Here is a 72,089-nt window from a genome sequence, read left to right on the forward strand (position 1 = left end):
AGAAAGCACACATGTGGAAAAAAGGTTGACAAAAAGCACAGGGACCATTTTCCCTGTACCCTGGGATCCTCTGGAGAGCCTCCAATGCATGGTGTTGGTCTTTGCCCTTGACTTGAAGGATTCTGACCCAACTAAGCGATGCCCTTGTTAGCACACTGGATTTCACCCGTGATGGGAATTAGAGTGCTACCAGGGGTTGCCAAAGGCTGGTCTCCTGATGACCTTCCTAGGCATGACCTTTGTGAAGAGCAACTGCACCAATGAGGAGGAGATCTGAGAATTCCTGAATATTATATAGATATATGCTTGGAGAAAGCCCTTCATCTGCAGAGAAGCCAGAAAACTCATGACTAGACATTTAGTACAAGAAAGAAACTTGGAGGTTCAAGCATGCTCCTGATAGTGATCCCACAGGCTGTGAATTCCTGTGGGGCCCAAGAGCTCAAAGAAACCAACAAGATGAAAGCCCTGAAATCTCTGACCAAAGACAATGATATGGTTCCATTTCTGCTACGCCAATACCAACTGTTTGGGAGATGGGGAAGGAAGAGCCTGAGCCAGAGCTGCCGATGGTACTGCCAGGGCTCGGGCAGGGCCCAGGGTCATGGCCAGAAGCTCTTCTACCCCTACTGAAGTCTTGGGGCAGGTCTTCACTTCCTGACTGAATAGGTCCTTCCACCTCCGACGTAGAGAAGAACTGCTGTCGGGCAGGAGGGAACACATAGATCACCATCAGACTCCTGTTTTACTGGGTAACTTGGAGGGTTTTCTGCCTTCTTTCCACCCTTCCTTCCTTCCTTTTATTCTTCCTCTCTATCCTTCTTTCTTCCCACTTAGTTTCTCAACATTGTTCCTTTCAACAGAAAATTTATCCAGCTTCAGAATGTAAGCTTATGAATCGCTACTTTGACCACACATTTACCATTGTGCATCAAGTTGAGGAGTAGGAGCTGTGCTGTTTTGTATAACAAACTGGTAAATTTTCCATCTTATTTGGTGATTTAAACAGAATAATATGGCAACTGAGCAATTGCTTCTTTGGAAATATGAACGAACCGAACAGTACAACTGTCATGCTAAAGAAACAGAGAGAAAGCAAAAAATGAATGCTCAACCCTTGAATTCCCTAAACGTTCAATTTGTTCTGAAAATTTAAACATACACATACCTACACACACACACACACACACACACACACACACACACTGACTCAGCTTATTCAAGAATGCAGGAGAAATTAAATTTCACTAAATTAGATAATATGTTCATCGACTCATTCATTCCCTCACCGTTAAGTGAATACCTGCTTTTTGGAAAACACCACGGTATTTCTGGGGATGCTAGGATTTCTGTGATAAGAGCAAGTGGAAACTGGCGGGGAATTACGGGAGTGCACAAGGATAATTTAAAAGAAGAAAATAGAAGGTGGGAATGTAAGCAAGAGCAATTAAGAGTAAATTTCCTGAGATAAGTCTGTTCAGGAGTTCAGTAACTGCCATTCTCCGGTTACTGAAGTTCAAGTTTCACCCTGTGGTCCAAGAGGTAAAGGCTATGGGAGTGGTGGACTGGTGCCAAAACCTCAAATGATGTGTCTCTGAGGTGAGAGACGAAAGCAAAGTAGCTCTTAGCAGTTACACGTGATTCCCTGAGAAACTGGGAGAATGTTTCAATTTTGGAGCATTGTGGGTAGGCGTTGTGTACCTGTCCCACCGCATGTCAGAACCATGTGCAAAGTTTAAGTGCGGACTTCAGCTCAGGTCATGATCTTGCGGTCCTTGAGTCTGAGTCCTGCGTCGGGCTCTGTGCTCACGGCTCAGAGTCTGGAGCCTGTTTCGGATTCTGTGTCTCCCTCTCTCTCTGCCCCTCCCTCATTTGTGCACTCTCTCAAAATAAATAAATAAACACTAAAAAATGTAAGATTGGAATTTGGAGGTGATGTCCTTGGATCAGGCCTTTGAGGATCTTAGAAGGGTGAGAAGTATTTGGTATCAGGAAGGGACATGAAACAATGGGGCCTACCGGGCAGATTGTGGCAGAAAGAACTGTTCAGGGGGCCCATGATTCCCTGCCTCCTCGTATCCATGCATTTGGGTACTCATACCCTGGTATCTGAGGAAGAGATTCTGACAAAAGCGTTAGGATGTCAGTCTCATAATCACATTACGTTACATGTCAAAGGTATGACAACACTCGTCTGATAACAGACATTGCATAAGACGGCACTTTACTATCAGATATGCTCTTGCTATCTTGCTTGCCTTGAAGAAGGAATCTGCCATGTTTCAAAAGGCCTGTGGCGAAAGCAAAGTGGCAGGATTGCAGGCTAGGTTTAGGTACCGAGGTTAGTCTCCATATAATAGTCAGCCAAAACAACAACAACAAAAAGCCCTCTAAGTCCCAAAGATGAAAGGAAATTAATTCTGGCCAACAAAATGAGCTTGAGAGTGGATTTTTCGTGGTCACTTGCCGTTTCCAGTCTAACATGCAAGGAATCACTTGGTCACACCCCTCCTCCCAATAGGAAAACCTATGAACAAAGTGAATATTGGCAACTCATCTTAGATTCATCAGAGAACTGGGGTCACAAGGCTAATGGCTGTCCCCACCAAAGTGGAGAGAGAAACCAGTTGAAACAGAATCACAGCTCACGGGAGCCTAAGTCCAGCAGCAGAAGGCAGTACTGGAGCTGGTACCAGGAACGGAACACTTAAAGTGTATTTCACAAACTGCTGGAGACTCGCTGGAGACTCGCCTCGAGTTAAAAACTCTAGGCACGTATGGGGTGCCCGGGTGGCTCGGTCAGTTAAGCGTCTGTCTTTGGTTCAGGTCACGACCTCACAGTTCGACTTTGGCTCAGGTCATGACCTCACGGTTCGTGAGCTCGAGCCTCACATCGGGCTCCGCGCTGACGGCTCGGAGCCCGGAGCCTGCTTCGGAGTCTGTGTCTCCCTCTCTCTCTGCACCTCTCCCACTCACACTCTGTCTGTCTCTCTGTCAAAAAATAAATAAACATTAAAAAATCAAAGAAAAAAAGCTCTAGGTGGGCCTAGTCTAATAGGGACCCCTAAACTTTTCTAAGTTTTACTTCTAGGAGCCCTAGCAGGTTCTTAGAGTGACAAGAAAAGTCAGGTAAAAATGTCACTGTACTTCCAGCAGGTGAAAGGAAAAAGTAGTCATCCTCAAGACTGCCCAAAGCCTTCATAAGAAGGCTTGCCTACAGAGAAATTATTACCAGAGCCTAATCGAGTAGTTTTATCCAGAGCCTTAACCATCTAGGGGAGAGGAAATGCCAACCCTAGCCCCTCTAGCCTTCCAAGACGAGGAAGGGAAATACCAGAAATAGGCCCTCTTCACTTCCAGTTTCACTGAAGGACTGAAAAAACTGAGAAGCACTTGCGAAGTCACAGCCCAGGGGCACAGGCTCACGACAGAACTGAGAATGAATCATCAGATCATGGAACACTCGCCCATGTTCCAGACATTACTACCACATCAGCACAGCTCCTATACAGTCACAAAGGAATGCAAGGGAAATAATTGTCCATGTCCCTTCTTTAAGAAAAACAGAGGTGACAAGGGGCGCCTGGGTGGCTCGGTCTGTTAAGCCTCTGACTCTTGGTTTCGGCTCAGGTCATGATCTCGTGGTTTCATCGTTCGAGCCCTGGGTCAGGCTCTGCACTAGCAGTGTGGGGCCTGCTTGGGATACTCTCCCTCTCCCTCTGTCTCTGCCCTCCTCCTCTTGCACTGTCTCCATCTCTCTCAAAGTAAATAAATAAATAACTTTTAAAAATAAAACAAAAACTTTAAAAAAAAGAAAAGGAAACAGAGAAGATGAAAAGAAGGACACCAGAGAAAATTTTGTTTCTGACAAGTGCAGCTATAGCAAACAGTAAACACTGCTTAACTCCAAGCCAGAAAAATCATAATATCTTTCACCTAGTACATTACGCCTAGCTTTCAACAACAACAAAATTGTAAGTCATACTAAAAACAAAAAACAGGGGCACCTGGGTGGCTCAGTCGGTTAAGCGGCCGACTTCAGCTCAGGTCATGATCTCGCGGTCCGTGAGGGCTGTGAGTTCGAGCCCCACGTCGGGCTCTGTGCTGACAGCTCAGAGCCTGGAGCCTGTTTCAGATTCTGTGTCTCCCTCTCTCTGACCCTCCCCTGTTCATGCTCTGTCTCTCTCTGTCTCAAAAATAAATAAATGTTAAAAAAAAATTTTTTTAAACAAAAAACAAAAACAGAGTTTGAAGAGGGAGAGCAAACATCAGATCCAGAATCAAATATGGCAGACATTTCGGCATTATCGTATCAGGAATTTATATTTTTTTATATTTTAAATTTTTTGATTTATTTTTGAGACAGATAAAGAAAGACAGGGCACGAGCAGGGGAGGGGCAGAGAGAGAGGGAGACACAGAATCCTAAGCAGGATCCAGGCTCCCAGCTGTCAGCACAGAGCCCGACATGGGGCTCAAACTCCCGAACTGTGAGATCATGACCTGAGCCGAAGTCGGATGCTTAAACAACCAAGCCACCCAGATGCCCCATAATATCAGGAATTTAAAATAACTATGATTAATATGCTGTAGGCTATAATGGAAAAAGGGAAATGACATGTAAGAATAAATTGAGGGTAATGTAAGCAGAGAGATGTAATCACTAAGAATCATAAGGCAATGCTAGAAATCAAAAACAATACCAGAGAAATGAAGAAAGCCTTTGAAAGATTCATCAAAAGCCTGGACATGGCTGAATAAAAACATGAATGAATTTGAAAACATGTCAAGAGAAACTTCCAGATGAAATGCAAAGAGAAAAAAGAATGAAAAAGATGGAAGAGAAAAGCCCAACACTGCGGGCAATGACAAAAGGTATAATGTTCATGTAAAGGGAACACTAGGAGGAGAAGGAGAGAAAGAAACAGAATATATGAAATAAAACTGAGAATTTTCCAAAATTAGCAACAGTTACGAAACCACAGATATGAAAAGCTCAGAGAATGCCAAGCAGTATGATTAACAAAAACTACATCTAGACATATCATATTCAAACTGTAGAAAACCAACCAAAAGAGAAATTCTGGGGGGAAAAAAGCCAAAGAAAAAGACACCTTACCTAGAGAGACACAAGGATAAAGACTGCATTGGCCTTCTCTTCACAAGCCAGGCAAGCAAGAACAGAGTTGAATTAAAGCTTGAAAGAGTTGAAAAAGATGAACAAAACTACCAACCTAGAATTCTATATTGAGAAAGAATCTCCTAAAGTGAAGGAGAATAAAAGACAGTCACAGACAAACACAAACTGAGGAAATCTGTCACCAGTAGACCTCCTTTGCAAAAAAAAATGCTTTAAAAAGGTCTTCAAAGAGAAGAAACATGATATAGCTCAGAAACTCCGACCTGTACAGAGACAAGAAGAATGTCAGAGAAGGAATAAATAAAGGCAAAATCATTTTTTAATTTGATCTAATAGATAAGAGCTCAAATTAGTAACAGAAACAATCTATTTAGCAATTATGATTGATTTAGCAATCAGAAGCAGGCATCAAGCTCCATGCTGTCAGCACAGAGCCCGACGTAGGGCTCATACTCACAAGGCAGGAGATCATGACCTGAGCCAAAGTTGGACGTTTAACCCAACTAAGCCACCAGGCACCCTTAGCAATAATTAATTAAAAAAATTTTTTTTCAACGTTTTTTATTTATTTTTGGGACAGAGAGAGACAGAGCATGAACGGGGGAGGGGCAGAGAGAGAGGGAGACGCAGAATCGGAAACAGGCTCCAGGCTCCGAGCCGTCAGCCCAGAGCCTGACGCGGGGCTCGAACTCACGGACCGTGAGATCGTGACCTGGCTGAAGTCAGACGCTTAACCGACTGCGCCACCCAGGCGCCCCAGCAATAATTAATTTAAAAGTCAGTGGTCTAGGGACGCCAGGGTGGCTCAGTCGGTTAAGCGTCCAACTTCGGCTCAGGTCATGATCTCACGGCTTTTGAGTTCGAGCCTGCATCGGGCTCTGTGCTGACAGCTTAGAGCCTGGAGCCTGCTTTGCATTCTCTGTCTCCCTTTCTCTCTGCCCCTTCCCCACTGGCCCTGTCTCTCTCAAAGATAAATAAACATTAAAAAATAAAAGTCAGTGGTCTAAATATACTACTTAAAAGACAAATTCTTGGAGGAGATTAAAAAAAAAAAAAACAAGACCGTATTACATAGTGTCCACAAGAAATCCACCTTCAATATAAAGATACTGACAGATTAAAGAAAGTAAAGAGATGGAACAAGATACACCTTTCTAGGAAAAACAAATGAAAGCTACAGTAACTACTTTTATTTCAGATGAAGCAGAATTCAGATCAAGGAAAATTACCAGGGAAAAAGAGAGGTACATCACCATAAAGGAATCAGTTCTCCAAAATAAATTACTACCTTTAATGTGTATGCACCAAAAAACACAGTGACAAAATACATGAGAAAAAAAAAACACTGATGAGACAAATCCACGAATATAGGTAAGAGACTTCAACACACATATCTCAGTAAGTGACAAATGCAGCAGTCAGAAAATTCTTAGTAGTATAGTTAAACTGAAGAGCACCATCAATGAAGGTCTAAACAGCAGAAAACATACTTTTTTCCAAGCTCACATGGAACAAACATCAAGAAAGACCATACTCTGCAGCCTAAAACACCACCAAATGTAAAGAACAGAAATGATACAAGTATGCTATAGGACCACAAAAGAAACTGGAAATCAGTAACAGAAAAATAGCACAAACCTTCAAGTACATGGAGATTAAACAACATTCTTCTAAATAAAAGATGGCTCAGAGGACTCCCAAGAGAAAATTTTTTTTTTAATGTGAACTACATGAAATGAAAATACATATATCAAAACCTGGGGGCACCTGGGTGGCTCAGTCGGTTAAGCATCGACTTTGGCTCAGGTTATGATCTCACAGCTCGTGAGTTCGAGTCCTGCGTCGGGCTCTGTGCTGACAGCTCAGAGCCTGGAGCCTGCTTCCAATTCTGTGTCTTCCTCTCTTTGTGCCCCTGCTCCTCTCTGCCCCTCCCACGCTCTGTCTCTCTTTCTCTCAAAAATAAGTAAACATTAAAAAAAAAAAAACAAACCCTGTGGAATGCAGCAAAAGCAGTGTTTGGAAGGACATTTGTAGCACTGAATGCATATATAAGAAGTAAGAAAGATCTAATCTAATAACCTAAACTTCCACCTTGGAAAAGCAGAAAAAGAACACCACATTAAAATCCTAAGTACAAGCAAAGAAATAATAAATATTAGAGCAGAACTCAATGACAATAAAAGTATCAGTAGAGAAAAAACAAAAGCAAAAGCCGATTCTTTGAAAATGTCAATAAAATTGATGAACTTCTAACCAGGTTAAATAAGAAAAGAAAGGCACAAAAAGTATCCAAAATTAAAGAAGAGACCATTGCTAGTGATTTCAGAGACACTAAAAGGAAAATAAAGAAATGTTAAGAACAACTTTATGCTCACAATTTGATAAATTGGGTGAAAGAGACCAAATCCTTTCCAGACAAAATCTACCAAACAGTCACAAGGAAAAACAGATCCTCTGACTAGAACCATCTCTATTAAAGAAATTCCATCAATAATTAATAACCTTCTAGAAGAGAAAACAACCATCCCAGAGGGTCTCATTTTCTTTAGGAGGAAATGATACCCATTTTCTACAAATCAGCAAATAAAAAGATGCTTAGCACAATATCGAATTTGGAAATTGGGAATTAAAGAGATACCACAACACACCTATTAATTAGAACGGCTAAATCTAAAACCCAGAAAAACCCAAATGCTGGAAAGGATGAAGAGCAACAGCGACTCTCATTAGGGGCTGGTGGGAACACAAAAGCGGCAGAGCCGCATGGAAAGGCAGTTTAACAATCTTACAAAAATCAACATACTTTTGTCATACAATGGAGCAAATGCACTCCTTAGTGTGTAACCACGAGTTGAAAAATTATGTTCATACAGAAACCCGCACACAAATGTTTACTGCAGCATTATTCATAAATGACAAAAGATGAAAGCAGTCAGGATGTCCTTCAGCAGGTGAATGGATAAACAAATTGTGGTACATCCAGACAGTAGAAGATTGTTCAGCGATATAAATCAGTGAACTTTCAAGCTATGAAAAGACATGGAGGAAGGCTAAATGCATGCTGCTAAGTGAAAGTAGCCTATGTGAAAAGGTTACATACTATATTATTTCAAATGCATGGCATTCTGGTAAAGGTGAACCTATGGAGACATTAGAAAAGATGAGGGATTCAGGGGGATGGAGGGAGGGCGAATAAGTGGAGCACAGGGGATTTATAGTGCAGGGGAACCACTCTGTGTAATACTATACGGAATACTACAATGATGGCTACATTAGTCAATACCCATAGCATGTACAACACAGGGGCGCCTGCGTGGCTCAGTCAGTTAAGTGTCCAAGTTTGGCTCAGGTCGTGATCTCACAGTTCTTGAGTTCCAGCCCTGCACCGGGTTCTCTGCTGTCAGCACAGAACCTGCTTTGGATCCTCTGTCCCTTCCCTTCTTGCACTCTCTCTCACGTGCATATGTGTGTGTGTGTGTGTGTGTGTGTGTGTGTGTCTGTGTGTGTGTCTGTGTGTGTGTGTGCGCGTGCGTGCACATGTGGATGCACTCTCCCGCAAAAATAAACATTAAACAAAAAAGCATATACAACATCAACACACAAAGAGCGAACCCTAATGTATGCTCTCCACTTTAGCTACTAATAATGTAGCAATATTGGCTTATTAACTGTAACAAACACACCAGGCTAATGCAAGACAAGATGTAAATAACAGGAGACACTGTGTAAGGGGCTGAGCCGGTATATGGGAACTCTGTACTTCTGTCCAATTTTTCGGTAAACCTGAAATAGCATGAAAAATATAAAGCTTCTGAATAAACAAACATCCTCTCAGAGTTATATACTCAGAATACTTTCTGTTTTCCTGGATAATCTGTTGCAGTTCACCAATTATTTTTATTGATTTTCTCACACCAAACCTTACTTTCACTTTCAGGGGGAAAAAAACCCAACTCTTTTACTACAGTTAAATTTATTCAAATTTCTTCTATCATTAATAAGTAAAATATAACAAAGCCTACCACCCCATGAACTCTGCAACTTGAAACTTCCTCTAAATAACTCTGTTTCAGTTTTAGTGCCTGTAAGCATAAACACATACACATACTCAAAATATCATAAAGGCATTAAGAGAGAGAGAGAGTCAACTTGTAAAAAACAAAATGTGAGCACTGAAAATAAAGCTCTACAGTACTCTACTGCTGGAAACAGTCCAAGTGGTACTTACGGGTGATATTTATTGTATTAATTAGATTGATGACAAAAATGTTTACAACATCCAAACGACTGAACAGCATATTCAACGCAAAGAAGCAAAGGTAGGAAACAATACAGATGAGTGCAAAAGTGATCAATTAGAAGACAGAAGACCCAAGTAATGAAAGCTAGTACTTTGAAAGGGTTTACCTAACCATCTTTATAAGTATTACAATCATCAGTGAAAGAAGCAGTTATATGTGATATTAGGTAAATAAAACCAGGCAAAATTAAGGTGCAGAACAGTTATAGCAATTATAAAATACCACAATAAGTATTACCAAGATCTCAAGATAAATAAATGATGGACAAAGAAGTTCTACCTAGAGAATTTCAGATTTAAAAGAACTCAGGAATTACAGAATGAGAAAATTCCCATCCTGCCGCCTCTAACAGATTCATGGATAAAGATGATGACTGATAACATTACCATAAAGGAAAAAACAGACATCAGCTATCTCCTAATGGAAGCGCACAATTTTACCTCTGGAGTGTGCCTGACAATAAACAAACACCTAAACTTTAATGCGAACAAGATTCTACCTCTAATATTGAGAATTGCTGCTGCTGAATGTTTGGTAATTGCATTCATTCCTCTCTTCTCCATACTATTGTATCTGTTTGAGAATTCCTATAATAAAAGGCTTCTATAAATATAAATATGATGTAAGTATCATGTCTTTAATATAAAAAGCGATATACAGGGAGATCCCATTTTATGGTCATTCTCGGATACTGGTTTTTTTTGTTTGTTTGTTTGTTTGTTTTACAAAGTGAAGGTGTGTGCCAACCCTGTGGGAAAGCAAGACTATCGGTGCCATTTTTTCAACAGAATTTCCTCACTTCTTATTTCTGTGTCACATTTTGATGATTCTCGCAATATTTCATAATTTTTCATTATTCTTATATGTGTTAAGGTAGTGTGATCAGTGATCTTTGAGGTACTACTGTAATTATTTTGAGGCGCCAAGAATCACAGCCATGTAAGATGACAAACTTAATAATTGCTGTGTGTGTGTTCTGACTGTCCCATCAACCAGCCGTTCCCCCCATCTCTCATCTCATCCAGCCGGCAATATTCTGAGATACAGTAGTATTAAAATTAGGCCAATTAGTAACCCCACAGTGGCTTCTAAGTGTTTAAGTGAAGGGAATTTCCAAGTTTTCCACTTTAAATCGAAAGCTAGAAATTGTTAAGCTTAGTGAAGAAGGCACGTCAAAAGCCAAGAAAGGCCAAAAGCTAAGGATCTTGCACCAAACAGTCAAATTTTACATGTAAAGGAGAAGTCCTTGAAGAAAATTGTAAGTACTACTACAATGAACACACAATAGTAAAACATGGAAAGTTTCAGTGATCTGGATAAAAGACCAAACCTGTCACATTGTACATACCCTTATGCCAAAGCCTAATCCAGAGCAAGGTCCTAACTCTATTCACCTCTCTGAAGGCTGAGAGAGGTGAGGAAGCTGCACAAGAAAAAATCTGAAGCTATCAGAAGTTGGTTCAAGAGATTTAAGTCAAGAAGCTATCTCCACAACATCAAAGTGCAAGGAAAAGCGTCAAGTGCTAATGTAGAAGCTAGAGTAAGTTATTCTCAAGATCTAGCTAAGATAATTCACCAAGGTGACTACACTAAACATAGATTTTCAGTGCAGATCAAACAGTCCTTTCTTGGAAGAAGACGCCATCCAGGACTTTCACAGCTAGAGCAACAAACTCAAGGCCTGGCTTCAAAGCTTCAAAAGACAGGCCAACTCTCTTTTTAGGGACTAGGGCAGCTGGTGACGTTAAGTTAAAACCAAAGCCCATTTTTCCCTTCCAAGAATCCTAGGACCCTTAAGGATTATGCTAAAAATACTCTGTCCGTGCTCTTTAAACAGAAAAACAATGCCTGGATGACAGCACACCTGTTTACAACATGACATATGCAACATTTTAAGCTCAATGTTGAGATCTACTGCTCTTAAAAAAAAAAAAAAAAAGATTCCCTTCAAGATATTACTGCTCATTGACAATGCAACTGGTCACTCGAGAACGCCAATGGAGATGTATAATGGGATTAATGTTGTTTTCATGCCTGCTAACACAAGATCCATTCTGCAGCCCATGGATCAAGGAGTTATTTTCAAACTTCAAGTCTTATGACTTAAGAAATACATTTCCTAAGACTATAGCTGCCATAGCTAGTGATCCCCCTGATGGATCTGGGCAAAGTCAACTGAAAACCTTCTGGATGGGACAGCTGGGTTGCCGGAGTCCAGCTCCAGCAGATCCAAGGATTCCTGAAGGATGAACGGCGTCGGTGAAAATAAAATAAAATTAAAATAAAAAACTGGAAAATAAAAAACTAAAACTAAAATAAAAATGGACACAGACAACAGCAGTGTGTTGAACTGGCCGATTTATTGCAGCAAACGTGGCATTATATATGGTAGTGATTTCCTTGTAGCATACGTCATCTATGTTTTTCTAACATTATCTAATTTTGAAAATGCTCCTATGTATAAACAACCTTTAAGAAATAACATGGTGATTTTCCCCTAACTTTCCTGCATACCCTTTTTTTTTTTTTTTTCAACGTTTTTTATTTATTTTTGGGACAGAGAGAGACAGAGCATGAACGGGGGAGGGGCAGAGAGAGAGGGAGACACAGAATCGGAAACAGGCTCCAGGCTCCGAGCCATCAGCCCAGAGCCTGACGCGGGGCTCGAACTCACGGACCGCGAGATCGTGACCTGGCTGAAGTCGGACGCTTAACCGACTGCGCCACCCAGGCGCCCCTCCTGCATACCCTTTGATTATAGATTAATTTCTTACATTATTCCATTATGCACCTGCGTTTATCTATAATCTACAAAGCATTTGCTTTGCCGTTCTCGTGAAAGGCCCTCCGTTTCTCAACACCTCAAGTGGAACAGTTACAGGGACGTGACCTCCTGACCACATGGGGCCAGAAGAACAATGTGTTCGCCTCGTCCGAGGTGCCAGGAAGGGGCCAAAAAGGCCTTAGAAACCCATGCCTCACACATTCTCAGACCATGCACCTAGGAACCAATGAACCATTCTGTAGCTTAACCAACTAGGTTCAGTCATCATCTGGAATGCCTCCGGGGGGCCAGGTAGGCCTAGTGGTTGAAGTCACCCGTGCCCAGAGATACACCCCTTAGTTGCCGGAGTGGGGCTTTCAAATCCATATGACTCTCCTTTACAGGCCCTCTTTGCTGGCAAAGGCATGAGGCTATCCTTCCGGTAAGTAGAGGAGTCTCCATGGAAATGGCAAGGGCGAAACGTAAGGCCGCACAATTTCTGGCGGAACCTTATTTTCTTCCCTAATGGTTCTTTTCTCAGGGGGCCTGCCGAGGGCCATTCCCCGACAGACAATACCCCAGGTAGTTTTAAGGCCGAATTACCTAAAAGCGGGAGTACAAGAAGCTTCGCTGTCGGCGGGCCGCCCTGCAGTCACCAATCCGTCCACAGCCCGGGGCCTTCCACTCAGGCTGGGTAGCTCGGCTTCTATCACTGGATGGCTCAGTGGGTTAAGCAAGTGACTTCGGCTCAGGTCATGATCTTGTGGTTTGTGAGTTCAAGTCCCGTGTCAGGCTTTGTGCTGATGGCTTGGAACCTGGAACCTGCTTTGAATTCTGTGTCTCCCGCTCTCTCTGCCCCTCCCCCACTCGTGCTCTGTCTCTCTTTCTTTCAAAAAATAAACATTTAAAAAATTAAAAAAAAAAGAAGACCTTCTGGAAAGGATTCATCATTCTAGATATCATTAGGAACATTTATGATTCATGAAAAAAGGTAAAAATGACCACATTAACAGGAGTTTGGAAAAAGTTACTCCAATCCTAATGGATGACTATGAGAATTTCAAGACTTCAGTGGAGGAAGCAATTGCAGATGTGGTGAAAATAGAATGGGACTAGGAAAAAGTGGAACCTGAAGATATGACTGAAACGTTCCAATCTCATGGTAAAACATTAATGGATGAGGAGTTGCTTTCTGTGGGTGAGCAATGTGGTTTCATGAGATGAAATCTATTCCTGAAGATACTATCAAACAGCATCACATGCTACAGAGAAACTGTGTGTGAAAGGAAGAGTCCACACATGTGACGAACTTCACTGTCGTCTTATGTTAAGATATTGCCACAGTCACCCTAACCTTTAAAACCACAACCCTGATCAGTCAGCAGTCATCAACACTGAGGCAAGACCCTCGAGCAACAAAAAGATTATGACTGCTGTAAGCTCAGATGATGGTTAGCCATCATTAGCAATAACGTACTTCTTAATGAAGATACGTACTTTTTAAAGACAAAATGTATTACACATTTAACAGACTACAACAAAGTGTAACATAACTTTGATATGCACTGGGAAACCAAAGAATTCACTGGACTCTCTCCGTTGCAGTGTCTGCTTTACTGGAGTAGTCTGGAGCCAAGCCACAATATCTCCAAGGTATGCCTCTGTACTTCATCTTACCATGTATATCTCAGCTCACTGTCTTACCATATAAAGCAACCAGTCAATTAATTGATACAAAAGGTATTTATTGAGCATCAACAAGCTCTAATTTTCTCCAGAAATTGTTAAAAAACAATTCCCTTCTCATTTTCCTCACTTCTAATAGAACTGGTATCCTTTGAAAAGTTTTTTTTCCCCTACGGGACACTATCCTTGATGACTACATAAAACACACTCACCTTTGAATATTTAGTACAACTTCTTAAGTCCTAGCTACTTGCAGTATAATTTCAATATGGCGATTACCACCTTCTTACTTTACATATTTTCAAATGTACTTAAAGTATCCTTCATTCAAATTACATAAAAGTAACACATATTTTATACGCATGCATCATGAATAAAATCCAGTTTAATACATATACACCTGAAACGGCATTTAGAAATTTTACTTAGTTAATCTATCCCACATAAGCAGAACCACATGAGTTTGAAGTTTTCGTTAAGCTATTTTTTTAAGCTATTTTTAAATTAAGGTGTGCACACTGTTTTCTTTTTTCTTCTCTTTTTTTTTTTTTTTTTTAGATATAATGCATTTGCACAATAGACTACAGTATAGTGTGAATGCACAGGGAACCGAAAAATTCATGTGACTTGTTTTATTGCAATACTTATTATGGTAGTGTGGAATTAAACCTGCAATGTCTTTGAGATATGCCTACAAAATGCAGCATTTTAATCAAGATATTGTGAAATTAAATAAAAGAAAACTCATTTCAAATGGGGTCGGGAGGCTAGAACGGGGAGCTCTCATGTCCTACCACTTGTCTTCAACTGCAGACAGGTAGACATGCATTCCCAACAGGAAGAGCTCAGACTCCACTACAAGAGCAGGAGGAAAAAAGACTATCTCATTGCCCAGTAACATCCCAGCCAACGAGAGACGGTCACAACTCTGCCAATGAAAAGCCACTTTAAACTCCCAGTTTATTCCAATGGACTTTCTAAGAGCTCCGTCCAACTCCTCTTTCCATCTACCAGAATATTCCTCGACTTTGTTCTTGGACTTGCCTGGGGTTGTGCCATAGCTTGCCAGTCCCAAACTGAAATTCTTTTCTATTTCCAAAAAAACCCATTTTCCTGGTGAAATAACTACATGCTTTATTTTGAAGGTTAATAATATATATGATTAAATAGGCCCACAGAAAAACAGAAATATTCAATCAACAAAATAAGAAACTGAAACAGCAGTCCAACCCAAGGCAACATCAAAATATTTCAGGGCCATCCAGGCTTTGGGGCTTATTGCACAAAATGGTAAAGGAAAAGGTAATTATCTCATGAAAATTCTTTTAAACTATACAAAAAGATTTGCAGTTATTCAACCATTTTAATAGGCTACCTCTTGTTGATACAAAGACCAGATGAGAATCCCTCAATAAAACAACACCGAAACCAAGCTCGCTTGCACGAACACCCTAAATCAATTCATAGTGTTTCCAATATAGCAGAGAATCAACATTAGAAAACACTGCCAAATGGAAATCACTATGTTGACAAAAAGGGGGGGAAAGGGACAGGACTATGTACGAGGATAAAGAAAAAGCCTTTCATCCCCCAAAATATATAAAGAAATAACACTTGTTGATGATAATAAGTTTTGGCAAACCTGCATTAGACAAGAATTTCTGTGCTCCCCTCAGCAGCACATATACTAAAATTGGAATGATGCAGAGATTAGCATGGCCCCTATGCAAGGATGACAGGCAAATTTGCAAAGTGTTCCATATTTTTAAAAATATGTAAGAATTGTCATTTTCTAAAATCTACAGTGAATATAATAAACGTGAACCACTGCAATAGGGTTGAGAAGACAAAGATAAGTGGTATTAAATCCACTGTCTATGAGTGAATGAAAAAAAAATACCCAGTACACAACCATCACACAAGAATAAGAATACCAAAGTAAATAAGACAAAAGAATAATGAAAAGAAATTGTGGTAACAATATGATCTCTTAATTAAAAAGTTCCAAGTAATTGGTACAGAAATTATTTTTTTTGATTTTTAAAAAAATTAATTAATTTTTTTTGTTCTTAAGAGAAAGAGAGAGTATGCAAGTGGGGGAGAGGGGCAGAGGAGAGACCGAAAGAATTCCAAGCCAAGTCCAGGCTCAGCATGGAGCCTGATCCCAGGATCCTGGGATCATGACCTGAGCTGAAATTAAGGGTGGGACACTCAATCAACTGAACCACCCAGGCGCCCCGGTACAGAAATTATTAAGATACATAAGCAACTTCGGAAAGGTGATATATAAAAGATCAATATAGTCAATTATGGAATCTGGCCAACAAAATCACTAACAAATTACAATATGTAATGGAAAGTATATCACTGAAAACAACAATAATAGCCAAGATACACCTAAAACAAAAACAAAAAGACACCTACAAGTTCTTTAGGAGACAACTATAAAAACTTACTGATCGACTTCTGAAAAATAGTACTCAAAAAAGCAGTTTACAATGTTTATTTATACAAAAGAGAACACTGCAAAGCTGTCAATTCTCTTTACTGTCTTTACAGATTTATGGCTTTACCTACAGCTAAAAAATGACACCAATTCAGGTTGCTTTTTCCCATAATCAAAACCAACCCTGGAAAAACTGACAAAGAAACAAACAAACAAACAAAACGAATATGAACAAGAGCAAAACAACAAAAATGATGAGCCCCTGGGGAATACTAACTCTGTCTTAAACTAGAATATCTATGTGGGCAGGCAGAGGCCTGCGTGTGACTGAGGACAGTACGTAGCCTGCAAGAGAGGCAGATGACAGAACTGACTGGAGGGAAGGTTTTAAATCCAGCCCTTGATCCTTTCAGTATTCCCTAGGACAATGAATTTCTACACCTTCAATAAAGGAACCTAAGGCAGCTCCTTAGAGCCTAAGTGCCAGGACCAAGGGGAAATACCAGGACTGCACCAAAGCAGGGGTTTATATTGGAAGCATGAGTCCACAGGCTGTGCTAATAACCACTTGAAAATATGCCAGGGAATGTGAACTGGCCTTTATTAACATCTTACGAGAACAAAACGCATAAAACAAAACAGACTACTAGCGAGTATCACAATAATTGCACATAAGGATGGAAACTGGTTCCAGAAACCATGATCAGTAAGAATGATATCAGCCAAAGAAACCCCGGGAAGAGTGATCAGGCTAAGGGGCAACCCACTTTTCCATGGGATTCCTAAGGGCCTTGATAGGGGGTGTGATGAGGTATAAAGTGAGCAAAGGAAAGACCTCCAGAGTTGCTAACTCCAGGTTCCTTGAAAGAAATCGAATGGGCTCCTCCACCCAGAAAAGAGAACACAGTAGGATTCTCATTCTATGGCAGCCACTTCTGGGAAGCCTCAGGCAGGAGTGACCTGGTGAGAAGGAATTCTTGAAAGGAGGCTCACAAAGTCAAAGCCTGTGGTATAAGGAGTTGGCCTTAGGCCAGCTAATTAGAGGTAACCAAAGAACTATTAGAAATGAAGCCAAACATTGAGAGACTAATGAGAGGTGCATGCACGACATAGGAGAGAACAAAATAGTCCCCGTCCTGTCCTGTTTGGAGAGCCCCAAGTAGAGTTGCTAAGCTCAGAACCCCAAAAACACCCTACTTGAGGCTGGGAGGGAAATGATACGAAAATACAAAATGTTAAAAATACAAATGATACAAAAATACAAAAAAAAAAAAAAAAGAAAGACACAAAAATACAAAAAACCCCAAAAATGTTAAAATAGAATACAAGTATCATAGTAATTATGCACAGGCCAGAATTGTATCCCAGAAGCTTTCAGAAATGGCAGTGATGTCAGTCAGGAGAAGACACAGGCAGAGCTATGAGGCTAAGAAGCAACTGACTTTCTCTGTGGGGTTCTCAATACCATGGTGGGGGTGAGAGGCTTCAGTTACAAACGGGAGCAACTCTGGGACTGAGAAGAACTCGGTGCAACATCTCTAACCTCCAACCCTGGACCACAGAGGACTCTGTCCTCCCGCAGCCGTCTCTGGAAGGCCTCTGGCAGCAGTAGCCAGGAGAGGTGAGTAGCCTGCACTTCCTATCCCGAGTCACAGGCAGTGATGGCATCGACCTAAAGGCAGAAGAAGGACATCGACCAGCACCCAAAAGGACTCAAGGAAAGACACCGAGAGGGGATTGAGGCAGTTCCCACACGGAACACGGGCTCCCCCAAAGGCAACGACACCTGGCCATCGTCAGCTCGGGGGAGCCCCAGCCATGGCTGCTAAGCTCAGACCCCCAAACATTCCCTACTGCTGGGTGCTTAGAGGGAAACGAGACGCTTGGTCTGAGGCCCTCGGACACAGCACAGCAAAGGGAGAGTTCACAGGAGCCGCTAAGAGTGCGCGAAAGCCCGCGTGCCAGTCCTGCGGGAGGGACTCCAGCCCCCCTGGAACGCAGCCCCCCTGCCCATCCCCCCACGCCAACCCCAGAGCCCGCCCCCTCCGCTGTCGATCTGGGGGCCAGGCCCACACGACCGGAAGTGGCCCTTCCAACTTCCTCCCAGCGCTGGGCAGTGAGGCCTGGTCGGACAGCCGCTGCCTCGGCTGAACACGAGGAGGGGGTCCCACGTCCCGTCAGGGGTCAAGGTGAGAGCAGCCCCGGCTCGACCACCGGGGGGACGTTTCCCCGACACCCCCAGCCCCGTCTCCCCTGAAAAGAGGGGCCCACGCAGACCCTGGCCCGTTCCGCACCTGCTCCGGGGGCTCGGAGACCCCCGTCATGGCCGTTCATCCCAAGTGCCTTGGCTTACCCCACCGGGTGTCAGGGATTGCAGGCCTCGGCCCCAGGCTGCTGGACGCTGGCGCGGCTCAGCACAGGGAGCCATCCCTCCCAGGCCCTGTGGAGGGAAGGAGGGGACCCTCGTGAGGACTGGGGGGACTCCGTACTCCGCGACAGGGGCGACGCAGCGTCCCCGCTCCTGACCTTGGCCGGCAGGGGGGGGGGGGGGGGGTAGGGTCCGGGCCCGGGCCCCGGGGACCAGAGGGAACGTGGCCTGTCCGCTCGTGTCAACCCTGCAAATGCCAGGAAAGGAAGGCCAAGCTGAGACAGCCCGCCACGTCTAAGAAATACCAGGTCTGAGGCCGGGGGGGGGGGGGGGGGGGGGGGGGGGTGTCCCGAAGCTGCAGCCAGCAGTCAGTGGGAGGGAGGGTCCCAGGTCCTACACGGAGCCCAAGTGGGGATTCTGCGTCATTCCCAGCACCCAAGGAACCCAGGACAGAGAAGGCCTGCCACAAGTGTTCATTCAGCACCAGGTGCCCCCTGACTCCGTGGGGGGCGAGGCGCTCCCTCCTTTCGGCCCCGTGGGTCCCCTGGAAGGTGGCGGGGTCGCCTTCAGAGCGGGAGACGGGGGTGGGGGCCTGGGTCGGGCCCACAAGTACCGTGCCGAGCCTGAATGTGAGCGGGGAGGGCCCCCAAACCCGGGACCCAGGGCTCTCCCGCGTCAGTTCGGAACCCCGCTGTCACCCGAGTGGCCCCCAGGCAGGGCTGTCTGGCTGGGGCCAAGGCTCCCCCCACGTGCCTCCACAGGGTGCTCGGCGGGGGGGCAGGCTGACCGGGACGTCGGGAGCCCTGGGGGGTCGCACAGCGGTGCCCTCGAGGACCCTGCAGGGGCGGCCTTGGCCGAAGCCCAGGGGGACTCTCCCCGCTGAAGGCTCTCAGGGCAACTCCTGCCCCCCACCCCCGCTCTTACAGGTGTCCTCGCTGCCTGCCAGCCGGGCCCAGCGTCGTCATGCCGCGCCGCCAGAAGAACAAGCTGCGCGCCCGCCAGAAACGCCACGAGGGCCAGGGTGAGGGGCAGGGTGTAGAGGGTGCTCAGGCCGCCGCCGGCGGAGCCCCTTGGGGAGGCTTCCCCGGGGTCCCCCCGGGCGGGTGCAGCCCAGCAGCCTCAGGGTGCCCCGGCCCCCCGGCGCAGGCGCTGCAAGCCCGCCACGTGAGCAGGGCGCCGAGGGCCCGGCCGCGCCCCCCGGCCCGGGCGCCCGCAAAGACCCCCTCAGCCGCAAGGCCGACATGCTGGTGCGGTTCCTGCTGGAGAAGCACGCCAGCAAGGAGCCCATCACGCGGGCCGCGCTGCTGAAGATCGTCAGCAGGAAGTACGAGGCGCACTGGGCCGAGATCCTCAGGCGCACCTCGGAGCGCCTGCAGCTGCTCTTCGGCCTCCAGCTCCGGGAGGGCGACGCCGGCGGCCGGGCCTACGTGCTGGTCAGCAAGCCGGGCCTGGAGGGCGACGGCGGCGACAAGGGGCTGCCCAAGAGCGGCCTGGTCATGGCGCTGCTGGGCGTGATCTTCATGAAGGGCAACCGCGCCAGCGAGGAGGAGGTGTGGGAGTTCCTCAACGTGCTGGGCGTGTACGCGGGCCGCAGGCACCCGATCTTCGGGGAGCCCAGGAAGCTCATCACCCAAGACCTGGTGCGCCAGAAGTACCTGGAGTACCGCCACGTGCCGGGCAGCAAGCCTCAGCGCTACGAGTTCCTGTGGGGCCCGAGAGCCCGCGCCCACACCAGCAAGATGGAGGTGCTGCAGGTGCTGGCCAAGATCAACGACACGGTGCCCAGCTGCTTCCCCCAGCTGTACCAGGAGGCCCTGCTGGAAGAGGCGGCGCGCGATAGCTCCACAGGCGCAGCCACGGTGGCCTCTGCTGGCGAGGCTGCGGGCCCTTCGGGAGCCGGGGAGCCGTCCCGGGCCCGGGTCGGCCGCTGCCGCCCAATCTAGCGAGGCGGGTGGGGCGGCTGCTCCTCCTGCTCGGGGCGGAAGGGGGCCCTTGACCTTCCAGGTAGTGCAGAGTCCGGGGGCTGGAGGGAAGTAAGTAGATCTTCTTCATATTTGTTCTAAACTCTTAACTAATATCAACACACATATCATTCGTATTTATTTAGGTGTTTACAAGTTTTTTCCTAGTATCCCTTATTTAGCGCTAGAATATAAACTAAAGAATGGCATGGCTCTTACCTCCGTGGCTGTTCCTCAAGGGAGAGTTACAGTGTTGCTGTGTGCAAAACAAAGCCACAGACCATCCATATTGCATTTATGGTCCAGAAGTAGGTAACATGGCATGCAGTAGGAATTTTCATGGCCGTGTGAGAAGAGGAAAACGGAAAAGAGTGGGGAATAGCCAACGGAGGAACACTAGTTAAATAAAAAGAAAAGGTGTTTAATTCATGGTTTGTCTTTTCCATTCATTCTCTTAGTAAAAAGAAAAGATGTGTTCTCAAGAATGTTTGTTTTGTCTCTGTGCACTGTATATTCCCTGCTACCTGGTGGATGAAAAGTAAACTCAGATGGGGCCCTTGGGTGGCTCCGTTGGTTGGGTGACCCACCCTTGGTTTCTGCTCCGGCCATGATCTCCAGTGTGGTGGGATCAAGCCCCGGGTCGGGCTCTCTGTTGACAGTGTGGAACCTGCTTGGGAGTCTCTCCCTCCCACACTCTCCCTGCCCCTCCCCCCACTCTTGCTCCTTCTCTCTGGACATAAACAAGCATTCAGGGAAAACCAAACTCAGGTGGGGGGGGGGGGGGAGGTTGGGGGTTCATACCAATCCTAACTGCCATTCATTCAGGCCGGGTATTTTTCTACTGAGCATGTGAAATGCTTCCTATGGTACATAACTTCCAACATTCCTATAGCAAACTTCCTTTTACAGACAAAGCACCTGTAAATGCCTCAAGTTCACGGGAGTGGTGAGTGACCTCCCTTGGACTGGATCCCTGCTCTGGACTGGTTTAGATCCATCTCGAGACCCATGCTCTTCCTTTACTCCCAGCTTTTCATTCTTTCTCTTCTCATCACTCCACACTCTATCTCATGGGATAAACAAAACCCTGACCCAAAGCGGCGTTTTGGAATACACACCCACAGTAATAATAATGCTACATAAGTGTGTAGCGTGACCGAAGATAAGAAAAAACTGACATCCAGTGTCAACAGGATCACCTGTACATGCAACGTCAGACAACCCGAAAAGATCAGGGGCTCTCAAAATCCTGACGGGCCCCGCCTCGTCCCTATAAGAAGTAAATCCATTAGAAGGAGAGGCCTGGAAGATGCTGTCTAGCTGGCAAAGAGAAGGAAGAGATCACAGTGATTCTTCTCTGACAGCAGACCATCTGGGCAGCCCCCTACTCCCAGCCTCCCAGTCCTCCCCCCCCCCCACCCCTGCCTAGTGTCACATCTTCCTAGGGACAGCGCCCAAGTCCCTGCAAGGCCCGCAGTCAGAAACCTGCTCGAGGGTCGGCAGGGATGTGGATTTCCCAGCAGCCTCTAACTGAGGAGAGGACAAAATGAGGACCCTAGACACTCATACCCCAGAACATGGGATTACTGAGGTGAGCTGCCCTCACACCTAGAGGGCCTCAGGTAGAGCTGTACCTGAGCATCCCTTCCTCCTTCAAGGTTCTCAGAGATAGAGAAGCCTCAGTTTAAGGGCTGTGTCCTCAGGGCAGTGGAGGGAAGAGTCCCAGCCTGACAGGTAGCAAGGTGGGGACCCCAAATGAGGAAGGAGGAACTGCCCGTCCTGCAACGCCAGGGGCTCCACAACACATACCCTGCTTTCCGCCTCGTGTGGCTGTGGCCGGCGCTCTCCAGCTGAGGCTCCCCCTCATTTCTTCTGGTGGGGAACAGAGGAGGGGGGTTCATGGGGAGGCGAGGTCTCTGGTGCTGGGGCAGCAGCTCCGATTGTGTCCAAGCAGCAGATCCTATCCAACAGGCCTTACTGGCATTTAAGGTGAGGATACTGAGGGCTGATGAGTGGACCCCTATGACAGAGGGGACCACACAGAGCCTCCGGCAGGGGGAAGCCAGGGAGTAGCAGCCGGCCTTCCCCGTCTAGTGTCTCAGGAAGATGACAGCCTTGCCGGAAGGCTGGCCGACTCAGTAGAGGAAGGAGTCCCATATACTCCCCGGAGTGAAGGTTAGACACCAGAGCAAAGCCCGAGGGGCTAGTCACGCGACAAGAGGGAAGTGTCCTAAAATTTAGCCCCTACTATGATCTTTCAGAGGATCCCAACAGCCCCGGACAGATAGGGTTCATCCTGACTTCCAAATCGGAATGTCCAGGCAGGTAACAGCCTTAGTCTGAGGAGCACGGCCTTAGGTGAGTGGAGGGTAGAGTCCCAGGGTTGGTCATGAGTCAAGAGGAGGACCGTGAGTGAGGAGCAAGGGGACCCCTCACCCCAGAAGAGAGGAGAACGCCCAGAGTCCCACCCTTGCTGTCAGTCCTAGGAGGCCCAGGGCAAAGCTTTCCAGCTGAGGTGTCCCCTCTTTCCACGGGAAGTGGTCTCACGGAGGAGAAGGCCTCTGCCTAACGGGAGCAGCCTCGGTCCTCACGGTGTGGAAACCTCGTCCCTAACTGGAGGCAAGTTGATGACTCTAAATCAGGGGAAAGGGACACCGACCAGAACACACGGGGCCACGCAGAGCCCGACCACTGCTGTCTTCTCTCCGCAAACCCAGGAATGTTGGCATTCCTGTCCCGCTCGTGTCCTCTGGGGGTGTCTCGTGGAGGAGGTGAGGTGCTGGGTCGAAGGGGCGAGCCTCAGCAGAGCAGAGGGAGAAACTCCAGGTCATGCCAAGAATCCGGAATGGGGCCCTACGTCAAGAGGGAACCACCCAAACCATAAAGGTAGAGACACCACAGAACACCTCAGCCACTGTCGGCCATGGGACCATAGGAAGGGCTGCCACAGGAGGCAACCCTCACAGCCCCCTAGGTGGTCTTAGGCCATGAAAAGCCTTAGCGTGGGGGAACGGGCCTCCAGGTCATGGCAAGAAGCAGTGTGAAGACTGAGTGAGGGCCAAGAGAAACAACGGAAAAGAGAGAAGAACGAACAGTCCCACCACCCTGTCAGACCTGGCTGGGGGCTCCAGACAGGAGTATGCAAATGTGTCACCCACTGGCTTCCAGCCTTGGGGGACTCAGGTCAGTAGAAGGAGGCCTCCTAGATCCTGACAGAGTGAGGACTGTAGGTGTCACCAACCTCAGAACGGTAGAGTCCCATCAAGTTTTGTCCCCCGCTGTTAGCTCTCAGAATCTCCAAACAGCTGTGACTAGATGTGACTTACGTGACTTCCACCTCTGGGGACTCGGGGTGGTGAGGCCCTTGGTTGGAAGCGAGAAAAGGGACAACTGCCAGGCTGTGCCAGGGATAAGGGTAAGGGCCCTGAAAAAGGAGCAGAGCATGAAAACCATAACAATGGTGCAGCACATCATATCCGCCCTGCTGTCAGTCCCGGGAGACATCGGGAAAGATGTCAGGCAGAGTGAAGGCAACCCTCAATTCCTGTCAGGGTGACAGAGAAATAGGGAGAGTAAGAGATCAAGAGAGGAAGGAATGAGGCCATCCCAGAGTCAAACTGAGGAACCTGAGTGAGGACCAGGGAGGCAAACCATCATAAGTTCCAGATTTGCCTACCCCAACTTTGTATCTCAAGCGACCACAGGCAGGGGTGGCCAAATATGGTCATCCTCACTCTTTCTACTGGGTCTCAAAGCGTTGTGGCCTTCCTAAGAGGAGATATCTTCAGGCGAAGGTAGAGAGGAGCCACCGGCCCTCCTAGGATTCAATGTGAGAACCCTGACTGAAGACTGAGGGGCCCCTGCCCCACCCCCCGAGTGGAAGGGACAACAAAGAGTCCAGCTGCACCTCTGCTCAGTGCTTCAAGGCTCAGGGCAGGGTGGACAGGCAGAGGATCCCCTATTCCTCCCTTATAGCATGTCTAAGGATGTCAAGATCCTTAGCCTGGATGTGAAGCCACTAGAGGGCAGAAGGGTGTGTCCCAGCCCCGAGGTGACAAAGTGAGCAGCCCCCCCTGCCAGCCCCTGTGGTCACCCTGGTTCACTCCCAGGCAGGTCTGTCTGACAGTGGCCCAAGACTCCCAACACCTTCCTCCACAGGGCGCTCAGGACCCAGCCTGACCAGGACAACAGGAGCCCTGTGGGGTCCTAGAGCAGTGCCCTCGAGGACCCTGCAGGGGCAGCCATGGTCGAAGCCAAGGTGGAATCTCCCCACTGATGGGGCTCACATCATCTCCCTCTGATGTCAGGCAGAGCCAGGTGCCCAGGTGCCTTTGCTATTTACTGTCCCTAACCAGTGTCGTCACGCTTCAGGGCCAAAAGAGTAAGCTCCGCCTCTGTGAGAAATGCCCCCAAGGTCTTGAGGGTGCTCAGTCTACTGCAGCAGCAGCAGCAGAGTCCCCCATTTTCCTCCTCTCCTGATTTGGGGGTATTCTGCAGAGATTCCCTCTTTCTGGCATTCCCCGAGAGCCAAAGAGAGCCCCATCCACCACTACCTCTATTGTAGGGGTTTCCTGCCCAAGATGTGAAGACAATGCCAAGAGCCAACCAAGCTGAGGAGAGGACGGCACCATCCACCGAGAGCTCCCACAGAACTCCTGTAAGCAGGAAGGCAAGTTATACTGGTACAATTTCTGCTGCACGTCTATAACATGAAGACCCATTAGAAAAGCAGTCATGCTGAAAGGTGCTGACAAAATGTCTAAGAACCGCTTCCCTGAGATCCTGAGGAGAAAGGGATTGGCTTTTGGCCTTGAATTAAAGGAAGTGGGGTGCCTTTGGTGCAAGAGTGATGCTAGAGCATCCCTCTGATGCTCCTGCCAGCGTCCTGGACTTCCTGACCACGGGCGTGTGAGTGGCGATAAGGATTTGCCCAAGACCCATCTCCTGGTGACACTCCTGAGCATGAGCTTCATGAAGGGCAACTGGGCCACAGCAGGGAAGAACTGAGAAGTTCTGAGTCAGATTTAGGCATATGGTGGGGGAACAACTTCGTATATGAAGAGTTCATCACCCAAAATGGAATGAGGCTCGAGGACCTGGAGTACCGACTGGGGCCCAACGGTGATCCTCCTCTCTGTGAATTCCCATGGGGGTCTACGAGCCTGTGCTGAAACCAGCAAGAGATACGTCTGGTCATTGTGGGCCAAGGTCAATGTTACCATCTTCGGTGCCTTCCCATCCCATTATGAACAGGCTTTGAGATAGGAGGAAGAAAGCCTCTAGAGCAGACGCTGCCAGGTTGAGCGCCCAAACCAGCACGTGTTCCAGGGCCATTACCACTAACTACGCCCACATCAAGTACAGCCTCAGGGAGATTCTGGACCTTTTCACTGAAGAATGTCGTTAGGGTCGAAGCAGTGGAGGACTCTCTTAGCACTTTCTAGAAAACTAAAAGATGTGTATCTCCCATTTCTTGTATTATTCAAGATGGCGAGAGAAATTAAATAATAACAAAGTAGGCATTCTGCTTGCTATCTCTCTTCCTCCACAACCGTTAACTGAGCATCTCTTCTCGGGGGGGCCTCATGCCAGTACTAGGGATGCTACGCAAAAGACCAGGCCACTGTCCATAGACTTTTAGTCTAGGAGCTGCTGCCCTATCAGCAAGACGGTGACCCAGACTCTAGGACCCATGTAAATGACGAGTGAAAAGAAGGAGTCAGGGAGAGAGAGAAGGTTCCCGATGAGAGTAGCCACGAGCAAGTGCTCTGCAGCTAGGCACTTGGGAGCTTTGCCACACTTGACTTCCTGTAGAGGAGGTCGTTTGAAGTTAAGCAGGGTAGTGGACTAGATGAAGTGGTGAGAATCGTGAGCGGAGAATGGGCCCTCAGACGGCGGGTCTCAGAGCTGAGAGTCTGACTATAGGTAAGAATGAAATCCTGCCCTTAATCCTTACTTTGGGATGCTGGATACACCAGACAGGCTCTCCACCTGGGGCAGGAAGAGAAGCGGTCCTGGGCTCTGGTTCCAGTGCATGTGAACGCAGTGCACAAAACAGATGTTTGAGGCACATGCTGTCTAGGAGGCTTCTAAGAAACAAAGGTGACACTCCTGGGGAGTGAGATGTCATGTCACTATCTCTGCGCCGGGCTGGGAGGGCCAGAGGCTATTCCATTCCAGGGGCATTCTATTAACTGAACGATTTTCAGGGGAATTTGGCAAACTCTTATGGAAAACTAGATTCGTGGTGGTGGTGAAATGAATGAACACAGGTGTGGTTTGGATGGAAAGGCCCCAGGGAGGGAAATTGTCCATGACACCAATTCTAGAACCTCTGCGTTGCATCGAACTGGGGGAGACTCCTCCACACCCAGATTAAATAACACATTTTCAAACGGGAAAAATGTACATAGCTTTACTGGCTGAGCAGTACTTCCTTCTTTCCAAAGGTGCTGCAGTTTTTCTGACATCTCATAAAAACAAACAAACAAACCCGAAATCCCAGAGGAATTGGTATTATTGTCTGGGGTCCTAATCATCATAGTAAGAAATGCCACTCTTTAGAAGATCATTGTTTCAGATGCTTTGCAAACACTGCACATATTCCAACAATCCTACCAGAGAGGACACATCAGACTCACTTTGCAGATGATGAACTAGCCGTTTTCTCCAGTTCACCTGGCTTTGAAGTGACGGACCCAGAACTAGAGCCCTGGTCTGAATTTGTCTAGAGGCCACACTGTGCCACTGCGTGTCTCCCAGATGAAGACCGACACGGTGTCTCTCAATTCACTTTGTTTTCCCCAGTCCTCCAAAATAGATCTGAGGCAATAAGAAAGAGGAACTTGTAGCCAAAATGTTAAAAGCAGGCATAGAAGAGGATGGTTACTGTGAAAAGAGACCACAATTTGGGGATTGTCTGTGGCTTGCATTCACCTCAGATCCACATACCATTAGCCGTATGGATCCTTGGAAGCAGACCCTGCCCTGGCCGCAAGGCGTGCGCCTGGTTCCAGCACTTTCCTGCAAGACGGCATCCTCGCCCGGGGCCTTCCCTGGCGTGCCCTCGTGTCCAACTCTGGAATCTGTTACTGGTGTGTTATTTGAGACTGGCCTCTGAAAAACACAGCAATGAGAGAGCTTACCCGAGTGGTCAATAACCAAAGCCTCCCTTGCAATTTGGGGATGAGCAAAGACCACGGATTTCACTAGGAATCAAATAGGATGACTCAGAAACACAATGGTTAGATCAGAGAAGAAAATACCGACAAAGGGAAATCACTGCCTTCACAGAAAAGGAGCAAATGCATTTTACAAGAAAAGAACATGTGCTCTACACTTCTACTCACAACACTGCTGACACCAGCAGTATAGGGTTTAGTGTCTTTATCCCCCAAATGGACCAATTCTTAAGCAGCAGCCAGGTGTCCTACAACTCAATTCCATTCTGACAACATTTACTGAAACGAGCATCAAATCTCACAAGTCAAGGGCTCATTCCCAGAAGACTCTCCTATACTTAATCCCAAATCTGGGCCTCCCGTTCCTCTGACTGGCTATAAATCAGGGATTCCCACGGACTCTTCTTGGGGTTTGAAAATTTTCTAAAATGGCTCATAGAAGTCAGGAGTATGATGTACTTAGCAGGTTACTGATTTCTCATGAATGGACAGGACTAAATTACAGCCAAATGTAAGAAATGCATAGGGGCATCTCGCTGGCTCAGCCAGTTAAGCGTCTGACTCCAGCTCAGGTCACAATCCTGCAGTTCGAGCCCTGCATCGGGCTCTGCGCTGGTGATACAGGGCCTGCTTGGGATTCTCTCTCTCCCTCTCTCTCCCTGCCCCTTCCCCACTTGCACGCGTGCGCTCTCTCTCTCTCTCTCTCTTTCTCTCAAAATAAATACATCAATTAAAGAAAGAAAAAAGAAAAGCACAGAGCATGGTGTGGGGAAGGCGTTCAGGGATTCCTCATCCTGTCCCCAGCTGTCCCACCCTCCCAGCACCTGCATGAGTTCAGCCAACTGGAAGTTCTCCAAAACACTTTGGTTAGGAGTTTAAGGGAGGCTTCGTTACAGAAGCACAATTAATGAAATCACTGGCTGTTGGCGATTAAGTCAATCTCCAGCCTCGCTCCCCTCCCCGCAGATCAGGAGGTGGGGCCGAAACTTCCAACTCCTTAAATACACGGTTGGTTCCCCCTGGGCAGCCAGTACCCATACTTAGGAGCTTTCCAAAGTCACCTCATGAACATAAACTCATGTATGGTTGAAAGGGGCTGGTTCTGAATGGTATAAAACACACTCCTTTCACACACCTCAGAACGGTAGAGTCCCATGGAGTTTTGTCCCCCGCTGTTAGCTCTCAGAATGTCCAAACAGCTGTGACTAGATGTGACTTATGTGACTTTCATTTCTGGTGATGACAAATGTATAAGGAGGCCCTGCTACATGAGGCAGCTCGCAGACCCAGAGCCTCAGCCAGGGTGGCTTCTCCTGGTGATGATGGGGGGGGGGGGGGGGGGCGGTGCGCAGGGAGCCTTCAAGGACCCGGGTCAGCTGCTGTTGCAGAATCCAGTGAGTCAGGTGAGGCAAAAGATGGCCCTTGGCCTTCCAAGTAGTGCAGAGTTGGGGGCTGGAGGGAACAAAATGAAGATCTTTGCCTTTTTGGTTTGTTTGTTTTTTTCATTAAAGTCATCTGTAAGCTTTTTTTTTTTTTTTTTAATTTTCAAATATTGTTCAGTTTAGTGAAGATATTCTGCTTCGGAATCTAAGGTTACTAATGCCAGAGAAATCACATTATTACCATTCACGTTTAAGTTTTAGGGTTTGCCTTTTTTTTTTTTAAACAAGCTCAAATGCCTTCATTCTTTCCTTTTTGCTACAGAACTGGTTAACAGAGCACTGAAATGGGGTTTTTCATGGGAACATGAAAGAGCCTCATAGGAAAATATTTGGGATCACCAGGCGGTGAAACTTAAGTAAAGGACGGTTAACTCTTTGCTTTATTCTTTGGGCTCTTTGCTCATAAAATTAAATAACATACACCTGGGTATTGTGTAGCTTATTCAAAATGTATAAGAAATTAAATAAACTTCTTGGTTTATTTTATTCATTTATTTCAATAATAATAAATGCTATTTATTTCTTTTCCTCTAGTATCAGTTGAGCACCCTCTCTTTGGAAAGCCCCCTGGTAGCACTGGGAATGTTAAGAAAAATAAGCAAACCAATGCACATAGAACTGTAGACTCTAGCAGCAGTTATACAGTGAAGATGGTGAGATCCACTCCAAGAAATAAATTAATGACAAGTTAAAAAGAAGAGGTGCATAAGGGGAGGTCCTAGGTGAGAAAAGTCCAGTGTAAAGTGTTCGGTTAACGCTCTGTTGGGCTTGGTAAAATGCCAGTCCCTTGGGGAGGTCATTTTAAGCCAGGCTGTGCTGTGGGCTGGATGTGGCCGGGGGAGTGGTGGGCAGCGAGGGGCCAGGTCTTTAGATGATGGTTCTGAGAGCTGGGAGCCCAGGCCTATAGTGGAAAACAGTTTTTCACATTTACTCTGGGGTTGTGTGAAAACCAGCGTCGGTCCCTAGCTGAGGCCTGAATGGAATGGGTCCTATGCCCTTGCCCCAGTGCAGGTGACACAGTACACAAACGGGGTATTTTAGGCAGAGAACGTCCAGAGAGCTTCTGAGTAATAAGGGTAATACTTCATTGAAGTGCGATGCCAAGAAGGCCCTGGACTTTCTTGCTTTTCATGGGATGGGAGTGCCCGAGCTCACTCTGTCAGAAGGGCATTTTAACTAGGTTATTTTGAGTATAATTTGTCCAACTCTTAAGAGAGGGCATGAATTTTGGTGGCGATAAAATGAATGACAACAGGGGTGGTTTGGATGGAAAGGGACTTAAAAGGGAAGTCGTTGGTACCTGACACAAAGAGAAACTTTCAGTTGCATCCAATTGAGGAAGACAGCCCCATACCTATATTAAACAACAGATGCTCTAGTGGAGAAATACTACGGATTTTATTTGCCCTGTAGCATTTCAGTGGATTTGGATTTCTATACTGTTAGTAGTTGGATATTGTCTAGTACCGGCTGGAAATAAAATTCTGTGAAGAAACAATTTTATCATCAGGGGTCACAATCATCTCGGTAATAACGGCCGTTCATTAAAAGCACCAAACTTTGTGGGGTACCTGGGTGGCTCCATCGGTTAAGCATCTGACTCTTGATTTCGGCTCAGGTCATGATCTCACGGTTGGTGAGTTCGAGTTCAAGCCCCGCATCGGGCTCTACGCTGATAGTGCGGAGCCTGCTTGGGATTCTCTCTCTCCCTCTGCCTCTGCCCCTCCCTGGATCGTGCTTGTGCTCTCTCTCTCTCTCTCTCTCTCAAAACTAAACATTAAAAAAACAAAAGCACCAAACTTTGCCTAACACCATGCCAAATGGGTAATATCCATCACCTATATGTCTATAGTCCTACATGTCAAATGTTATCAGACTCACTTTCCGAATAAAGAACTTGGAATATTCTTAAATTCAAGGCTGGCAAGTGACAGCACTGGACTAGACCCTGGCTCTGAATTCCTCGAGAGCCCACAGTGCCACTCCTCTCAGCCCGAGGCATATGTGTATCACTTACTTCACTGTTCTGCTCATTACTCCCAAATGTATTTCAGGTGTTAAAAACCATGATTCCACACCCCAAATATGGTTTTGGAAGACAAAGCCCAAGGAACAAGCAATAGCAAAATCAATGTTAAGTATGAATAAAGAAAGAGACACTATTCAGCGACAATAATGTTATCAACAAAGGAAATGTCAATAAACCTGAAAAGATCAGGGAATCACAGTATCATGTGGCTCAGTCCCTCTATTGTGGAAAACAAATCTATTAGAAGTGAAGTTATGTAAGAGGCTAAGTCTGTGAAAAGAAAGAAGAGGTCAGTGTGTGAGAAAGAAGAAAGAAAGAAGAAAGAAGAGATCTGCGATAGCATGCCACCGGCCCTGGGCCCCTGCCTCTACTATAGTTTCATCACCTCACATTACTCCTGGGAATCAACTCATTTGCTGCCAGGTTTGCAGTAGGGAGACTAAGCAGGAGTTTGGAAGGATGAGGTATTTCCCAGGAAGCCTTTCAAAGAGTCAGGAGAGGTGCCTGGGTGGCTCAGTTAGTTAAGCATCTCTTATTTTTGGCTGAAGTCATGATCTCACAGTTTGTGGGTTTGAGCCTCCATCAGGCTCTGCACTGCTGGTATGGAGCCTGCTTGGGATTCTCACTCTCCCTTTTGCTCTCATAATAAACAAATTTTAAAGAAACTTAAAAAAAAAAAAAAGCAGCTCTTTCTGCCCACAGGTCCTGTCTCCATGCTTTAATAAAATCACCTTTTTGTGCCAAAGAGGTCTTCAAGAATTCCTTCTTGGCCCTCAGCTCCAAACCCCCCACCACCCCCAAAACCTCATTATTTGGTGCCTGAACGCAGGGCTATGAGTTTTTTCACCTGGACTCCGAGCTTCGGTGCAAACTTGGCACCATTGGCTCCTACTGCCACCCATGAAGTCAGGGAGCAAAGAGCAACCACTTGGACCACCGATTTCAGACTTCCCCACCAATGTCCAAGAGTTTATGACCAAGTTAACACAGTCTAGGAAACTGCATCGTGTGGTGAATCTCAGACAACTAATGAGAAAGCAAAATAGCAACTACCTGTGAGCATTATGCCTACTATTCTTGCAAATGGAAAAGTTAACGTCAGGCAACTGGGTTGTACCATGAGAAATTTTCCCCAGGTTTCTGGATGGTGCTCTGGTCATCAGAAATTTAACTCCCTTGAAACCTAATCTGGATCATCACTGCACAAGAGTGAAATTACCATTTTTAGCTGTTTAACTGACAAATATGTATATTAATGTTTATTTTTTTTAATTTAAATGTTTGTTTCTTTTTGAGAGAGAGAGTATGTGTGTGAGCAGGGGAGAGGTAGAGGGAGAGGGAGACACAGAATCTAAAGTAGGCTCTAGGCTCTGAGCTGTCAGCACAGGGCCCCATTCAGGGCTCGAACACACAAATGGTGAGATGATGACCTGAGCTGAAGTCGGACGCTTAACCGACTGAGCCACCCAGGTGCCCCTTAATGTTGTTATTTATGCGTCTGAGGCACTGCAGAAGACATGAAATGTTTTTCAACACGATTTGAGGAATTGTTTGAAGAAAAGACTTTCCCCCAAAGCACTGAATATGAAAAACTGTGACCCTGTAATAAAAAATAATTGTATTTGGTTTTTAAACTATAAAAAAAAAAGACCCGAGTCCATAGGAAGACTGATAAATTAAGATTGAGGAGACCAACACCCCATAATAACTAGAGTCATAGGAAGATTGGCCTGTGACCCCTCTCAGACCTAGGAGGCCAAGGCAGAAGTGCCAAGATAAGCCTTCCCTCACTTATTTTCGGGGCTCTCAGGGACATTTGAGCTTTGGTCTACATGGGTAATCTTAGGTTGAAAGAAAGCAGAAACCCAGGGCTTGCTGGAAGTCAAGGTGAAGATCCTAAGTGAAGACCAGGATCAGAGAGGGCCCCAAGGAGCCTGAATCCTGATGCCATACTTGGAAAGGCATAAGCAGGAGTAGCTTCATGCAGCATTCCCTGACTTTCCCTCTCTGACACCTTGGGGAGTGAATGGACTCGGTCTGTGGCTTTGAGACCTAACAATAGAGGGAGGCATCCCAGGTACTGCCACTCAACATGGGCAGAATCCTGAGTGATGACTGTGGAGACCCCAGACCCCAGAATAGTGAGCTGGCACAGAGGCTGCCCCTGCCATCAACCCTGGGATGCCTCGGTAAGGATGTCAGGCTGACTCGACAAGAAAAGGGTCAGAAACCCGAGTGCCTTGCTCTAAGGGAAGGGATCTCAGGCAAGCGAAGAAAGGAGTCTCAGGTCCTAGTCAAGGTGAGGATCCTGAGTAAGGACCTAGGGAGCTCTTTTCCCTCAGAACTGAATTAATCATACAGAACTCTGACTTTGCTGGCACCCTTTGGATACCTGGGCATTGATGACAGAGTACGACATACTTCCTCCTATGGTGTCATAAAGGGTTGAGAAACTTGGTCTATAGGACTATGGCCTAAACAGCTGCAGTGGGAAGATTTCTTTTTTTTTTTTTTTTTTTTTTTTTTTTCGGAGATCAAAGGAATACCCTGTGGACTAAGGGAGCCACACACCCCTTAAGAGTAGGAGTAGGAAAGCATTAGTTTCTTACTCTCAGCCTCAGGAGACCAAGGACAAGTAGGATCAGATGAGAGTCCCACTTTCTTCTAGGGGTCTCAGGGTGGTGCAGGCTGTGATATGAGGGGCAGGCCTAAGGGCAAGGGAGGGAGGAATTCCAGGCCATGAAAAGGGTCAGGGCTCAAAACGAGGACCAAAGGACTACTCACCTCGAGGCAGAAAGGAAAGCAAAGGTTCTGGCTCTGCCCCTAATTTCAGCCCTTGAAGAAGCAGGGCAGGAGTTTCAAGTAGAAACTGCCCCAACACTTATATATATTAGGTTTATGGGAAATGAAATCCTGAGATCGAAAGTGTAGCTACACTTCAGTGAAAGGGGTGGAGGTATCAGGCCCTATATGGACCCCATGTAAGGACCTTAATGAGGACTGAGGACCCCAAAGAGGCCAAGATAGAAAACTCCCCACTGAACAGTCAGACCGGGACAGGAAACATAAGCTGAGGACCCCTTTCACTTCCTTATCATGGGTACCAGGGAGGTTTGTGATGTCAACATCAGAGGAACAGAGGTGAAACAAACAAACAGACACAAACAACAAAACAAAAACCCCATGACTGGCCACTAGTTGAATGATGGTCTGGACTGTGAAATAGGTGATTTCTCAACCACAAGACCAGCAGCTCCTGCTATCACCCCCGTATGCCCGAGGCAGGTCTGACAGGAAGCAGCCTAAATCTCTAATTTCCTTCACAAGCTTCCCATGGGATAAGCCAACTGGGAGGAAAGGAGCCCTGTGGGTGGTGAGAGAAGTGCCCTTGAGGAAAACCAAGTGTACCTTCTTTATAAAGGTGCACACACCCCGTCAACCTTCCTCCTCCTCTAGTGGGACCTCACCACCTGCTCTCCTACTCATACTCCTGACCACTGACCTTGATCACAGCCATCATCCCTCAGGGTCAGAAGAATAAGCACTGCACTCATGAGAAATGCCACCAGTCTCGAGGTGACACAAGAGTTCAGGCCCCTGTAGCAGTGGAAGAGTCTCCTCCCTCTTCTTCCCCTGTTTCAGAAGGTAATACCCAGAGTTCATCAGCTAATGACTCAATTAGCACTTCCGAAGAGTCTTGGGGAGCCCCACCTACCACCATTACTTCTTCAGAAATGTCTGGTACAATATCTGATGGTGAGAATAGCCAAGATGAGAAACATCTATGTTTCTCTGGGCCCCCACCTTTTACTGAGATCACATGCTTTGATGGGTTTGTTGGAACAGTTTCTTCTGTACCAATATAAAATGAAAGAGCCCATTCTGAAGGAATGCTAAAGATTAGTGGCCAAAATTACAAAGAATACTATTCTGAGATCATTAAGAGAGCCTCTGAACATATCGAGATTGTCTTTGCGGTAGACTTCAAGGAAGTGGATTCAACCAGCCACTCCTATGACCTTGTCAGCAAAGTGAAACTCCCTAACAATGGGAGGGTGTGCGCCGGCAGGGGGTTACCCAAGACCGGTCTACCCTGATGACAGTCCTGGGTGTGATCTTCATGAAGGGCGACTGTGCTGCTGAGGAAGACATCTGGAAATGCCTGAATATGACGCAAGTATATGGTGGGAGGAAGCACTCCGTCTATGGGGAGCCTAAGAAGCTCATCACCAAAGATTTGGTGAAGCTAGAGTACCTGGAACACTGCCAAGTGTCCAACAGTGATCCTCCATGCTGTGAGTTCCTATGGGGCCCAAAAGCCCACACTGAAACCGTCAAGATGAAAGTCCTTGAATTATTGGCCAAGTTCAATGACACAGTTCCCAGTGTCTTCTCAGCAAGATATAAAGAAACTTTGGAAGATGAGGAAGAGCTGAAGCCAGACCTATAGCCACTGTGTGTAACAGGGTCACTTCCAGCAGACTACTGAAGTCTGAGGCTTTTTAAAAAAATCATCGCAGTAAGAAAACATAACCTCACAATAGGGATTTTCATGGAAATGTAAAAGAACCTCATAGTAAATGTATTGTGATAATGGAATATAAAAAAACAATAAAACACGATCAACTTTGGTGTTCTTTACTCCTTTCAGCCTTTTGCTTTATAAAATTAAATAATTTATACCTCAATATGTTTAGTTTTAGAATATGCCAAATCATAACAAGTTAGACCTCATTCTCTCTTTTATTCCCCAAATGTCTACTGAGTACGTGCTTTCTGGAAGGCTCCATGCTAGGAGTGGGGATGCTAAGATAAAGACCCAGCCTTTCCCATAGAATTTTACAAACTAGTAGCTGGGATCATAAGGATCCCAAAACTCTGTGCCTTACAAAAAAGTAAGACAAAAACAAAAACAAAAAACGCAATGAGGGAGAAGGGAGGTGCCCTGGGGCCAGGCAGAGTGTAAGTTCCCCAAAATAAGACCGTTTAAGTTTTGGGATATTGTGGGTCAAACCATGTCATGTAATTTCAAATTAAACTGTGCAGTGGACTAGACTGAGGTTGTGGCAATGGCGATCAGATGCCATACCCTAAGATGATGCATCTCAGACGTGAGAGAAAAGAAAAATCCTTGAATCGAAAACTACATTGAGCTGTAAGTTCTAAAATTAAGGTTCAATATTACGGGCTCCTTGACATTTAGCGAAACTTACAGGGCCTCAAACTGTCTTACTGGAAGTTCCCCCTCGATATTCTGTACTTACAGATAAGGGCCCCTACCAAACCATCATCTTTATCAAGGGAACAAGGCACAAACCTTGCTTATTCCTAAGCGGCAGATTTCTGTTCCTTACTAGCATGCAAAATTATTCAAAGAAGCTGATGACACAGCACCACTGGAATGAAAGGTCACCTCAAGCTCTTGACACCAAACTATGCCTCCCACAGACTCGCTCATTCACTGTGTTCTTGACCGGTATCCCCGTGTCGCACTGTGTAGCACGTGGTGCCTTATCCCCTAGCCAGCGAGGAAACGTGGCTGATAACTGGTTGTCTATCTCGTGTCTACATTGTCCAGTGCTGCATGTGTCAACTCCACGGAACCATAGTGTGGAGGCTCCTTCCTTACCTCGGGGGGTAAAGAGGAGGCCATTAAAATAGATTCTTACAAATGACTTTGGCTTCGTAGATAATCCAGAGAGAAATCTCTACTAGGGGCAGTGTATTAACCTGTCAGGAATGCCATAACAAAATAACAAAGACTGGGTGCTTTAAACCAGAAAATTTATTTTCTCACAGTTCTGGAGGCTAGACGTCCAAAGTCAAGGAGCTGGCAGGCCTGGTTTGCTCTGAGGCTCCTCTCCTGGGCTCCTAGATGGCCACCCTCTTTATTTGGCTGCCTGTTGGTGTGCATGAATCTCCGGTGTCTCTTTGTGGGTGTTGGTCTTATAAGGACATGAGCCAGACTGGGTTATGGCCTACCATAAAAGCTTCATTTTAACTCAACCACCTCTTATGATCTCATCTACAACTGCAGTCTCATTCTAAGGTACTGGGGGTTATGGCTTCAACATGAAATTTGGGGGGACACAATTCAGCTCTGAAAAAAAAAACAGAAATCATGAGCGTCTTCATTCCAGTCTCAATACAAAAGAATATAGTGCACAAATAGCTATTCTAAACACATTGTCTCCAGGGACTCTCTGAGCTAAAAGGGTGAACTCCCTTGAGATGACATACACAGAAGCCACAGTATAGATACTTTCTTCCTGGAACTGGTACAGAGCCCACTCTATTAAAAGAGCATTTTAATTAGGTTATCTTGACTGTATTTTGGCGAATTCTAAGAGAAGGCTACATTTTGGGACTGGGGGTGGGGGAGGAAACAAATGAAAATAGAGGTGATTTGAACGTAAGGACAATAGAGAAAAGCTTAACGAGTTGGTCCTTGACAAAATCCAAGGAGTTCAGAGTTGCATTCAGGTGGGGAAAGAAAAACCACACACCAAAATTGAATGTTCTGGGGGTGCCTGGGTGGCTCAGTCAGTTAAGTGTCTGACTCTTGATTTTGGCTCAGGTCATGATCTCATGGCTGTGGGATTGAGCCCTGCATCAGGCTCAGCATGGAGTGTGGAGCCTGCTTGGGATTCATATTCTCTCTCTCTCTCTCTCTCTCTCTCTCTCTCTCTCCCTTTCTCTCTGCTCCTCCCCTGCTTGTGCTCACTCTCTCTCTCTCTATCAAATTAAACAAGCTTTTAAAAACATGCCCTAATGGGGAAAATCTATTTAATTCTACCTGCTAAAGTGAATGTTTGGCTGATTCAATCTTCTTTTGTCTAGGAGTATTCCATTTCCTAGGACATATCCTGGATTGAAAAAACATTCCTACGTAGGAGGGTGATATTGCCTAGGTAAAAATCATAACTATCTTTCATTAAGTGCCCAATATTTTCCAGCCATTCTGACAGATGCTTTATATACAGCATACACACTCCCAGTCTTACAAGATAGTTTACCAAACTCAGTTGGCACATGAAGAACTTCAAATATTCTCCTATTCACAAGGTGGTGTCAGAGCTAGACTAGGCCCCTAGTGTGCATTCATCCAGGGCATGTATTGGGCTACACTCCCACCCTGAAACAGACCTTGTATACCTTATTCACTTTCCTTGTTGCTACTCCAAAATATATCTTAGTCCATTAGGGGAAAAAATTGGAATACGTATACAGAGCAATAAGAATACCAAAATAAACGAGAGGTATGAATACTGAAAGGAAGGATACAATATCTGATAACAATATGACGATCTGCATATGCAGTGTAGCCTAACTTCAAAACATGGTGGTCTCATGAGATTATCTGCCTCAGTCCGTTTCCTACAGTTAAGTATTATAGAACAGAAGTTACCTAAAAGACCAAGTCTGGGGCAGGGGTCAAGGGAACAAATGTATCAGCAGGGTTTCTCCTCTGACATTCCCTCTCCCAACCTAAGTCCACTTTCTCATTCTTCACTTTTCGCGTCTCCGATCACCCCTGGGACACAGACTCGTCCACTCTAAGATGGGCACTAAAGAGATTACTCAACAGTTCGTAGGGATGTGGAAGCGCTCCGGAAGCCTTTCATTAAAGAGACAGAAGCCAAGATGAGGACCGATATAAATGAAAAGTGACGAAAACAACATACAGGCATACAGGGAGTCGTGCATCAACCTACCCTCATCTGCTCTCACACCTATGCTGTCAAGCTGACCTATTAAAGAAAAGTATCAAGGAGGTAAGAGGGTGGTGGTGGAGGGAAACCGCGAGTCCTCTCCACTCCAGAACAGAGGGGGCACCAGAGATCCCGCCCCCCGCTGCCAGCCTTCACAGGCCCTATCGTTGGTGACAGGAAGAACAGCCCTCACTTCCTCTTGGGGCGCCTGAGGAAGGAGAGAGACGTTCGTTTTGGCTGCCGCTCCTCAGGGCAGGCGGCTGAGGAGTCTTCTAGGCCCGAGTGCAAGTCAAGGTAAGAAGCCCGATTAAGGAATAAGAGAATACCTCCCTCCCCGCAAATAGTGCGTCCCCTGCTCCCCACTGCCCCCCGCGCCTACTCTCAGTCTTATGGGGCCCTCGGCAGAGTGGTCTGTCAGGCGGAAAGAGATTTCCACCTAGGGGGTCGCAAGAACGTGAAGGCTTTGGTGGGAGGCGCCAGTTCAGCGGAGGGGGGAGAGGACCCTAACGGAAACCAAGGGGAGAAAAAGTAGGTAACAGGTGCCACCAAGGCCATGCCTGGTTCCTCATGGCTCCCGGGGGAATCAAACATGGCGGTCACACGTGTGTGAAGCTACCCTCCCTATTTGGAGGCTCAGGAAGCTGAAGGCCTTGAATTTAGAGGAAGGGTACTATGCTCTGAAGGAAATGAAAGAGTCGAACTCTGAGTGAGGTCTGAGGGAACCGTCGTTTCTAGAACAATGAGGTGGCGCCTAACTTCCAACCGCCATTAGTCCTGGAGAGATCTGGGGAAGGGCAGTGGTATGTGGACGGACACTCGTGTTTTTTTCACTCTGGTGTCACCGGAAGGTTGGGGAGAGGAGTGTATGTTGTGGGGGTCGGTGGGGGTAGGGGGCTGAGGGGGGGTGTGTGGGGGTAGGGGGCGTGGGGGGCGGTGGGGGGGCATGGGGGGAGGCAGCGTCGGGAAGAGGCGGCGGCGTTGAGGAGGTGGCGGCGTTGAGGGAGGAGGCGGCGGCGTTGAGGGAGCAGGCGGCGGCGTTGAGGGAGAAGGCTGCGGTGTTGAGGGAGGGGGCGGCGGCGGGCAGCGGGGGAACGGGGCATTGGGGGAGGGGGCAAGGGGGGGCGTCGGGGAGCATGGGGGGAGGGGCGTGGGGGGGCAGAGGGGGGAAGGGGCGGGGGGGCGGCGGGGGAAGCGGCGGGGGGGGCATGGGGGGAGGGGACGGTGGGGGAGGAGGCAGGGGAGGGGGCGGCGGGGGAAAGGGGTATGGGGGGACATCGGGGGAGGGGGCACCGGGGGAGGCGGTGGGGGGAGGGGACGGTTGGGGGAGGGGGCGTGGGGGGGCGGCGGGGGAGGGGGCGGTGGGGGGTCGGTGGGGGTGTCGTGGGGGGCGTTGGGGGAAGGGGAGGCAGGGTGGGGCGGTGGGGGGAGAGGGCGTCGGGGACGCGGCAGGGGGAGGGGGCGTTGGGGGGCGGTGGGGGGAGGGGGCTTCGGGGGCTGTCCAGGGAGGTGGCGGGGGCAGGGGGCAGCAGGGGACGGCGGTTGGGGGAGGGGGCACCGGGGGAGGCGGTGGGGGGAGGGGACGGTTGGGGGAGGGGGCGTGGGGGGGCGGCGGGGGAGGGGGCGGTGGGGGGTCGATGGGGGGTGTCGTGGCGGGCGTTGGGGGAAGGGGAGGCAGGGCGGGGCGGTGGGGGGAGAGGGCGTCGGGGGTGCGTCGGGGACCGGCAGGCGGAGGGGGCGTTGGGGGGGGCGGTGGGGGGAGGGGGCATCGGGGGCTGCCCAGGGAGGTGGCGGGGGCAGGGGGCAGCAGGGGACGGCAGTTGGGGGAGGGAGCATTGGGGGCTGTCGGGGGAGGCAGCGGGGGGAGGGGGTGGCGGGGGATGGCGGGGGGGGGTGTTGGCGGAGGGGGCATCGGGGGCCGTCGGGGGAGACGGCAGGGGGAGGGGGCGTGGGGGGCGTCGGGGGGTGGGGGCAGCAGGGGGAAGGGGCGTGGGGGGTATCAGGGGAGGGGGCAGCGGGGTGAGGGGGCGTGGGGGGCTGCGGGGGGGGGGAGGAGGCGGGGGAGGGGGCGTCAGGGGGAGCAGGCGTGGGGGGAGAGGGCGTTGGGGGTGTTGGGGGGCGGTGGGGTGAGGGGGCATTGGGGGCTGTTGGGGGAGGTGGTGGGGGGAAGGGGCATTCGGGTGCGTCGGGGTCGCAGCGGGGGGAGGGGGCGTTGAGGGGGAGGGGGCGTCGGGGGACGTGGGGGGTGTTGGGGGAGGGAACATCGGGGGATGTCTGGGGAGACGGCGGGGGGAGGGGTCATTGGGGCTGCAGGGGAGGCGGTGGGGGATGGGGGCGGTGGGGGATGGGGGCGTCGGGGGGGGGGTGTCGGGGGCAGGGGAGGCAGCGGCGGGAGGGGGCGTGAGGGACGGGGTGTCGGGGAGGCAGCGGGGAGGCGGTCTGGGGAGGGGGCATGGGGGGAGGGGGCGTCGGGTTGCACCGGGGGAGGGGGCCTCGGGGGCGGGGGCAGCGGGGGGAGGAGGTGTGGGGGGAGGGGCGGGGAGCGGGCGTGGGGGGAGGGGGCGTTGGGGAGAGGCGGGGAAGGTGCGTCAGAGGGGAGGGGGCATTGTGGGAGGGAGCATCGGGGGGGCATCTGGAGAGACGGCGGGGGGATGGGGTGTCAGGGTTGCGGGGGAGGTGGTGGGGGGTGGGGGCGTCGGGGGGCGCGTCAGGGGGGGCAGGGGAGGCAGCATGGGGGAGGGGGTGTGGGGGGCATCAGGGGAGGGGGCATCAAGGAGGCGGTCGGGGGAGGGGCATGGGGGGAGGGGGCATGGGGTGAGGGGGCGTCAGGGGCCACCGGTGGAGGGGGCATCAGGGGGGCACGGGGAGGGGCATTGGGGGGAGGGGGCATTGCAGGGGAGGGGCGTGGGGGGGCGTCAAGGGGGGGCATGGGGGGAGGGGGAGGGGGCGGTGGCGGGTGGCAGCCGGGGGAGGGGTCATGGGGGAGCGGGCGTAGGGAGAGGGATCACTGGGGGCAGGGGGTGTGGGGGGAGGGGGCATTGGGGAGGCATTGGGAGGGGGTGTTTGGGGAGGCGGCGGTGGGAGGGGTTGGTGGGGGGCAGCGTGGGGTAGGGGCGTCAGGGGGCTTCAGGGTAGGCAACGGGGGTGAGGGCATCAAGGGACTTCAGGGGAGGCATGGGGGGAGGAGGCATTGTGGGCGGCAGGGGGGCGGTGGGGGTAGGGGCATCGGGGTGCATTGGGGAGGCGTAAGGGGGAGGGGGCAGGGCGGGGGGGCTGTAGGGGGTGGGGGTGTTGTGGGCGGCAGGGGGTCGGCAGGGGGCGGTGTAGGGAGAGGGAGTCGGGTTGTTGGGGGAGGCGACGGGGGTAGGGGGCGGGTAGGGGCGGCGAGGGGGGGCCGGTGGTGGAGGGGGCGTCAGGGTGCATCCGGGAGGCGGCGGGGGGAGGGGGCAGTGGGGGTGTCGGGGGTGGGGAGGGGGCGTTTGGGGGGGGCGGGTGTTGGGGGAGGCGGCGGGGGGGGAGGGGGCGTCAGGGTGCGTCGGGGGAGGCGGCAGGGGGAGGGGGCGTCGGGGGCAGGGGAGGGTGGCAGCAGGGGCCGGTGGAGGGAGGGGGCCTGGGGGAGGGGCGTCGGGGGGCAGCGGGGGAGGAGGCAGCGGGGAGGCAGTCGGGGGAGGGGCGTGGGGGGAGGGGCCATGGGGTGAGGGGCCATGGGGTGAGGGGGCGTCGGGGGGGGCACCGGAGGAGGAGGCGTCCGGGGGGGGGGCACCGCAGGGGGGCAGTGGGGGGAGGGGGCATTGCGGGGGAGGGGCGTGGGGGTGCGTCATGGGGAGGGGGAATGGGGGGAGGGGGCATGGGGAGAGGGGTCGTTGAGGGGAGGGGATGTGGGGGGAGGGGCATTGGGGGAGGCGGTGGTGGAGGGCTTGGTGGGGGGCAGCGGGGGGTGGGGGCTTCAGGGGGCTTCAGGGAAGGCGGTGGGGGAAGGAGGCGTTGTGGGCGGCAGGGGAGCGGTGGGGGTAGGGGACATCGGGGTGCATTGGGGAGGCGGCAGGAGAAGGGGTGGTGGGGGGGTGGCAGGGGGTGGGGGTGTGTGGGCCCCCACAACATGTGCATGTGTGTGTGTGTGCACATGTGTGCCCGAATCCCCTCTGTACTTGGAGAGGACAGGGGAGGTGACTCCATTAGACAACACACATCTGATTCCACCTTCACCTCATCAGCTTTAGAAAGTTTCCCTTCCATTTTTCTATCCTTCCTCCTCTTTCCTCTCCTGCACAGTAGTAAACCCTTCTCTGAGATATTCTGTTCCTGGGGTGGCAGGGGGTCGGTGGGGGGAGGGTGCGTCGGCGGGGGGGGGCGGGGGGGCGGTGTAGGGAAAGGGCGTCAGGGGTTGTTGGGGGAGGCAGCAGGGGTAGGGGGCGGGTAGGGGCGGCGAGGGGGGCCGGTGGTGGAGGGGGCTTCAGGGTACATCAGGGAGGCGGCGGGGGTAGGGGGAGGCGGGGGGCGTGGGGGGCGGCGGGTGTTGGGGGAGGGTGTGTCGGGGGAGGCGGCAGGGGTAGGGGGTGTTGGGGATGGCGGGGGGGGGGTGGCGGGGGGGGGGGAGGGGGTGTCAGGGTGCGTCCGGGGAGGTGGCGGGGGGAGGGGGCAGCGGGGGCCAGTGGAGGGAGGGGGCATGGGGGAGGGGTGTCGGGGGGCGTTGGCGGGAGGGGGCGTCGTGGGAGGGGCGTCGGGTGGAGTAAGATTTTGTTTAAAAGCAACAACATTTACTCCCTGAAGTAGGAGGATTTCTAGATCTTTCCATGACCTCTGGAGTCGAACAATTCTTACTTTTAGAGAACGGGAAAGGGGGATGACTCCCATATTCTCCCAGCATGTTTTAAGGACAGGCTGGCAGGAAGAAAAGAATCCCAGGCTACAGTAGGGGCCAAAGGAAAGATTGGAAGGTGGGGAGGGGGAAACCACTGGCTGTCGAAAAATAACAAAAAGTCAGATCCCCACTTTTCCATCAGGACTTGAAGGCTCAGGGCAGGGCAGTCAGGCTGAGTCTCACCCTCACTTATTTACACCAAATCTGAGTACAGCCACCAGTGAGCAGAAGGGAAGTGTACCAGGCGCTAGTTAGAGGCCAAGTGAGTACCCTGAATGAGAAATGAGGACCAAAACAGCCCATGAAGGAGAGGGCTCCACACAACTCTCAGTTGGATGCCCCCCTGAGGGGGACAGGGTGTAAAGAACTACTTTACTTCTTCCTCTAGGGTCTTTGGCTTTGGTCTGAGGTATCGAGTTCATGGCAAAAGAATAGAGGAGACCCAGGACTGGTCAAGAGTTTTCAGGATGATCCTGAATGTAAACTTAGAACACCCCCAGAACGCAGAAGAGAGGCTCCCCACTGGCAGCCCCTGCTGTCACCCCAGTATACCCCAGGCAGGGTTGGCAGACTATACTCTAAAGTTCCCTCTAACTTCCTCCATAGAATTCTCAGGGAACAGGCTGATGAGAACAGGAGCCTTGTGGGTTCCTGGAGCAGGGCCCTCTGATAAGCCCCCAGAGGCAGCCTTGGTTAAAGCCAGGGAGGAATGTCCCTGATGAAGGTGCTCACGTCACTTCATTCTCCCTCATCCAGGGATCCGCATCTCTTGATCCTGTTTGTACGCCTGCCTCCTGTGCCTGACCGAAGGGCCATCATGCCTCGGAGACACAAGAGTAAGTTCAAGGCTCATGAGAGACGCCGCCAGGCTCGAGGTGAAGCTCAGGGTTGCGAAGATGCTCAAGCCAAAGCAGCAGCGGAAGCGGAGCCCACTCCCTCCTCCGCTGCTCAGTGCGAAGATACTACCCAGAGTGTGCCCACTACTGGGTCAAGTGGCGCTTCTCAGCGGCGTAAAAGAAGAGCAAAAACCGCCGCCGCGACTTCTGCAGCCCTTTCTGGCACTAAATCTGATGAAGAATCCAACAACCAAGATGAGGAAAGGGTGAGCCCCTATGAGGCCCCATTCTACGGTGAACGCCCAGGCGAAGATTCTCTGAGCAGGAAGCCTGGCTTGCTGGAGCAGTACCTTCTGTACAAGTATAAGATGAAACAGCCCATTCTGAAGCAAGACATGCTGAAGATTATCGGCCCAAATTATGAAGATCGTTTTCCTGAGATCCTCAAGAAAGCTGCTGAGCGCATTGAGATTGTCTTCGCCATCGACCTACAGGAAATCGACTCGACTAGATACGACCTCGTCAGCAAACTCAAACTCCCCAACAACGGGAGGGTGCGTGCTGGCAGGGGGTTATCCAAGACCGGTCTCCTGATGAATATCCTGGGAATGATCTTCATGAAAGGCAACTGTGCTGCTGAGGAAGACATCTGGAAATTCCTGGGTCTGATGCGAGTGTATCCTGGGAGGAAGCACTTCATCTACGGGGAGCCCAGGAAGCTCATCACCAAAGATTTGGTGAGGCTGCAGTATCTCGAGTACCGCCAGGTGGCCAACAGTGATCCTCCACGCCATGAGTTCCTGTGGGGCCCAAACGCCCTAGCTGAAACCACCAAGATGAAAGTCCTGCAGTTTTTGTCGAAAGTCAACGATACCATCCCTACTGCTTTCCCGTCCTATTATGAAGAGGCTCTGCAGGAAGAGAAAGAGAGAGCCCAGGCCAGAGGCGCAATCGGGGCTGGCGCTACCGCCAGAGTCATCATACCTTCCAGCGTCATGGCCAGGAGTATCTTCCCACCTCTGCTGAGACCTAAGGCTTCTAATCCTCTTGACAAGATAATACAACGTCGCAGTAAGAATTAGATTGTTAGCAATGTGAAAGAATCTCACAGTAAAATAGTAAAGATGAGAGAACAGGAAAAAAAAATTTAAACATGGTCAATCCAGTTTTTCTTGTTCCTTTTAGGCGTTAGTTTTACACAAGTTATGATGTTTTAGTTTTAGATGATTTAGACTTCAAGTTTGCTCAATAAAGATAAATTACATCTTAACTCATACCTCGTTTGTTCAATAAAGATAAATTAAATCTTAAATTATACGGTGTGTTTACTAACTCTTTTGTTCATCACACATGGAGTATCTGCTCACCGGAAAGCTCAGTTTAGCACTGCAGATGCTGATATAAAGGAATCCAGTCTCTACTCATAGAATTTTAGAGCCTTTGAGCTACACTCACACAAGATGCCCAAATACCCTCTCTGGCCTGTAAGTAGAGTAAAAAGAACGGGAGAGGAGGAGGGTGGTCCTTATGAGAACAATTAAGTGGAAATTTCCTAAGCAACACAGCTTGGGACTTTAGGAACCTGCTAGTCTTCAGGGGGATGTAATTGTCATTTACAGTATGTGGTGCACACAGTTGAGGCTGTGGAATTACTAGGGAGAGGCCAGTTCCTTCAACATTTTATGTCAGACTTGAGAGAGAAAACCCAGTGTTAGTCTGCTTAGGCTGCTACAACAACATACCATGGAGTGGGTGGCTTAAACTACGAACATTTTCACATTTCTGGAGGCTGGGAAGTTCACAATCAAGATGCCAGCAGGTTTGATTTCTGGTGAGAGCTCTCTTGCTAGGTTAAAGACTGCCACCTTCTCCATGTATCCTCATGTGGCATAGAGAGAAAATTCTGGTTTCTCTTGCTCTTAGGAGAACACTAATCACGTCACGGGTGCTCTCTCCTCAGGGCCTCATCTAAACCGTATTACCTCCCCAAGACTGCACCTCCAATTACGTTCACATTGGGTGTTAGGGCTTCAACATACGAACTTTGGTGAGTGGGGACACATTCAGTCTGTAATAAAAAATTGGTGCTATGAGTTATTTTGGGATTATGGATGGGTAAACCAAAGAGAAATCTCCACCCCGGGGCAGAAAAGGAAGGGGTCCTTTGTTCTTATTCCAGTGCAGATGAGTACAGTGTGCAAGCTATGTGATCTAGGCACGACATCTTCATGGAGTTTCTCAGAAATAAGGGTGATGCCCACCTTCAGGCGAGACGCCACTGTGCTGGCACTGTTTGCCTGGAGTTGGGAGAGGCACAGCCTGTTCCATTAAAAGGCCATTTTAATTAGATTATCATGGATGCAATCTGGCAGACTAAGCAAGGGCTTGCTTTTGTTGAGGGTGTAATAATGAATGTCAACAGAGGTCATATGGATGGAAGGGCACCTGGGAGGGATGGGAAAACTTGTACCTTGACACAAATTCTAGGAACTTGACTGGTATCCAAATGAGAAAGACAAATCTGTGCCTGAATTAAATGACAGGTGATCTAATGGGGAAAATTTAGTTCATTTTACTAGGTCAGGTAAATTTGTGGCTGCTTCTTTGTCCAAGAATACTGCATATTCTCTGGCACTTCCTAAATTAAAAAAAAAAAAAATACAAGGGAGGTGGATGATATCATTTGGGATCAAAATATTAATTTCCATTCCTTAAATATTGGGTAATACTTGCTAGACATCTTATCATGTGGTTACATATATACATTCCAACAATCCTGTAAGATAGTCCTTACCAAACTCACTTGGAGGATAAAAACAGGCAATTTTCTCAACTTCACAAGAATGGTCACTACCAGAGCTGGAACTAGGTCCTTGGTTTGAATTCACCTAGAGGCCACATCGTTCGCCTTCTCCCCACCCGAGGCAGACCTTCCGCCTCTTAATTCATTTACTCACTCACTCTTCCAAAATGTATCTCAGACAGTATGAAGGCACTTGAAACCAAATTACTAAAAGCAGGCCTGTTGAAGGGAAGGGAAACATGAGAATAAGTCATAATTTGGGGATTGTCCTCGGGTCTCCTTTTCCTAAGATCCTACTGAGAACTAATTCTGTCCAGGGCCTAGTACTGTGCCCAGTTCTAGCACCTTCCATCATTGGAGAACCCTTCATCTGGGACTTCCCAAGTCTGCCCCCCTTCCAAATCTGGAACCTGACCTGCTGACCAATTCTTTACTTTGGCCTCCTCTGATGGCTGCACTCCATTATTAGCAGAGCTGAAAACCTGCATCACCTGCTCTAGCCCTGCCTTAGAGCATTCCAACTCCCTGGTGGGCACCTCCTTCACCACGGATATATATCATTTTAATATATCTGTTTATGTGGTAATATGGAGATCTTCATTTCTCTCTCTCTCAACACACCAGACATTGCCTTCTCCAAAAGTTAAGCCTTCTAATAGATGGTTTAAATGGCTTCTTACTATAAATTTATGAGGAATTTTCTTGACACACTTATTAACATGTGTCAGGTTTACAAGTAGAAGCTTGTAAACTTCGTGAATCAAATTGGAAAACCTTCCCGATTATTGTGAATCCAGAACATGACAACATGGCATTGGAATAGATGTTACTTTATAACATAACTCAGCAGTAAAATTATTTGAGTCCATAAAAGGCAAAATAAAGTAAAAGATTATCAACTTCTATCTTCCCGTTCAGTAAAATTTAACAACACATAGTTGGATTTGCTTAAGAATTTACAAGAAATTAAATCTCAATCAATTGGCTAATATGCTCATTGACTCACTTATTCCCTTAATATTAATCAGGCATCTGCTCTTGGGAACACACTGTGCTATTGCTGGGGATGCTCAGATTTGGGAAAAGGGAGTGTCTGGGAGTAGTAATATTAGAAGGGTGATAGTAAGATATTGTAGTAAACCAGAGGTGTTTACACCAGAATGAGGGTGTTGGAGTCCAGATGAACATGGGGAGGTAGGAGTTAGGAGCAAATGGTGCAAATATGTTTGGGAAACTGCAGGTTTCTTTAGTGAGACTGAAGTTTAGGTTTAACAATATGAGGTAAGACTGTGGGAATGGAAACAAGGGCCATTTCTTCACACGGTGTGCCGAAGGACTGAGAGATTTCAGCTGGGAGTGAAAATGGCTCCTGAATCCTGGATACACTAGAAAGAAACTTCCCACAGGCCAAGGTCAAATAGGTGTTCTGGGCCCCTTTTCGCTGCATGTGAACACTTTGCAGAGCATTACCTATATCTTATGCCCAAACAAAAACCTGCACAGTTTTTGGTAAGTTTTCTTATCATTTCGCTTCATTCAAAACAGAGTTTTTAAATTTCTCTTGAATTTTCATTTTTTAGTCATGTGTTATTTACTAGTGTTTTATTTAATCTCAATGTTTTGGGAATTTTCCAGTCATCATTTTGGTAATGGTTTCTAGTTTAATTCCATTATTGTCTGACATAGAAACTACATGATTTCTATTCTTATATATTTGTTAGATGTGTTTTATGGCCCAGAATGTAGTCTAGGTTGGGGAGTGCCCCATGTGGGCTTGATAGGAATGTGTACTCTGCACTTAGATGAGGAAGTCTAGAGATGTTAATCATGTCCGATTGACTTAGGATGTTAATGAGTTCCACTATATCCCTATGATTTTCTGCCTGCTGGATCTTCACATTTTTCATAGAAGGTTGTAGAAGTCTCCGACTATTATAATGGATTCATCTACTTTCTCTTACAATTTTTGCCTCTACACTTTGATGTTCTGTTGTGAGGCACATACCTATTAAACACTGCTGTGTCATCTTAAAGAACTGACACCTTGGTCATTAGGCATTGCCCTTCTCCATCCCTGATAACTTTGCTTGATCTGAGCTTGGCTCTGTGTGAAATGAATATACCTACCCCCATTTTCCTTTGGTTAATATTACCGTGGTCTATCTTTCTCTATTCCTTTGCTTTCAATCTATGTGTCTTTATATTTAAAGTGGGTTTGTTATAAACAACACATAGATGAGATTTCTTTCTTGGTTCATACTGATATCCTGTCCTTTAATTGGTATCTTCAGATTGTTGATATTCCATTCAAGGTTATTACTGATATGACTAGATTAATATCTACCATATTTGCTGATCCTTTCCTGTTTTTATATTTTTGACTTACGCTCTTTTTCTGCCTTTTGTGATGTTTTACGTTAATTTACTTAATTGGGGGAATCATTTCACAATACATATGTATACCAAGACATCTCACTGCAAACATTAAATAAATGCAATGTGTACCTGTCATTCACACCTCAGTAAAAGTGGAAAAAACTGGGGCACCTGGGTGGCTCAGTCAGTTAAGCATCTGACTCCTGATTTTGGCTCAGGTCATGATCTCACAGTTCACCAGATCAAGCCTCACATCAGGATCCGCACTGATGGTGTGGAGCTTGCTTGGGATTCTCTCGCTCCCTCTCTCTGCCCCTCCCCTCTGTCATGCTCTCTCTCAAAATAAATAAAACTTAAAAAATTTTTTAAATGGAAAAAATTACTCGAACACTTTATATGATTCCGTTTTCTCTCCATTCTTAGCATATTGATTCTTTTCACTTTTTTAAACATTTTCTCAGGGTTGCCCTAGTGTTTACGATATATATTTACAATGAATACAAGCTCACTTTGAAATAACACTATATGACTCTATAGATAGTGCAAGTAGCTTATATAATCACAAAGTATTCTTAATTCCTGTCTCCTAACCCTTATTTCATTTCTGTCATTCAGTTCACTTATATATAAGTTATAATAATCAAATACACCATGGTTATTATTAATTCAAACAAATTGCTACCTGGTTAAGAATGAGGAAAAATAAGTTTTATTTTACCTCCACTTATTTCTTCTCTAATCCTCTTCCTGTTTTAATATACATCCTATATCCTTTTTTTTTTAAACACACTTCTTTGACCATTTTTTTGCTACATGGTTCTAATGGCAACAAATCCCCTCCATGTTTGATTGTCTGAGAAAGCACTTCTTCACTTTTGAAGTATAATTTTACAGGATATAAAGTTCTAGATTGGTGGTTTTCTTCTCTAGACACTTTAAATATCTCACTACATTCTTCACCTGTTTGTATGGTTTCTGCGAAATAGTCACAGGTAGTTCTCATCTTTGCTCCTCTAAAGGTTGGTTGCTTTTCCTCTGGCTTCTATGAAAAATTTTCTTTTATCTTTTATTTTCTGCAGTTTGAGTATTATATGCTATAATGTGTAGGTTTCTAACACCAAGCAAGTCCCCAATTTGACTCAAGTCTGACACTATCTATCTTGAGGATGCATAAGATCTCCCAAGTTAAGGGATCAGTCCACACAAGACTGCCCCCACAGCAGAGAACAATCACAAGTCCAAGGATACTAGTTGTACTTGTGACCTACAGGCCACAAAGTTCAAAGGTGATTCTCATTTTGTCACCTCCATTAACAAGACAGGATGGCTATGTACGATTGAAGTTGTTTATTTTCCTTGTCCACCACGTGGAAGGCTAGAGAAGGCTAGAGTTGAGTGTCTCCTTTATCCCAGATCAGCTGAGCTCTGACAAAACCCCAATAGGTTCAACTTGTATAATATAGTTTCTTCTGAGGACAGGTCTTTTTGAGAACGGAACAGTCTGGCATACTTCAAATGAATACTTTTCTCTCCCTGCTAGAAGCCAAAGGAGACTTTTTATTCACGGTGGAAATCTGTAGAGCTCCTGAAGTAATACTCACAATGTGCAGAGTCTTAAACTCTCAGACTTTCCTACAAAGAGACTCTGGAAATTTCTCAATTATAGTTCAGGTTTTCCTACCCTGGTACTGGTTCCCATGGAGGTTTCTCCTCTGCTAAGTTCTGATTCTCTGTACTGACCTATTTGTCTCTCCACTTGGTGGGGGCGGTAGCATGTCCTGTGGTCTCACTTCATGGGTAGATCTAAGATTTGTTGATTTTTCAGTGTCTTCACCTTTACTTGTTGTTAGGATGGAATGAGGACTTCAAAACTCCTTACATGACAGATCAGAAATTGGAACTCCATTATTTCCTCAATTATTCTTTCTGCCCCCTTCTCTCCTCTCTGAGACTCTTATTACATTATGCTTTTATAATTGATTGTGTTCCATACGTCTGTTAAGTGCTGTTCATTTTCCTTAATTATGTTTTCCTTTTTCTGAGGAGTTTACCCCAATTCCTCAGACTGGATAATCTCAACTGACCTATCTTCAAGTTTACTGAGTCCTTCCTTTGCCTTCTCAGATCTCCTGCTGAATCCCTACAGTGTATTTTTCCTTTCCATTAGCGTTCTTTGCAACTCCTGAATCTCCATATGGTTCCTTTTAACAATTTCTCTATCTTGGTTGATATTCCTTACTTGGTGAGACTTAATTCTCACAGTTTCCTTTAGTTTATTGTAGATGATATCATTTATTTCTTGGATAATATTTAAAATAGTTGATTTAAGGTCTTTGTCTAGTAAGTCCAATCTTTGGGCTTCCTCCTGCACAGATTCTACTGATGTCATCTCCCCCCACACCTCATTATTTCATTGCACATCTCATAATTTTTGGGGAAAACTAAACATTTCAAATGTTATAATGCGTCAGCTTTAGAATCAGATTCTTTTCTATTCAGGCTTTATTTTTCTTCATGAATTCTGTCAACAAACTTTTTAAGATCTGTGTTCATTGCTATGTGTGACCACTGATATCTCTGATCAATTCGTTCATATGCCAGCTGGGAATTTGGCAAAGATTTCCTTAATGACCTTCATTCTCTGCAGATGGGTTCTGTGTTTGTATTGGAGTATGCCTTCTTCATCAGCTGGACGGCTTACAACTTTGCCTATACTTCTGCATCCAAAGAACCTGAATGTGAGCCTCAAGTAAGAGATTAGGGCCTTTCAGTTTTATTTTTTGACAGGACCTCCTGGAATTCAGATGATCACCCAGACTTCCAGGAATATGTCATAGCTTTGTGAAGTCTCCTTTCCCCCCCCCAAGTATTTTACTCCTTAACTCTTCCAGGGTTTTTATTGTTTGCCCCAACTGTTATCCACTGCCATCCATAAGTATGAGTGGCTAACGCATTTATTTTTATACGTTTTTGACAAACACTCCCTAGAAAATGACTCCACCCTGGGCAAGTTCTGAGTTAGGAGTAATGAAAGGAGTCCTTTGAACTCATCCTTCAGAGACACACTAAACAGGCCAAAACAAGGACAATTCCCAGAGAACAATGACCTTTCTGCCCTCTCTGCCACAAGGGACCCATATCTGGAAAGTGAGCTCCCATCCTCAAGGCTACCACTGATTGGGGGAGCCAGGCATGTAGTAAGTAAAAATTCCACAAAGATCTCTTACCAAGAGTCAGCTACCTTTTCCTGATTTCCCATGGCTGTTGGAAATCTATGATTAACTTTCAGAGTTCTGATAAAGTTGATTCTGACAGTTTTTACCAGTTTATTAGATTTTTTTTTTCAGAATAGATTTTTAGAGTTCTCTAGTCGACTACTTTCATGGATTTAACTCCATTCCCCTGTTTTTAAGGACAAACATTCTTAACTTCTACGATTGTCAATTGTTTCATAATATGTATGTTACTTTCTTCTGCATGTTTTAAGTGGGAATGGTGGAAGGCTTGTATATATTGCTGGCCAAAGGGGAAAAAAAGTGGCTGAGTATGATTAGGGTTAAATAAGATTTTGAACAACTTAATAGCAAAGGCTTTCATGATGGATTTTTGGTTCTTCAATATTCTGGCCTCATTGAATTAATCCTTAAAAAGGCAAAAATTGTTTAAAAATTATTTTTTCAATAATGTTTACATCATATACCATTTCTAAGTGCTTTTTTAAATAAGATGATAAATTCTTTCTGTGACTTATTTTTTTTATCTTCTTTAACGTTGAGTTAGTGAGGGAACTTTTCTTTTTCACACAGACACAATAAATGCACAGCTAAGTGGTTTGCAAAATGTCACATAAAATTAGTAATGACATTAATATTATAATTTTTATCCATAATTACACAGCCTAAAGAATCACGAACTCATTCATTTCCTTAGGAATCTATGGATACAGCTACAGGCTGACCACAGACAGATTGTGCGACAAAAGTAACCTCTCCACAAGGTAACTTATATATAACTATTAGAAAATAAAACATTGAAAAATACTGATTTCGATAAAACTCCTTTGGTATGTTAAGGTTCATGCGTGCATGCATGCCAGATAATAAAACAGTAAGAAAATACCCATTCTTACAAAGAATGCATATAATGAATACTGATGGGAGTCTCATGGGAATTAATATGTACAATTGCTTTCTCTGCATGAAAAGCGGTTTGTGAAAACTGAAATTTAAAGCACAATACTAAAATACTGTGTGAGTCCAAGCCACCTGCTATCCATGAAAACAATAATGCTCTTAAAGTAGTATTTGGAAATTTAAAAATTTGGCATGTAAGTATTGTAGAGTTCACATTATACTAAGATTATCTTTTTTTAATTAAATGTTACTAGTTCATAACATGGTCCAGTGGTGTATAAAATTTCTTCAAGACAAACAATGTTTTTGGACCAGTGGATGACACAGATGCTCACATCTCTTCCTTTACCTGTCACTCATATGACTTATTAAGCACACTTTCAAACCCTCATGCATTTTGTAAATAAGAGTTAATCACTTTTTGATTTACAGTTTGCTTAGCACAAATTCTCATACATAGTGAGGTGGGAAATCTTCAAATAATTACAGCAACCTAAGAATAAATGAGTTCCTTAATTTAATAAAATTTTTAAAAGAAATGCCACATTATTCCTTACAAAATAAACGTACTGCATTACAAAGGTTGTGCATTATATAAGTTATTATTTTTATTAAACCATCCCAAACACAGAGTACAAATTGTATTTCTGTAGATTAAAATGATTATATTTAATTATAATTGAGTTAAATTTTTATATGATTATTTAGCCTAAAAATAAAACAGCATTGCAGGGCTAAAATAATAAAGGAAAGGATGATTTAAGATCTTTTATTTTGTATTGACTTTGCTAGAATATTTTGAAAATAACACAGTACCACAAATGAAAATGTCATTAATTTATTTGAGAGACAGAGAAAGAGAGACAGTGAACATAAACAGGGGAGAGGGGCAGAGGGAGGGAGGGAGGAAGGAAGGGAGGGAGGGAGGAAGGGAGGGAGGAAGGAAGGGAGGGAGGAAGGAAGGGAGGGAGGAAGGAAGGAAGAGAGGGAGGGGGAGGGGAGGGGAGGGGAGGGAGGGAGGGAGGGAGAGAGAGAGAGAGAGAGAGAGAGAATATCTTAAGGAGGCTCCATGCTCAGCAAAGAGCCCCATCCAGAGCTTGATCCCATTACCCTGAGATCATGACCTGAGCAGAAATCAAGAGTTGGACAATCGACTCAGCCATCTAGGTGCCCCTCATTTAATTATTTTAAACAGTAATTGACAGTGGTCCCAATAGACCTCAAAGGGCTGATACTTAATTTGAACAAAGAAAATTAAATGATGTAAATTCCCCTTGGAAGGATACCTCTATTATGAGTATGAAGTACAGCATCAAGCATATTATCAATAGTCAATAAATGTTCGAAAATAGACACATCAATTAATTAACTGCATTACACATTCAATTATAATTGGCATTACTGAACTGAATCACATTCTATTGGAAATTAGTTATTCCTGTATGGGATTTGTGTTCATTCTTTTAACCAGAATATAAACTTAATCATCACATCACATTATCCTTTCAAGCCAGGTAAGAGAAAAATACTATGTAAAGCAAATGACTATAATACCTTTGAATTTTCACCACAGATATTCATGGGACGTGAGAAGTGAAAGGGACCATAAAGGTCCTAAAAAGTGCTTACATTTCACATCGCCTCTTTGACTTGGTGTATTCTTTAAAATCAAGCTGGATGGACAACTACAAAAACCCATTCAAGAAGCTAAGGAAACAAATGATTTCAAAATTATAGTTACGGACAGCAAGGTCAGTGTTCAGGTAATGAAAGGAACAGCTTTGAACCCAAATGACAGCCCCGCCTTAGTTTAAAGCTAGGTTCTCTTTTCTGCTTATTATGGATGTTTGATAAGAAATACAATTGCTGAGAAGTTTGTTTTGCTTGCTGTTTGCTATGAGCATTGTGAGACCTTTCCTGATTGTAACCCACTGTAGAATGGGCTGTAAAACTTCCTAAATGTAGTCTGATATGTAATGGAATGAGTGATTGTATACAAACTAACCGGCATTTCTCGCTTCTGTAAACCTGCTTGCTTAGCACATTCCTCACCTACCCCCTTCCCCCTTTCTTCCTCCCGCCACAAGTAAAAACCTCCCCTGTGCTATTTGTCTCTGTCTATAAAAACGCTATACCAACCCTAATCGTGGCCTCTTGTGTCACCGGCGACGAGTGCGCAGAGGACCAGGTTCGAACCTGCAATAAACGACCCTTGCCGCTTGGCTTTGACTTACGACTCTGGTGGTCTTTTGTGGGAGGTTTTGGAACTTCAGGCATTACAGTAACAAAACTGATTTTCAAAAAATCTTTCAATGTGAGACAAGAGTGATGACTATTTACATCAATTCCACTTACTGCTTTTGACTATCTAGTTCTAAAATGCCAAAGAGGTTTCTGCTGAAAGACGTTACTTTCTTTTCCTCTTTTCAAGTGAAGGGGAGCTGAATGTGCCATACCAAAACTTATCTCTTTGTCAAAAGGATTATTTTGAGCTAATTATTTTTTATGAAATTGAGACACAGAAGTAGTTCTGAAAACTAATTAAAAGCTACTCTTTTGTAGTAGACATTTACAAGGGAAATCCCTATTTGTAAGGGTGTCTCCCTTTCTGTACCTGGAAGATGGGGGATTCTAAACCTCTAGAAACTCGTTTTCACTGGAGAAAGAAAGGGTGTAAACTGGCCTAAGAACCATAACCTTTATTTGGGTTCTCGGCTTTGTAACCACCCATAACTGCCTTCTCCTCCTCCACCCTTCACAATATGTTCTTTTGTCTTAAAAAATTTTTTTATTATTATGTTTATGTTTTGAGAGAGAGAGAGAGACAGACCGACAGAGCGAGAGTGGGGAAGGGCAGAGAGAGAGGGAGACACAGAATCCGAAGTAAGCTCCAAGCTGTCAGCACAGAGCCCTACGTGGGGATCGAACCCATGAGTGTGAGATCATGACCTGAGCCAATGGCAGGCGCTTAACCGACTAAGCCACCCAGGGGTGTCTAAACTTTTTTAAATATTAAGTTCCTAAACTTTATTTTTCTCCTGTTAATCTGCTTTTTCTCCTGTTAACATGTCTTTCATTTGGGTTCTCAGCTAAGAACACAGAAGGATACAGTGAAGTCACTTTTCCTCACCTGAAAAAGTGTATTAAAACACACAGTTCATCACAGATGTCATTTTGCTCATTTTGTTTTACTGCTTTGTAAGCATTATTACTGTTTTGGAAATAGTATTTAATCATTAACTGTTCTATAATTTGCCAAGGCAGTTAAAGAGACATCTGTGACCTCTAAAAGACTAACTACATTCAGGGCGCCTGGGTGGCTCAATGGGCTGAGCATCTGAAACCTGATTTCGGCTCAGGTCACGATCTCATGGTTTGTGGGAAGGAGACCCGCTTTGGGGTCTGCCTGACAGTGGGGAGCCTGCTTGGGATTCTCCCTCTCTGCCCCTCCCCCATTCAGGCACACGTGTGCACATGTTCTCTCAAATAAACATTACAAAAATATTCAATACATTAAAATCCAAAAAGACTGTGAAAAATAGGCATGTGACCTGCTTTGTCCAATCTGAAAGACTGTAACTAAGATGAATGCCATCAAAATTCCCAGATATTTCTTTAACCATGAAAATGCCAAGAACAAGCAACAGTGAAGTATGAATCCTCGTATTGTTTGTGATTTCTGGGTTAACAATGCTACGTGGAGACTATTCGAAAAGGGAACTAATACAGCAGCTATCTAAAGACCCCACTGAAACACGAAATCAAGAGTATCACCATTAATCAACATACGAAGAAGACCCACTAGAAACAGGTCACAGAGCAGACACAAAGAATGACCAAATATTCTCTAATTAATGTTGAAGAACATATAACCAAACATTCAAATATCTGACAGAAGACTCAGGACAGAAATACAATCAAGTAGGGAGGAGGAGACAAGCAAACACGCTAAGATGCAAGTTACGATGGCAAAGCGGAGGGAAACCACTGCAATGAAACAAAGCATCATGGACAAGGAGATGCATTTTAGAATGAACCAGAAGGGGTGCAGGACCAGCTTCCCCCAAATGTGCCACTTTCGTATGCAGACTGTTTTGAGCTGAAGGCAATCAAGACCCAGCTGACTCAAGAAAAACCTTTAAAAAAAAAAGTGTGTTTCTTTGGAGAGAGAGAACGAGCTCACAGCAGGGAGGAAAGGGCAGAGAAGGAGCTAGAGAGAATCCCAAGCTGTCAGTGCAGAACCCAATGCAGGGCTCGAACTCCTGAACCGTGAGATCATAACCGGAGCCGAAGTGATGAGTCAGACGCTTAACCAACTGAGTCACCCAGGAGCCCCTTAAAAACTTTGACCTTTCCTTTAAACTGCCTAAAAGAATTTAGATAGTGATCTTGGCCAGAAAGACAGCTATTACCAAGAAATAAACTTTTTTATCTGAATGACCTAACTATATGGCAGGACAAACTTCTCATTACCAAACAAACATTTTTTTTTTAAATTACCATGTGACTGATCTTACCCCCACCCCACCACCCCACCCCTTGAAGCCCCAGACCCCTATTCCATTCCTTACCTCAAGAGGGCATATAACCTCAATTGCCTGGCTGGTACTTGAGCGCATATACTTAGGCAGTCTGCACAGGTATGTAATCATACTCATTTTTCTATTACTGTATCTTGTGTTATTTGATTAGACCAGCCAAAGAACCTAGAGGAAAATTTTTTTCTTCCCCAACCAACCCAATATACAGTTTAAGCAGCACAATAAGAATGACTGACGATATTAATGATAAAAGAGAACATTATAAAACTGAAACCTATGTCAACCTAAACCATGTTCAAAAGGGACAAGTCCATTACCGGCGGTGAGTGGTTTCATATAACCAAAGAAATGATAGACGCCACTTTTAGGCAACAGGCTTGAGCAAGGAGACCTGAGTTAGGTAAAAGGGCCGACAGCAACTACAGGGCTGAACACCAACAGACTCATTCATTAAACGACCCACCTAAAAATATCCATAGGTCTGAGCTGACCAATGGGCTACATAAACCACTCACAGGTATCGAAAAAGGAAAATTCCATATGCTCCCACATTTTCTCACTACCCCGCTTAACCAGAGCCCTCACCCCCACTGCCTCCTGGCAGACAGCCTCTCCCTTGTTGTTCTGCCAGCTGCTCCCTTGCTGTGTAGTCTATAAACTTCTGTCTCCTTGGTTTTGCTTTGGGTGAATTCTTTCCCCACCTGTGCTGCTGGCCTCCCTCCCCCTGATCGGATGGCCCCCAAGATGTGACACAGTATTGAAATACAAAAATTGGTATTTTAGGGGCGCCTGGGTGGCGCAGTCGGTTAAGCATCCGACTTCAGTCAGGTCACGATCTCGCGGTCTGTGAGTTCGAGCCCCGCGTCAGGCTCTGGGCTGATGGCTCGGAGCCTGGAGCCTGTTTCCGATTCTGTGTCTCCCTCTCTCTCTGCCCCTCCCCCGTTCATGCTCTGTCTCTCTCTGTCCCAAAAATAAATAAAAAACGTTGAAAAAAAATTAAAAAAAAAAAATTGGTATTTTGAAGGTTATTACATACCTAAGAACAAACTAGAATGAGCTCTTAAGAATTGGTTAAACAAAAAAAGTGGTTTACTCGTGGTATTGATATTCAAGTATCTTTGTACTTTTGTATTTTTTAACTTTTTTTAAATATAGGGAAATAGGTAATTTTAAATATATGATGAAAATCAATACAGGGGCATTTGGGTGCATCAGTCAGTTAAGGGCCAGACATCGGCTCAGGTCATGATCTTGTGGTTTGTGAGTTCAAGCCCCGTGTCAGGCTCTGCGCTGACAGCTTGGAGCCCGGAGCCTGCTTCAGATTCAGTGTCTCCCTCCCTCTCTCTGCCCCTCCCCAGCTTGAGCCCTCTCAAAAATAAATAAACATTTGAAAAAAAAATGGATACAGATATTTTATTGCTGGTACAGACTTTTTTTTTTATTATTACATTTTGTCTTTACTTGGCCCTCCTCTTCTGCCTCCCCTCTAATCAATTAACGCCCCCTCTTCTGCCTTTAAGGTGACCAAGAAAACAGTCTGCATCCCTGCATATCCTGTATAAATAGGTATACATATCTAAGTAGTTATTTTTGTTAATACTGATTTCATTACAGTGTCATTAAACTGAACACTTACGTCTGCATCTTGGTTTCTCAATACTCCATGAAAAACATCCAACTCAAAAGGTACAGTTCTAATTCAGTATTTTAATTTTTAATGTTTTATTTATTTTTGAGAGAGAGAGAGAGAGAGAGAGAGAGAGAGAGAAAGTATGAGCAGGGGAAGAGCAGAGAGAGAGAGGAAGGCACAGAATCCATAGCAGGCTCCAGGTTCCGAGCTGTCAGCACAGAACGCAACGTGGGGCTCGAACACACAAACTGAGAGATCGCGTCTTGACACGAAGTCAGACGCTCAACCGACTGAACCACCCAGGCGCCCCTAATTCAGTTGCAGCAATCAACTCTCACATGCATGTGTTCTTATGTGCTTTTATTTCTATAGGATGGGACCCAGGGGTGAGTATGTGTATATTTAATTGTAATGTATGTTGCCAAATTACTTCCAAAAACCTTTTAATGCATCAGAATTTCCCTAGCAATTGTGACAATAACTGTTTCCTCGTTCACCATGCACAAAAGAGGTCAAAGCTTTTTAGTTTTAGCTCTTTTAAGAGGTAGAATGAGGAGTGCCTGGGTGGCTCAGTCGGTTACGTATATGACTTCAGCTCACGTCATGATTTCATAGTCTGTGGGTTCGAGCCCTGCGTCGGGCTTTGCGCTGACAGCTCAGAGCCTGGAGCCTACTTCTGATTCTGGGTCTCATCCTCTATCTGTCCTTCCCCTGCTCACACTCTCTCTCTCAAAAAAAAAAATAAATAAATAAATAAATAAATGTTAACAATTTTTTTAAAAGATGTAGAATGGTATTTCATGGTTACTCTGATTGGCATTTCCCCCATTGCTGGTGAATTTGAGCCTCTTTTCATAGGGCTGTTTCTCTTTGGATTTGCAACTTTGTCAACTATTTACATTTTTTTCCTACTGGATTGCATGTAATATTTTTACACTTGTCATATCTATATACAATACATAAGATCTTTTATTGACTTTTAAAATTCCCCTTTGTATTTTAAAAGTACTCAAAATGGGCTGGAGCACCTGGGTGACTCAGTCATTTGGGTGTCCAACTTTGGCTCAGGTCATGATCTCATGGTTCATGGGTTCCAGCCCCGCATCGGGCTCTGTGGTGACAGCTCCGAGCCTGAAGCCTGCTTCGGATTCTGTGTCTCCCTTTCTTTCTTTGTTCCTCCCCGCTTGCACTCTGTCTCTCTCTCAAAGGTAAATAAAGACCAAAAAACATTTTTTTTGAAGTACTCAAAATGGAAAGTTGGTATCATTGCTATCAATGTTCAATGTGTTAAATCCACTTAAAGAACTTAAGTAAATTCAGGAGAGGAAACCCAGCTGTTTTCCTGTTAAAATTACAGCTTCTACTGATGAGGTTTTGGAGTGGTGGGGGTTTGGAACTCAAGGCTGAGAAATAATTCTTGAGACGTCTTTGGTACAAAAAAGGTGATTTTATTAAAGCACGGGGACAGGGCCCATGGGCAGAAAGAGCTGCACTGGGGTTGTGAAGAGTGGTGATATACTTTGGACTTGGGGGAGGTAAAGGCAAAAGGGAAGCCTCCAGAAGGTCTTTGATATGCTGAAGAGGACTCTTAAAATACCTGAGGCCTTGCTATTGTCAAGCTAAGGTTGTTTTGCCTCCAGTAGCATTAACAATAGGAAGGTAGGGGGTTCCTGGAGAAAAGTTCTACTCTGTATTTGCCTCAAATATTTGTTAATGGGCTGCAGGTTCTATGGAAATTTAATGTTACCTGCCATTTCCTTCTTGCCTTTGTTCCCGGCTTCACAATGGAGGGGAGGGTGATGTTGGGGCTCCAGGAAACTGAGTCTGTAAGGTTTCTGGAGATTAGGCTATTGATAAGATTGCCTTTTTCTTGTAATTTACTAAGATATTTGTAAATAAATGGAGACTCAGGTCCTGCAGGACTATGATCTCTATCATTTAGCCATTTTTTTCCCCTTTCCTTTGTTCTTGGGCAGCCAGGAGTGTCCGAGGAATATCACACATATCCCAGATGTTGGAGGGTGGGGTATACTACCTTGTGTGTGGTCCTCAGCTTGCCTTAGGCTCCCTTCTCACTACCATCGGTGTACTTTTGAATATACTAGTCTATATGAATCCAAAAAGTTGATTTGACTTAATCAAGTAGTAACTGGCAGATTTTGTTACAAATTAATCTACTGCTGACTGACTTTTAAAAATATAAATTCAATTAACAAACATGCGCAATGCTTACTTTAGCTAGGAGGCAAGGGAAAGTTACTCAAATAAGAGGGCTGACAGCTTTCAGCAAAAAGGAGAAGGCGAAGGGAGAAAAGCAGGGAAGGGATGTGTTTTGTTTTGTACAACCAACAGTTCCAGCCAAGGACACATCCAACTAGGTCTTTCACCTGAGGGCCCCTTGCTAGGTGTCTGGCCAGACAGCCTCTTACATGAGCCACTCTGAGCTGGACTGGAGCTAAGGACAGATGCAGAAGGCCCCTGAGTGACCTGAAGTTACCTTTAACTCATTATAATACTAAGATTTCCTCCCAAGGGTGGGATTTTTCCCCATCTCGTGAACACAGGATGTTTGCATCACCAAGTTGACATAGGAAGCATGCGCAATTGAACCAAAGGTGCCTATGCAAGCTCCCTGCCTGCATCCTGTAATACACTGAATAAAAACTTCCTGCACTAGGTCCATGCGGACATAGTACTTTTAGAGCTATCTCCTTACTTGTAATAAGTGCTGTGGGAAACAAAGGCAGAAGGAAATGGCAGATAAAATTAAATTTCCCTATAACCTGCAGCCCATTGACAAATACTTGAGGCAAATACAGAGTAGAACATTTCTCCAGGAACTCCCACTGTCTTAATGTTAATGCTTTGCTAGAGGGAAAAACAACCTTAGCTTGACAATAGCTAGGCCTCCAGGATCCTGTGAGTCTTCTTTAGAATATGAAAATCCCTTGTGAACTTCTTCTTGTCTTTATCTTCCCCAACTCCCAAGTATATAATCAGTCTAGATCAGGGGCAGCTCTTCCTGCCCATGGGTCCCATCCCCGTGCTTTTATAAAATCAATTTTTTTGCACCAAAGATGTCCCAAGAATTCTTTCTTGGCCATAAACTCTGAAGCCCCATCACTCCAAAAAACCCCATGAGTAAAATAATAAAACATTCTATGCTTTCAACCTTCTCTTGGGAGGTGCTCAATTTGATGCACCCCAAGCAGCGAACACTTGAGTTCAGTTACCCTTACTCTTTGCCAGTCAGGGTCTGGACATTCCGCTAATTTACTTCTGAAACCAACTCTGTGAAGTTAGATATTGTGTATCGTATGACATACAAAAATGTCACAGATTTTATGAGATCACTCTGCCAGCTATATTGAAAGGAACAATCCAAATGACAGCCCTGCCTTAGTTTAAAGCTAGGTTCTCTTTTCTGCTTATTATGGATCTTTGATAAGAAATACAATTGCTGAGAAGTCTGTTTTGCTTGCTGTTTGCTACGAGCATTGTGAGGCCTTTCCTGAGGCCTTTCCTGAATGTAACCCGCTGTGTAGTAGAATGGGCTGTAAAACTTCCTAAATGTAGTCTGATATGTAATAGATAAACTAACCGGCATTTCTCGTTTCTGTAAACCTGTTTGCTCAACACATTCCTCCCCTTCCCCCTTCCCCCTTTTTCCTCCCGCCACAAGTCACGGACAAAGCCTTCCCGCCAAAGGACAGACAAAGGACGCCCAATCAGAGAACAACAAATGTCCTTACTTTAAAATCAACTAATCAGGCCCCTCATAATTTGAAACCTCCCCTGTGCTATTTGTCTCTGTCTATAAAAACGCTGTACCAACCCTGATCGTGGCCTCTTGCGTCACCGGCAACGAGTGCGCAGAGGACCAGGTTCGAACCTGCAATAAACGACCCTTGGACCCTTGCACCCTTGCCGCTTGGCTGTGACTTACTACTCTGGTGGTCTTTTGTGGGAGGTTTTGGAACTTCAGGCATTACAATATATCCTTGAGCTGATTGTATTAAGACAAGAAGCAAAAGAGAAAAAAACAATGCCTAGGCAAAGTTTTCTTGGTCTCTCCTGATGATGGGGAATGATCGGGAGTGTTAGGTATATTTATTTGCTACCAAGCACTGTTATTCCACACTCTTACTTTCTTTTTGGTCCCTTAGGTAAGGGAATGAATAATAGATTTTCCACCTCTCCAGTGGGAATCCTGAAGTCTCTACTCTGATAGTTCGGTATTTATTTGGTGTCTTTTATACCCTTCTCTATGGTACTATAGAAATTGGGATGACATGTGTAAATAGTTCCCCAGGAAACTTTCTTTTTTGGACTAGATTTCTAAGTCAATAACAAAAGTAATTAAAGGCCAAAGAAAATGTGATTCCTCCCTTTCTTTTTCCTTTGCCTAAAGCCTTCAGGAAAGATCAAGAATTGGTTTTTAAATTTCTTTGATTATATTTAGCTCATCAGCAAACTATTTCCACTTCTGTATGATTTTTATGTAAGTACAGATTTAGGTGTATATATACCATAATCATAAATGTGGAAGGAAATTGTCAAGATCTTCTCACCTCCAGATAGGGAAATGGACTGACTGTCCACATCAAGAAAAAATGTTTGTCCCTGTTTTTCTGCGGTTTTCTTTAGCATCTTCAAAGATAATGTTCATTGATTTGAATTACTGTTATGATGAAAGCCAAGAAGATGTACTTGTCTCAGTTGAATATTTATTAGAGCCAAATACAAGTATATTTCTGTTGCTTTTCTTGCTTGCTCTTGTGTGTCATTACTTTTGTGTAATTAATAAATATATTTTATTACTACTTTCCTTTTTTCCCTACGGTTACAAGTAAAATAAACTTCATTTTAATGTTTGGCATTTTTTGGCGTAAACCACTAAAGCCTGTTTCCAAAAACGTAACTACCAGCCTAACAGATATTTAAGGATGATGTAAAATACAGTTTGCATCTTGAACACCTTCAGATGTTCAGTAAGAATAATCTTGATCTTGATCTTCTTCCTTAAACATTTTTCAAAAGTGATTCCTTAGTTCTGATTTGTATATGATTTCATGAATCTTAATATGCCAGGCACCAAGCACAAATTGTGATAAGTGTTTATGTTTTCAACCTGGGTATTTTTTTAAGTTTTGCAACGTGAAGCCAATTCACCAAATATATTTGTTCACAATATGCACGATGCATTTTGGCTTGATCCCAGTAAACTTCTTCCCATCCTGTGTGCTTCAGAAGTATCTGCTTGCTTGTCACTGTTGGCCAGTTGTGGTTTATGTAGATCAGAGTTTGTTTGACATAGTTCTACTTATAGTTTAGGTTACATTCTAAATCTGAAGTGTGAACAGTACCTTCTGTTCTTTTACATTCTCCCTACTATAAATGTTAAAATTATTATGTTTCGAATAAAAGAACAAAATCTGCTTTTTACCAATAAGTCCATAAAACGCCAGATGGCTTCATCAACATCTTGGGTCATTTTCAATTTGATGACTTATGTTTGAAGCATGAACACCTTATTATATCTCAGAAAGCTCTGATTTCATAATCAGCATCTGCTTTGTGTACCACAAGGAATCCCCATGATCTAATAGTTTCCAAATGAAAGAAGGCAATATTATATATATTTTTAACAAAATGTTAAAAAATTTTTGGAATTAACTGGAGAATAATTTTAATATTCTTGATGTATTTCATGTCTGATTAAGGTAGACCATATTTACTGATCAGGAAAAAGCCAGCTTTTATAAATCAAATATTACAATAATTCTGTAAGTTCACCATTGTTTCTAAGTGATAACTTGCATTTTTGATGCTATATTTGACTCTAGTTGGGCATTTTCACTGCTTTAAAAAGTGCCCTATCTTTCTCTTCTGTATTATAATTTGCAAGTGCACATATAGTTAGGCTACCTTTAAATTAAAACCGTTCCATTCTTAATTGGTAGATAAAATTTAACGGAAATAAATAGAGAGTTGAAAAAGGAATGGTAAGACAAAATAAAGGAATAGTGAGAGAAAATAATTCCCAAAAAATAACCATAAAAGTTAAAACTCATTAGAAGACGTGAATACTAGCATCTGCATGGCGAGAAATACAACCATTACTATAGAAGACAGAAGAAAAGTACAAAAATGAGAACAAGAAGGGATTAGTTCCAACAGGTAGCTTTGGACAAAAGAGAGAGAATAATCACCGTACAAATTCAGTGTCCTTGAGGGGGGCAGGGAACAAGAAGAACTGGAACAGAGGTGTATATATATATATATGTACATGCGTGTATATATATGTGTATATATATATATATATATATATATATATATATATATATACACACACATATAGGAAAAAGTTTCCTTGAAAAGACAGAAAACGCCAACTTTCAGATCAAACAGTGAAGGAACATTTCATTAAAGAGATATAATCAGAAGTATACAGTTAACCAGCAGGTACATGAAAATGTACTCAATGTCACCGATATTGAGAAAATGCAAATCAAAACCACAATATCACCACACACCTCTTAGAATGGCTATTATCAAAATGAAGTAATAAGTGTGGGTAAGGATGTGGAGAAAATGGAACTGTCATGCACTCTTGGTGGGAATATAAATTGGTGCAGGCAGTACAGCAAACAGTATAGGAGTTTCTCAAAAAAATAAAACAGAACTACCATAAGCTCCAGTAATTCTGATTCTGGGTATTAATTGAAAGGAAATTGACAAGCTAGCTTGAAAATATATGTGCACCCCCAAATTCATAACAGCATTATTTATAATAGCCAAGACAGTGAAGCAACCTGCATATCTATAAATGGATGAGTGGATAAACAAAATATATAGGAATATTTATTATATATTATTTTTTACTTAAATATTAATAAATATTGGGCTGCCTGGGTGGTTCAGTTGGTGTAGTATCTGACTTCAGCTCAGGTCATGATCTCGTGGTCCATGAGTTGGAGCCCTGAGTTGGGCTCTGTGCTGACAGCTCAGAGCCTGGAGCCTGCTTCAGATTCTGTGTCTCCATCTCTCTCTGCCTCTCCCCCGTTTATACTCTGTCTCTGTCTCTCAAAAATGAATAAATGTTTAGAAAATTTTAAAAAATATGAATAAATGATTTGTTATCGATGAAACATATATATTATGTGCATATAATTGAATATCATACAACCATAAAAAAGGAAATCTTGCCATTTCTGACAGCATGGATGGAGCTTGAAATACCACGCAAAGTGAAATAAGTCAGATGGAGAAAGACAAATACTGGATGATATAATCGTAAGAGAAATCCGAATCTAAAACAAAACAGAACAAAAAAGCAACCTGAACTTACACAGAGAAAACACACTGGTGGTTGCCAGAGGTGGAGGGAGGGGTGGGCCAAATGGGTGAAGATGGTAAAAGCTTACTAAATTCCAGTTAGAAAATATATAAGTCACTGGAATATAATGTACAGTGAGGTGATTATTATTAATAAAACTATACCGTATATTAGAAAGTCGTTGCGTCTTAAAAGTTCTCATAAGGAAAAAAATTATAAGTATAGTGGTGATGGCTGCTAGTGAGACTTGAAGTGATCATTCACAATATATACAAATATTGAATCATTATGCTGTACAGCTGACACCAATACAATGTTATGTATCAATCATAACTCCATGAAAAACAGATACAATCACATATGACCAATTAAGTATCTGAAAATAAAGATGAACGAAAATTTCCCATCCATCAACCCAAAAAGGGAGTTTAGAAAAAAAATGCAATTTCCTTTTTAAGGAAAGTAAATACACTCTGGCAGGATCCATACTTGGAAGAAGGCACAAATTAAATCAAGAAGAAAATGGAAAAAAAAAAAACGTTGTATCTAATCCATTCAACAATGATCAGCACCCAATTAAGTAACACCTCCTACCATTCTGTACTGGTAATGAGATTACATGAAATGTAGCATCATGAAGGTGACAAGTGTTAGAATCACCAAAGCAGTAATTAAGCCAAAGGCAAACCGAAGATTTTATATGCTTTGCTATTAAATCTACCTCACATCCTCCATTTAAGACTATATATAATACAGAAAAATATTTCACATATATATGGACAGGTATGGATGAATACAAAAGTAATAAATATGTATATGTTTATAGGTAAATACGTATGCATTGAAGTCTATGTATGCTTTGCCTAGGTATGTCAGTGTATATGCCTATATATGTATTTATGTACACATTTTTTATCCATGAGTGTGTCTGAGGACAAGAATGAACAACCACATTGATTACATAGTAATTCTGAAGCGTGAAGCATATGTAACATGTATGGATATGTTATGCACACAATTATATGAACAATAATGAATAAAAATGTTAGTAGTGATGTTTCCTACATGGTTATATTACAGGACAACATAAAAAATACAATCTTGAATGTTTCCTATGTTACCAACAATGAATTTGCACTACTTATAAAATTAAAAAAAATGCCTAAATATAAACAGAGAAACAAAGCATGATTAAATAATCAATTAAGCATAACAATTTAATTAACAAAAGCCTTAAATAATTAAGCGAGAACACATTCTTTGGACCCCACGCCTACAAAATAACTAAGAATAAACTACTTGTTAAGTATCTATAATCTTACCCATTTCTGACTTTTAAGAATTACTCACATTGCAAAAGGAATGTTATAAGACTGTCAGCACATCACAAAGAACAGTATAATTATTAGTTGTGCATAGATAACTTAGGTCAAAGGCCATTTCATACAGCTGGAAACAATACTGCTCTGAGTATCCGAAGTGTTAGATTTTTGTCTTGGTTTGATGCTAACTCAAACTGGGAAAGTTACTGGGGAAAAAAACCCCACAAAAACAACTTCATGTGTGAGGAGCATTAACTGAGAACTTGTTAACCACTCCTGTGTCAAACAAGTATGCATTAAATATTGATTTACTTAGATACAGAATGAAATGTGTATGCTAGTTGAAATATAAAGTACTAAGTGATAATACCCTGCAAAGAATAACACTGAAAAATAGATCATCTCCAACTCTGACCTGGTATATTGATACTTTCTAATGTCCACTCTCTTGGTAATAAAAATGTTTGCCTACACTGTAAAAAAAATGAAGAAGTAAACATTTTTAGAAGTTTAATAACATGGAGGATAGAATGACGTGTGAAAAACAAATGATTTAATGATCTGCAGATTGGAGAGTCAATTTCTAAAACTACTCTGGGGAGTAATTAATAGAATATATTGAAATAAGAAGGCACCTATCTTATGACCCAGCAACTCCACTTCTGAGTATTTATACTAGAGACATTCACACATGTCCCTTAAGAGGCATGCACAAAACTGTTTTATTTATTTGGACTGATATCCATAGTTACACCAAACGGAATAAAAGCCGTATGTCCATCAAGACGGTACTGATGAAAACCAGAGTTCCATGGAATACTCCGCAGTACTTAATACGCTTGTGACAGATATGTGTTTATTGACTTGTATAATATATTAATCAAGGTGACTTATTGAGAAAACAGGAAGTGCAAAATGATCGCATACAAGTTATATTTAAAAACACCAAATGACCTATGGCAAAGACAAGTAAAGCTGTAAATCCGTGGGAGAGAGATGTCTGGCTGATGGTACTTACCAACCTAGGAAAGGGAAGGGCCTTGGTAGTGATATTCGAGGAAGATTTTATCTGTGATGGTGATTTTTGAAAATGACAATACATTCATACATTGTATTGTAACTGGCATTTGATAAACTTTGGTTAAGATAATGGGAATATTTTCCATTCATATAATGCTGTGGCATGCATGTTTGTTTCCCTCCCAAATTCAGGTTGCAATCCTCATGCCCAGGGCGATGTTAGTATGGGGGGCCTTTGGGAGATGACTAGGTCAGCAGGATTCTGAATGACATTTTTATAATGATTTATAGAAGAGGCCCAAGAGAGGTCCTTTGCCCCTTCCCCATACAAGAGAACATAACGACAAGTCTGTAGTCTTTAAGAGGGCCCTACCCAACCTTGGCAGCAACCTGATCTCAGATCAACCCCTAGAAATGCAACAAATACACTAGTGTTATTATTTATAAGCCACCCATTCTCTGGTATTTTATTTAAGCAGTCTTAATGGACTAAGACATATATCCACTGATTTATATACGCACAATGCTCAATATGCTTTAAATATATTATAGCATGAGGGTTCTTATATTAAATATAAGAAAGGTACAAAATTCTATATTGAGGACCATGCAAAAATACACAAAGAAAAAGAAGAGATAAATTGTTTGTGAATGATAAATTTTGTTATTTACATGACTTCAATTATTGTTAAAGTAATTAAAATTCAATACCAATTATGTTTTAGAGAAATGGAAATTAATGTTACAATAAGAGACTGGATTTCTTTGGGAAGAAAGAGATGAAATACTCAAGTATATCTGGCAAAAAGAGAATAGATGATGACTTATTCTATTAAAAAATTAAGTACTTGAATCAAGTGTAGATATATGCCTGAACTTATAAGGATATAGACCATTTTATAGATGAACTTCGAAATGAGTTGGAAGGGATAGATTATTTATTATATAAAGAACAGTGCAATTGAGGAGAAAAAAGAAATGTAGAAAACCATGTCACACCTTACAACAAAGTTCATTTCAATGTACATCTTAAAAAAAGGAAAGGTGAGGGGAACCTGGGTGGCTCAGTCAGTTAAGCTCTAGACTCTTGGTTTCTCTTCAGGTCATGATCTCGAGGTTCCTAAGTTCAAGCCCCGCCTCTGGGGCTGTCAGTGTGGAGCCTATTTGGGATTCTCTCTCTCTCTCTCCTTCTCTCTCTCTGCCCCTCACCTGCTCAGGCTCTCTTTCTCTCTCTCTCAAAATAAATAACCTTAAAAAAATGTGTTTAATGTAAAGGTGAAAAATAAAAACTTGGAAAAAATACTCAGAACTTAAGGGACTGAATATCTGATACTTAGTTTGGGATTATGTTTCTAACATATGGAATAGATACAGAAACATAAAGGGAAAAATTAATAAATCTGATTAATAAAGAAAAAATGCTTTACATATAAAAATGTATGTAAAAGAATTGGTGAGCTAGAAAAAGATATCCAACAAACATGGTAGTCAAATAATTAAATCTTTAATATATGTAAAGACTTTATAAAGAAGAAATGTCTAAACAAGAAAATACTATATATACGTATATGTGTATATATATGTATGTATATATGTATGTATGTATGTATGTGTATACACACACACACACACACACATTTTTTTAACTTAAATTTAAGTTAGTTAACACACAGGATAGTATTGGCTTCACCAGTAGAACCCAGTGATTCAACTCTTACCTACGGCACACAGTGCTCATTGCAACAAGTGCCCTCCTTAATGCCCAAAGGCTATATTTTAAAAAATGGGAAAATGATACTGTAGGGGAGAACTCCTAGTCCTTGAAAATCAGATAGCACAATTATTATGCAAAAATACCTGGTCAAAGATCAAACTTGTTGTTTGACCTTGTTGAGGGAGTGCTCCTGACAGCACTGAACTTCATTCAAGAAACAAGGAAGACCTCTATGCATTTATTTAAACAGAAATGTGTTGATGATCACGGTAGTTACTTCTGCTACAGCGATCTACTCCCCTAGTAGAGAAGAACAGTAGTATACAAATTATTCAGTTGTTTTATTTCAAAGAAACATCAGTCTGGAAAGTGCCACTGGCCGATACATACATTATTAGGAAACCCAGGAGCCAGGGAAATTCAAGTATCTATCCAAGACACTATCCATTTAATCCTGCTCTGTGTAGTCACCTACCATCTGCTGAATT

General features: G+C 45.0%; 2 protein-coding genes, 1 non-coding gene and 1 pseudogene across 3 annotated transcripts; all 4 read left to right on the forward strand.

The window, feature by feature from the left end:
• The first annotated feature begins 15,553 nt into the window (after nt 1–15,553).
• Nucleotides 15,554–15,657, forward strand: LOC131503277 (U6 spliceosomal RNA). The gene has a single exon (XR_009257379.1). It is a non-coding gene; the product is annotated as a U6 spliceosomal RNA (small nuclear RNA).
• Nucleotides 15,658–18,361: 2,704 nt separating this feature from the next.
• On the forward strand, nt 18,362–21,150 carry LOC131502720 (melanoma-associated antigen B4-like; annotated as a pseudogene).
• Nucleotides 21,151–34,551: 13,401 nt separating this feature from the next.
• MAGEB5 (MAGE family member B5) lies at nt 34,552–35,929 on the forward strand. Its single transcript, XM_058713447.1, is given in 3 exon segments — nt 34,552–35,203; nt 35,206–35,408; nt 35,411–35,929. Coding segments are annotated over 3 exon segments (777 nt in total). The 5' UTR covers nt 34,552–34,986; the 3' UTR covers nt 35,768–35,929.
• A 3,288-nt stretch (nt 35,930–39,217) lies between these two features.
• Nucleotides 39,218–46,035, forward strand: LOC131502786 (melanoma-associated antigen B5-like). The gene is made up of 2 exons (XM_058713780.1): nt 39,218–39,323; nt 44,644–46,035. The coding sequence occupies exon 2, from the start codon at nt 44,705–44,707 to the stop codon at nt 45,803–45,805; it is 1,101 nt and encodes a 366-aa protein (XP_058569763.1). The 5' UTR covers nt 39,218–39,323; nt 44,644–44,704; the 3' UTR covers nt 45,806–46,035.
• Nucleotides 46,036–72,089: the final 26,054 nt, after the last annotated feature.

The sequence above is a fragment of the Neofelis nebulosa genome, chromosome X (genome assembly GCF_028018385.1).
Source record: "Neofelis nebulosa isolate mNeoNeb1 chromosome X, mNeoNeb1.pri, whole genome shotgun sequence".
NCBI lineage: Eukaryota > Metazoa > Chordata > Mammalia > Carnivora > Felidae > Neofelis > Neofelis nebulosa.

Coding starts and splice junctions, on each gene's coding strand:
- LOC131502786 (XM_058713780.1), top strand. CDS start 44,705: ATGCCTCGGAGACACAAGAGTAAGTTCAAGGCTCATGAGAGACGCCGC.